Raw genomic sequence first — 60,948 nt, 5'->3', positions numbered from 1 at the left:
TCTTGGAGCTTCTTTTTCTCCGCTTTGGGTAGCAGAAAGAAGCTCCTGGAATATTCAGTTCTGGTCTCCTCAGTTCAAGAAAGACAAAGAGCTACTGGAGAGGGTCCAGCAGAGGCCACAAGGATGATCAAGAGTCTGGAGCATCCCTCTGATGAGGAGAGATGAGGGAGCTGGGCCTGTTTAGTTCAGAAGAGACTGGGAGGCATCTCATCAATGCATACAAATATCTCAGAGGTGGATGCCATGAGGATGGCACCAGATTCTTTTTGGTGGTGCCCAGAGACAGGATGAAGAGAAAAGACCTAAATGAACTAAAACACAGCAAGGCTCACCACCACATGAGAAAGAACTTCTCACATTGACAGTGGCAGAGCACTGGAACCAGCTGCCCAGGAAGGTTGTGCAGTCTCCCTCTCTGGAGACATTCCAGCCCACCTGGATGTGTTCCTGTGTCACTGCTACAGGTGACCCTACCTTGGCAGGGGGTTGGACTGGATCTCCAGAGGTTCTTTCCAACCTGGCTGTTCTGTGATTCTATGATTCTGTGATACTGGTATTAAAATTCCCTGTTTGAGGCAAACACAGACAAAACTGTGATACTCCATGATATACCTTACAGTGAAAGAAGTTTAATCCCTGGTATTAAACCAGGAAGAGTTAAAAGGGGTGTTGGGCAATGCAGCATGCAGAGGTCACAGCAGGCTCCCACAGAACATGGCCCCTGTGGTGGAAGCTGATTCCAAAGTGCAGCTCCATTGCCATGTGACCCCAGCAGCCACTGTGGCCCCATTTTCTCTTTTATGGGAAATGATGTCATTGGGAGCAGCTTCATCAGGCCAAGTGTGGAATTTTCTAAATTGAGTTTTAATGAATAGACAGGACAAAGTCATCCTCCTGCCTGCAATAACTCAGTGTGCATTGGTGACAAAAAGCTGCTTATTTAGATACACAGGGGTTTATATTTTTTTTTTTAGAAATACTCTTGGCAACTACCATCTATCTAAAGACTTTTAAAAAGCTGTAACAGGAAACAGAATTAAAACTGTCCAAAATAACATTTTCTAAAAATAGGCTGGGGAACAGCGTATCATTTTAAATATGACTATAATGCTAAAAGAATTTTCTTGTTCCAAACAGTGAAATATGATCCTTCTCAATAACTCATAAATGATTTATGATACAGAGTTGAGTTTCACAATGGTTCTTGTTACTGTGTTGCTAATGAGTGTGGTGACTACAGGTCCCAACCATCTGTATCACAACTTGGTGTACAGCTAAAGAGAAAATAAAGAGTTGTACTCTGGGATATGCAATCTTATCAACTACAAATACATTTTGTAGAGGGATATTATATACACATCTGTTTTATCCTAATTAAAAGTGATGCTTGAATTTCTTGTAAATATTTATTACCATTGTCAGTGCAACAGGCCAAGCAAATCTAGGGAGCTAAATAAAAATTATGCTTTAAGAAAATATTGTAGTAATTTAACTTAGTCCAATTTCCCCTGAAAAATGTATAAATAGCAAATGAGAGCAGCAAACTCTCTGCTGTCATTACATTCTTGCAGCTTAAAATGAGGGCATTGCCAAAAAGATACAGGGCCATGTTTTCATTCAGTTTTATTTTTAATAAAAAGCACTCAAAACACAGATGTAGGTAACATAGAATCTAAATTAAATCCATCGATTGTATATCATTTGAAGTGCTAGGAGAGCTTTATTAAAGTGGAAAAGAGGGGTGAAAAATTAATTTTTTTTAAATGGGAAAGGGGAAGAAATGTGTCACATGCATGCAGGAGCAATTCTGTGTTGTCTTGGGAAGGGAAGGATTAGGACTTGCATTTAAATGTCTCTAAAGGTCTGTTTCCTTCAACAAATTTCACTGCATTTAACTATAAAGGCCTGAAATTTCTAAACTAAAGGCCCTTAATAGTTACCAGAACATCGAGCAGGACTGAGCAGTGCTCAGTATCCCGATAAGGATCATGATTAGGCTGAATACAGGGAGATTGGGTCCAAACATTCCATCCAGCCACAGGCAGCAATGGGAAATGGAGATTCTGCAATTGTACCAAAATATGGTCAGTTCACCTGTCACAGGAAAGCCATAGAGCAATGCGGTTTGGTTGTATTTTTCACAGCTCTTCTATCACTCTTGGGAGGGTTTTGCTGTAAACTGCCCTGAATCACTGATGAACTGCACTAATGGCTGTCAACAGTGAGAACACAACCTGCAATTACCTTAAAGACCATCCAGTTCCAACCCTTGCCATGGGCAGGGACACCTTCCACTACACCAGTTTGCTTCAAGCCCTGTCCAGTCTGGTCTGGGACACTTCCAGGGATGGGGCAGCCACAGCTTCTGTGGGCAACCTCTGCCAGGGCCTCACCACCCTCACAGTAAAGAATTTCTTCATAATTTCCAATCCAAAACTACCCTCAGTTTAAAGCCATTAACATATGTCTGTTTGCTGCCATTACTGTTCAAGATGGAAACTATCTAGACAACCTTGCCAAGCACCCACTTCACCTTTCCCAGACCTCAGCATCTCTCCCTCTGTATTCAAGTCCTTCTTCACATCCTCAGAGCTACCGTGCAATTCTGATCCTCCCCTTGAAGCACTCCTGGGACTCATTCCCCCTCAGAAATCCCCAGCCACAAGGTTTAACCCTGGCTTGCTGGAACCAGCCATTCCTCCCAGAATCAACCCCCTGCCATCGCAGCCTCCTCGGGCGTCCTCCTCCCCTCCTTGAGACAAAAGAGAGATTTGTCTAAAAGCTTCTCTTCTCAATGTGCTCCCCGCAGGCTGATGGGGGAGTCGCTCCGTGAACACACTCCCATGTCTTTTGTCCACAGGCCAGCCTTCATCAAAGGGGGCTGAAACCCGTGGGATTATTAAACCCATTATGCGTTCATTACTGGTAATCCGCTGCTGATTCTGCCAGCGGTTGTGCTTCCAACGGGAAATCCTGCGGGGCTGCGGCTCAGGCGAGCGTGAGTCCCTCAGGAGCAGGGGACAGTGACACGCTGTGCCAGGCTGGACCTCAGGAGGGATTTCTTCACGTAAAGGGTGATCAGATATTGGATCGGCCTGCACAGGGAGGTGATGGAATCGATAGGGAACGGCTGGACACGGCACTCAGTGCTATGGTCTGGTTGACACGGTAGTGTTGGACTCGATGATCCCAGAGAACTTTTCCAACCTAAATGATTCTGTGATTCGGGGAAACGAGGCTGATCCCGCCAGCGCCTCGGGACCCACTGCGCGCTCCATGGTCCTCAGGTGGGCTGAGCTGCCGCCGCCACCGCACCGGGACCGGGATGCTGATTGGAATAGGAGCAGGACCGGGATGGGGATGAGGATCGGGATGCGGATCGCGATTTGGATCGGGACGCGGATCGCGATTTGGATCGGGATGGGGAACACCCTCCCCGGCTCTCGCGCCAGCCTCTCCCCCTCAGGGGCAGGGGCGGGGCCGATGACGTCACCGCCCCGCGCGGCGCGGGACCCGGGGCGGAGGGTGATGTAATACTCGTAACGGCCCTGCTCCGTCCGACATCCGGGTACCCTGCCGGGGTGCTGCTTTTTTTTTTTTTTCCGCCTTATATATATATTTTTAACTCTCTCTTTTATTAATATGAAAAAGCTCAATTTGCCGCTTTTGGGGCGTTTTAATTATTTGATTTTTTAAATTTTTTTTTTTTTTTAACGGGGGGAGGGGAGGCGGCGAGGAGGGAAAGGGCGCGGGGGCGCGCGCGCGCGCTCCCGCCTCCCCTCCCCTGCGGCGTGCGCGCCTGCGCAGAGGGGCGGCGGCGGCGGCAGCGCAGTGCGAGTGTGTCCGTGTGTCCGCCCGTCCGTCCGTCCGTCCGTCCGTCCGAGGCCGGCGCTCCGCGCAGCGCTGCGCTGGTGGGCGCGGAGCAGCTCCGGCGGGGGACGGGGACGGGGGGGGCCGGCGGCGGCGGCGGAGGGGGCGAGATGAGCGCTGGGCTCCCCCTGGGCACAGAGCCGCCCTGTGAATGAGCTGAGGCGAGGCCGCCAGCCGGGTGCCCCCCTCCTTCTCCTCCTTCTCCTCCTTGTCCCCCCTCCTTCCCCTTCTCCCCCGCGCACCGCCGGGAGCGCGGCCCTGCCCGCACAGCCGGCGCCGACGCCGCGGCCGGGGGGGTAAGTGGCGCTGCGCAGTGCGGGGCCGGGGCGGGGTGAGGGGGCGGCGGGGCCGGGGCGCTGCGGGGCCCCGGGGCCTGTAAACAACCGGGGGCGGCGGAGCGCGGAGAGCGCGGGAGCTCGGCGCCATCCCCGGCGGCACAGCTGGGAGCGGGTCGGGCGGCCGCAGGGAGGGAGGGAAGGAGGGAGATGGATGGGGAAGGGGACGGGGGGAGCGATCCCGCTGGGATGCCGCTGCCGGGAGCCCCCTGCATTGCAGGCGCCCGCTGAGGGTGGGGGTGTCCCCGGAGCCCCCCGAGCACGGCGGGAGGAGGGTGAGCAGCGAGCGGGGTCTGGGCCTGGCTCAGGTAGGAGCTGCAGCTTTCCCTTTCTCCCTGCCCCCTCCTTTCCTCGCCCAGAGTTCATTTAATAAAGGCTATAAACAGCCTCCTCTCCCATCGCCGCCCTGACGCTCGGGGCACGGCACTGACTTGGGGGGGGGGGGGGGGGGAGAAAGAAGAAAAAAAATAAAAAACAACACCACGTATCTATTTATAAAGCACCCCACCCCGGCGAGGGTCGGAGCATCAAGCGCTCCCCAAATAGTGTCATTGTGAGGCAGCGGGCGGCTTTCCCTCGCCAACGCCTTTCGGGCGTTTAAAGTTTGTGAGAGGTTTCGGTGCCTTTGGAAACAATGTCGTGAGCAAAGGTTGCGCTGACGGTCTGTGATCTGTCACGGCGTGCGTGGTAAAAGGCCGTGGAGGAAAATGCTGGCCTCGCTGAAAAAGTTGTGCGGCGATTTGCTGGGGAATTGGGCTTGCGTTTGGAAATGCCAGAGGTTCTGAGTTTAGGTCTGTCCTTCTTGTGACATTAGATTGTGTTCTGGTAGCTGTGGTACAACAGCTAGAGCTTGACAGTTTCAGGAGAATTGATTTTGCTGACATGTGTTCGATATGTATTTGTATTTATTTGGTACGATTAAAATATTTCTTAGTGTTGCCATGTGGATGGCAGAATTTTGAGGGTACAGAACTAATGTTTAAGTTTACAGTAGCACTTGGGAAAAAGTAAATTTTCTGGAGCTATATCTTTTGTCGGATGGAAAAGTGCTTGCACTGGGGTGGCATCTGTGGTAACCTTAAAGTTTAAGGTCGTTACAGTATTTCATCCAAAGGAAATTTTTATTTTTATTTTGGTAAACAGAAGGCAGTTTTAGATCACGAGAGCAGTAGCTGGAAGGAAGGTAGGTGATATGTTTTCCTTAGATTGTGATATTTAGCATCAGAGTAAGCAGAATCAATTTATGAACTAGAAGTTCTAACTCTTGTGATTCTAGGGAATGAATTTCCAAATATGAGCCCTTGTGGCACTTTGCTGAGCTGTTTCAGTGATTAGGTGGCTGAAGCAGGTTTTGTGAGGTACTGGTGGAATAAAGGCTAGATTTAACTCGGGACCCTGAGTGAGTTGCCAAATTACCAAGAATTTGGTCAATTCTTTTGCAATTTCTAGCCACATTTCTTCTCTGATAGCTTCCCTTCTGTTGCTGTTCATAGTTTCTTCTGTGAATAACATCAGAGAAAACGTGGGCCAGGGAAGTTTTGCCTATCCAGTCACAGCAGTGTTCAGAGGGAAGGTGTTGAAGGACAGCAGCTTGGATTGGTGCGCCAGCATTAGCTGCTCCTAAAGTTTTCACTCCCTAAAGTTTCTGGGTCTCCTTTTTGTATATGAGCCTGGGCTAAAATCTTGCTGATGCATCATGCCAATTATTAATGTTTTTCTCAGAGATCTTTGTTAAAATCCTCAGATGAACGTGGAAAGAGTTTGTCTGTCCTCTGCTCTCCCTTGGCATAGCCATGTTTTCTCATATACAAGCAAGGCCTAGCTCTGGTTTTCAGGTCTCTGCCTGGTGGTTGTCAGGTAAATCTCTCCCCTGGAGGTACAGTAGAAAACCATTCCTGTTTTCCAAGTATTTCCTTAACTGTCTCTAGGTTTGCTCGGGATGCTTTTGTTGAAAGTGAGGAGAGGTGGAAATGCCAAATGAGTGGCAAAGCTTGCAGGTCCAAACAAGCAGAACTCACTCAGGGCAATTTGAATTAAAGCAGAATACTAAAAGTTGGGCTTGTTGGTTTTTTTTGTTTTTCTATAAAATCAAGCTCATTGCTTCTTATCTGGAGTGCAGCTTATCCAGTGGAGTTGAGTCATTCTTGCTGAGGTAGCATTTTGAGAACTGTCGTTAAAATGCTTAGATATTTAACTCTGGCACAGTGTAATTTGCAAACTTATGTAACTGCTATGTTTTTGAATGCAGCTGTCAATAAGAGATCTCATTGCCTTTTTTTTTTAGTGGAAGTAGGGAATCTAAAGCAGCTGCTTTTACAAGATGACCTAAATATAAATAATTCAAGAATAGCATATTTCTTACTAAAATGTTGACATTGCTACTGGCTTAATTCTTATGTGTTCAGGTCAATTCTGATGTACAAAATGTTACGTAATTGGCTAAGCAGAACATCATTGCAACTAAGTGATGGAATGATGCAGGTTGTGCTAATAAATAAACAAGTTTTAAAATGGGAAGTACTGTAAAATAACTGTTTTCATTTTACCTTTGCAAACCAGAGACATTTTAAGGACTTGAATAGTAGTAATGTTTGAATTCAAGGCAGTAGTGGTTTATCATAGTTAAACCTGAGCCAAACTGCATTTATGCTTACTATGGCATGTGGACCTTTGTCATTTTTGCTCCTCTTTTCTCATAAATCATACATGACTTTCAGTTTTTATTAAAAAAAATTGATGTATCATCTGTTTCATTCTAAATGATGCAACTTGTAGTCTCATTTGTTCTTTAGGAAATTAATCTCTTTTTGGCTAATACTTGATTGCTGAGCTCTTACTGATCTCTGTAATTTTAATCAGATGATCCAAATTGCAGTTAAGAATACTAGGATAAGAAATAAACTTTGTAACATTTACTCATGCTTAACTACAATCCTCTTCAATGAATGAATGGCAAATGCAAAGTATCAAGTCTGTGTATACAATATGTAATCCCTGAAAAAATGACAGTGTTCTTAGGATATTTAGAAGATCCAGGGAACGTGCATAAATGTACATTTTATGGCATTTTATGTACATTCCATTCATCAGTGCTAAAAAATATTTTTAAGGGAGGATTTATATATTTGAGCCATGATGTGGTGCAGATTACAGCGGAGATAACATTTTCTACTTGGAGCTTCTTAATGTTGCTGTCTGTCTGTCTGTGAAGGAACAATTTAGCATTTAATAAGATTTAATATTTCTAGAGTAAATCACTTGACTCTTAAGACTGGGAGGAATGTTTAGGCCAAGGGAATTGTAATCAGGGTGATACCATGGCAGTGAGTAGGCTGATTTCTGTTCCTGGGTAGAGGCAGTAACCACTGGGTGTTACTGGTGTTGAGCCACTGCTGCAAGGTCTGCTTTTCTATATTTGTGAGCTAAACTCTGCTCTGTGTTAAACCACAAACTGAGTTACAGATTTCTGTCAAGTTGCTGTCTTTTTTCTTATTTTGTTTGTGTTTAAACACAAACACCAGTACAATTCACTAATGGATATTTCAGCTGCCTGTTGGAGCCTACAGAACAGAGTGTGTTTATAAATACATGAAACAGTTGCTCTGATTTTTTTAACAGCTCTTCTCGAAAGGTGTTTATATGTGACTAAAACAACAGAATAAAAACTTTTGCACTGACAGACAGTTGCAATGAAGTACACTTCTGCTGTTTAGAGTATAAACTTTATAGCAGTATATATCTATATGTATCAGAAGAGCATCTAAAAGTGCCAGGAAGGAAAAACCAAAACTGGCTAACCACATTTCAATATTGAAATGTAGAGAAATGCAGTTTACAGAGAGAGGAAAAAGTACATTAGCCTCTTCTCTTCATTGCTAGCAGGTTAATTCTCAAAAGTAAGAATATTTTAGTAGATAAAAAGGTCTCTAAAGTCTTCTAAGATAATAATTTACAAACCAAACAAACTCAAGTGTAACATGGCTTGTATTTTGATAGCTGCAGTTTAAATAAAGCAAAGCACTTCAGCGTGCTTGTGGTGATATGCCACGTGCAGCTGAATTATGTGGGACTGCTCAGATTTGTGATGTTGCTCTCACATTCAGTGCCTTGCTGGATTGATTGTGACCTAGAGAATGAAATGTGCTCTCATATTTGGGTCTCAGCTGTAACTTGAAGGATTTTCTGTATCTATGTGTGCAATTCATTTTTACTGCCAACTGTCCCTGTCATCTGAAATTCAAATGGCAGCCTCTATTGTTCTTGACCATATATCATAGCTATTAGTCCATTAAGTTCTGTGGTATTTTTTCCTTAGAAATGCTCCAAAATGCAGTAGCCACGAGAAATGTGTAAACTGTGCCTGAGCACTTTGTGTTTGAGGATGAGTTGAAGGAATTCTCCAGCTGTTGAGTAAAACCCAGGCTGTGGAAAGGAGTGCAGAATGTGGAAAAACGTGGGCGGTTAAGCAGCTAGCATTAAATTGTAGGAAAATTTAATGAAGAAAGAATCAGTTGCTGTCAGTAAATAATTTTCTAGTTCCCTCAGTCAATTGCAGTAAGTATTTGGACAGACCCTTGTTAAAAATCAACTGCTGCTACTCTCTGTAAAAAACCACTCTGAGGCTGCAGGGCAAGGCCCTGTAAGCTTAGGAAATGCTGGCATTAGCACTGCTTTGGTTTTTGAAGGAGAGGTGAATTCAACATTGTCCTCATTAAGTGGCCAGAATGTTTAGAGCTGTCATGAACTCTGGTTTGGAGGGAGAGGAGCAGCTTTAGTGCCTTGTTTATCATGGGAGTGATAGAAGTGAGCTTGGCAATCAGTGTGCCCTCAGGAAAGCCTTCTGTCCTGAGAGCTTCTGTCTGCAGAAAAGGCTAAGAACAAGGGTTGTTTTTTTATTTGTTTCTTTTTATGTAGTCTTGGGTGAAAAATCTGTTTTATTGCAGCAGTCATCATCTGTCCTTGTTCTTTTAATGAGATAGGAATGCTGGGGACGTGAGGGCAAAATAGCTTTGTAAATAAAAGCTCTGTGTGTGTACAAATGAGCAAACTCCAGCTTTTCCTAAGCTTTGAGGATTTAACTTCCAGGTCTTAATGTGCTTCTGGCATAGTTTTGATGTCATTTCCTTGCAAGCAAAGCCAGGTTCCAGCTGTAACTTCAGAACATTTCCTATTTTATTGCCATTTTATTCCCGTGTGTAGTCATCAGGTTTCAAGTCTCTCCTGTGTGCTGCTTTTCCTATATCCTCACCAGAACAGTGTTAATGTTGCTGAGATTAGAACCCCACAAATGTTTTCATGTGAAGTGAAGGGTCTGGGAAATTGTTAGTGCATTATTTCATAATATTGAGTGCTTGACTAAACAGGAAGTTCTGGGCCCTCCATGCAAACATCATCTTCTAATTATTGGGCACACACATACTGGTTGTGTTTTCTCCAAATAGTTTATTTTTATTTTACTCCCAAGCTCTGTCTGTATAAACTTTATTTTCACTTGGGTTTCATTCAGCCATATTGTTAAAATAAATTGCTTATAAGACAAACTGTAAACAATTGGCTGATGCTTCTTGTTGAAGTTAGAAAGATCTGAAGTTTGAAAGCTTTAAATAATTAGTTTTTAAAAGGAGCAGTGATATTGGTGAGCAACTAGAAACACAGAGAGGAGAAATTAAGGAGCAGACAGAGGAATGATTCCATGTGTTCAGTTTTATTGAGCTGTTTAGGACTGTATTAAATTGTTAATTTAACTAAATTGTTAAGATGTTTGTGGTGAGGTTATCAGTGAAACCATACAGCAGAGGGATGGTGGGGTCCTGTAAGAATTTGTACACATTGCCACAGGCAACAAACAATATCAGCTGCAAAAAAAATGGCAGTTTCCTGACCCGAGAGTGACTGTGTGAGTATAATTTGTTCCCTATATTTCAGGAATAGTTCAATTAATACAATTGCTGTTTTGCTGATTTTAAAATTGTAATTCGAGCCTCCCTTTGTCTTTGAAGTTTCAGCAAATAATCCCATTGGGACCTCTTTCCATGGAGCATCTTTTTCCTGGTTTATTTTAACACTTAGCTAAAACACTGACAAAGTGGCAGCAGCTTGACTTCAGGTGCATTTGAACAACCAGAAGAGTTGTGGACAAAACCCATTCAGCTCTAGAGGCTCTTTACCCAAAATCTTCACTCTTTTGGGTAGGGGCAGAATGGCTTAGGACTCCCCAGGTGTCTTGATTTGTCTGAATAGGTTTAGCTGAACTTGATTAAAAAAATAAATGCTTTTTGTTTGATTAGGTTTGGTTTTTTTCCTTTGACACAGAAATGGCATCGGAATTACATGAGCCTTCCTCCAAAAAAAAACATTCCTCTGTGAATCTTTAACTTTCTTTTTGTGGCAGGTATTGTTTGCTTGGGAAAACTGACAATGAATGAAGATATTGAGGCTTCAAGCTCTAAATAAGAGATCAAAGAAAAGCAATTTAGAGAAAAGAACGATTTTAGCTATTATTTGAATAATTTTATATGTTCAGATTTGTTAAATTCGTGCACTCTGAGTGGCTTGTACCCAAGTAGGAATTTTCACTTAGGCCCACAATGTTTAGGAGTGGGGAAATGATCTGCAGTGATGAGAAATGACAGTGGCAGAGCCCTCGTGGTATTACAAATACTGGAAAAATTTGTAATTCAACTTTCATAACTCACTATAGCTCCATTCTTCTGGGTTGTCTCTTTCTGTTTCCTTTTCAGCCATGTTTTCTTTGTGGTGGAACTGTTGCTGTGTGCAGCTCTGTTGGAAAGGCTGCCTGGCTCTGTGTACTCCTTCTGTCATGAGCAGCTTGGTTGGAATCCTTAAATTCACTTGTTTGCCTTGCTCTTTCAAAAAATTTGAATCTTACTGCATCTCATTGATAAATAAACTGAAGCAAGGCCTTTCTTTCTCCCAAATTCTGTCTGCACAGACTGCAGCTTCCTTGGATCTTCCAGTTATTTTTTTTTCTGTTGTTTCAATGGGGCTCTGAATTTTGGCTGGAGCATGCAGGAATTTCTGTGCTGTTAACAAAGCACTTGTCTGAGCTTTTTTTCTAAAATGGGTGACTTTTGTTTATTTTCCAACACTTCTAAGTAAGAAATCTTTGGAAAATGAAGTATAACCAGCAAGGTGCTGAACTCAGCAGCAGCATGGACATGTTTTCTGCTTATTAATGCTTTCAAGCAAGGACTTTGGTGTTTTCATTCTCATGCTGTTCAGACAGCAGCACATGAATTTATGCAGAGCTACCTCATTGATTTTCATAGTTCTTTTAGTGCCATTTTGGTTGTCTCCATAGTTTTTCTTAGTGATTGGGCTGCTCATACTTTGATGCTGCTGTGGTTTTTTTGTACCTTCCCACTTCTAATTTGTAGTACAGATATTTAGAAAGAAGCAAGAATTCTGTCTGGGCCAAGAAATACTCACTGAATGGTGTTCTGAGGGTGCCAGTCATGTTAGGATCCTGATGAGTGACTCATGGATGCAAGTTGTATCTCCTCTCAGAATCAATGTAGTGAATTTTCATTCCCAGCAGTGCCTTTGGTGATTCTGGAAAGAACTTTCCATAACTGTCCAGATTGCAAAATTAACTCCATAAAGATTTCTTGAAATTACATCACCATCTTTCAAACTTTTGAAGGAACCATTTGTTAGAGGTGAATTATCTGTTTCAATGTCCAGGGCTTGCTTTTGCAGAAATCAGATTACACATGTCTCTGCTGGAGAGAGTTTGAACCTCAGCCAAAATACACTCAATATTGAGAAGCTTCTCATTTAACCTTGGAACAGCTTTAGTTGTCTGCAGGAAAGGTAGGTAGGAGCAGAAGATCATGTTTGAAGAAGAAGCTGAAACATGTTGTTGGAGGGAGGGTGTTAACTTAGAAATGGTTACCTTCAGTGTTCCAGAAGGCTTTAATAATCCTCTCCTAAATCCTACCTGCCCTGCCATACACACCACGTGGCATCAAATATTTTGCTGCTTAGTACAGGGAGGCATTTGGAAAGGCTGTCAGCTCCTAGCAAGGAGAAGGGATTTTAAACAGAAGTTATGTTAAAAAAAAACAACTCTCCAAACAACTTAGCTCAGTGAAATGACAGTGCCTGTGGAGCAGCTATTAAGAGATCAGAGCTCATAGGTGTTTGTATCAGAGGTGCAGTGATTTAGTATTTTCTGCTGTGCTGTGAGGTTGTAGCAGCCATCACTGTTGCATTTTAATTACTGGGAGAGAGGGAGGATAAGTCAGGGAAATTTGGAATAGTTCATACTTTCCTTCATACACACAGAGTTATTAACTAGCTTCCTCTGATGTTTTGGTTTTTGTTGTTGTTTTTTTTTTAGTCTGCCACAAGCCATACCTCCTACATCTGTTCTAAACCAAAAGTTCTTAATGTTACTAGAAATTTTCTTACCCATATGGGTAGTTTATGTTCTTCCTTTTGCAGTTGCCTTACTGAAGTAGAACACAGACTTGAGTTGGATCCCCAAGAAACAAATGTTCTGGTGAGGAAATGGTGGGTTAGTCTGTGTTTATTGAAATTGCCCCAGCTCTGTTTTATTTCTTTTACTTCTTTTACATAAACAGTTCATGTCTCCTAGCTGCCATATATTCCTGTGTCTGAAAGTACACATTCAGAAACATCAACTGTAATTTTTTGGTGTTTTATTGATGTTTCAAACTGTGAGTGCCAGAACTCAGTCATATAGCCTCCAATAGCTTTTAAATAGTTTCATTGGCAAGAAGCTTTTTCATGACTTCATTCAGCCCATGACTGTGGTGTAATTATGTCTCCTCATCTGCGTGTTCTGTTTTATTTTAGTCATTCTTCCGATCCCTGGGATGTTCTCTGACATGTTGTTTGTTAAAATTAATTGATTTGGGGCATCCACTATGTACTGTCAGTTTTTCATTCAGGAGGCTGTAACTTCTGAAAATGTTTCCATGTTTGCAGAATTACATGCTGTCTGCTACTGCATCCAGGCAGAGGGAACAGTACAGCAGACCAGGCTGCAGTTGAAGTGAACACACACCCTTTTTCTAGTCTGTATAATTTGGTGACTTGCTCTATGTCCTGTAGTTCAAGCAAAGGTTGTAATCTTTCTCTGTGCTCCTCATTACAGCACACAGGGTGTAATGTCACTGAGAGAATTGTTCCAGGAAATTGGAGTGTGGGGGTATTTCTCAGCTTAGTTAGAACAAGTGCCTGTGACTTCAGTGTGGTTCATGTAAGCAGCTTATCCTAGTGGAAGGAATACAGCTTGGACATTGTTTAAAAAGGATTATTAATTTACATATTGTTCAAGTGAAAGTTTCAGATGGGGGTGGTTAGTTTGCTGGGACAAAATGATCAAATCTTTGTCTAAATTCCTTGGAGAAATAAATTTGTATTTCTGTAGGGCTATGTGGAATTGCATTAGCTGTCCTTTGTGAACAATTTAGGGCTTATGTTCATTTGAACCTTCAGGCAAATGAACAAGCAAATAGCAAACCAGTAAAATTTATTTTCCTGTGTAGCAGAAAGCATTGCACTTGTGCTGCCTGGATAGCACAATTTGAGGAACAAATGAAGGAGCAAAGAGATTTCATGCATTCCAGTGGTGTATCTGTGGTTGTCCCTGGTTCTCCATGGCCTGGGATACTAATTACCCTCCTTTTTCTTTGCCACTCTGTTCTCCAGTTACATCTACTTTCAAGGAGTTTAGTACTGACTCTTTGGCATGCTCCATTCATTATTTCAGTTCTGTTTCTAATGCTGCAGTCCTCTGAATTTTGGCACTCTTGTGTTTTATCCAAGACCTTGTTGATTTTTCTAGGTTGTGTACAGTATTCTTACTTTTCTGTCTGCAAACTTCAACTTGAGTTTTCTGTGCACTTGCTGGAGAGACTGTCCTTCAGTTTGACCTCCACAAAATCAGTGCTTCAGAAACTGTGGTTCAAATGCACTTGGAGATGCAGAGATGCACCCCCTGCACACTCATTTCTGTTCACAGGGGTCCATTTTCACATCTGGTTTTGTTCACATGCCTCTCTCTTCTTCAGAGCCAAAATCCAGAAATTTTGACTGCAGAAAGTTCTTCTTATTTAGGACCTAAAACTAATGGAAGTCACTGATTTGGAAATGGTGATCCAAAAATCATCTTAGATTAAAACTGAGGCTTGTTGACTGATGGCTGTGCAGTTGTAGCATGAGATGGTGTGTGAGAGCCACCATTTATGAAGAAAATGTTATACCTCTGACCCTTTTACAAAGCACCACCCTTAAAATACTGTTCAGAATGCTCCTGCTTTAAGGAAAAAAAAAAAAAAAGGTGGTGTATTTTGCCACTAAACTTCATGATTAAAGTGCCTTTTCTCTTACTTTGCCTTTAATGGGAAGAATGTCTGTCTCCTTCAGTACATATGTGCATCATTCAAGCCTTCCAAAAGTTGAGGCTTCCAGGGTAGAGGACTGGTTCTGTTTCCTGCCATGAGGCTGCAGTTTTCTGGCATGATTGTAGAAATGTGTGACTGGATTAAGAGAGTAAAATTCTTTGGAGGATAAAGATCATAAAATGAGGGCTCCTCATAAGAAAGATGACTAAAGACATGAAGAGAGGCTGAGTTAAGCCATGTTCAGGATCTGTTTTATGGATTTGCATGCACTCTGTTCTGTGTTTTTACATAACAAAGTCATGCTGGAACTTGGGCACTTGCACTGCTATAGGTTAATCAGATTTGCATACAGAGTTATGTGCTTAATCAAAGGTGTCATTCCAGCTCAGTCACTGGAGTGCACAAAGCACCTCATCAAAGAATGAAAAATGTGCTCATAATTTAGGTGGACTCCAGTGTGTGAAAGATGTGAACTCAAAAACAGCTCTAAAAGGTATTTTAGTAGGAAGGAGGCATGGCTTTCTTATGTCAGCATTTCTCTGTGTGTGTCCTTCCCTTGTAAAACTAAAATTCTTTTTGTTCATAGCTAAGACTCTTGAAATTCTTCAGGTTTTAACTGCACATTGAGGATATGGGGGGAGAAGTAGCAGGTAGTCTCCAATTCATCACAATTCACAGATGGTTCTGTTTTAACTGACTGAATTTTTTCTGAATGAGAATTGGAATTCTGGGAAAAAACCTAAAGATCTGGCACATTCCTCCTATCCACAAGTAAGCAATGCTTTTTCTGCAGATACAGTGAGGATTTTGAAAACCTGGCCTATTCTCCTGCAGGTTTAGACTGCTACTCTGGTAAAAGTCTGGTTGGCTGGAATATGGCAGGGAAGACAACTTCAGTCTGTTATTGCAGTTTTCAGAGGGGGATCACTTCCTGCTGTGGGCAGCTTCTGAAGGAGTTGTTCCATGGCCACCCTGTGGTTTTCCTTTTGCCCAGCTGTATTCTCATCCATGGTGGGCAGCTCTCACCCCTGAAGAATCCTGGATCAACATCTCACCTACAAAGTTTAGCTTCAAAGACCACCAGTTTTTAGGGTTCATTCTAGGAGGCGATAAGGCAATTCGGTATTTAAATGGAGAGTGATTTGTTAACTTCTGGCAGTTCTGTAGTTGTTAGAACTTCACACAGACTGTAAGTATTTCTAATTTACATGATAAACTACTGAGCAGGACAAACAGTTTACAAAGCACAGCTCTGAATGTTGTGTGCATACTAAGGTGAGAGATTAGAAGAAAAATGGCCCTTTTTAGTCCAGATTTTGACAGTGTTTGTGGTCAGTATAACTGTACCTGCTCTTAATGTTTTCCTGTTTTATTTTAAATAAAGCAATAATGTCAAATACTTCACAGAATTATATTGGCCAGGGCAGTGTCTGCTTTTTAAGCTCTAAATTAAGGTGAAAAAGTTGAATATCTGCATTCTGTTTAATGATCTCCTCAACAAAGAGAACATTCAGTGTTAAACTCTGCTCCTATCATAAAATGAATAAAAAGTGTTATTCAGCAAAATAATTACCCACAGGATTTATTGCAGCATTTTGTAATTATTTTGATCACTCTGACTTCACTAGAGTTGCATGTGAAGATAAAAAAGTCTTAAGTCGTATTTTTTTCCTAGCAACTGCAGTAATGTGAACCTCCTGCATGAGCTTGGGACACGACACACGGTGCACCCTCTGTTTTGTTGGTTAGTTACAGCTTCCTTGGCCATCAGTATTTTGTGCTCACTTGAGAAGAGGCAGAACTCCAGAGCAGGGTTTGGGGTGAGGGGAAGCAGAGGTGAATCGCTGCTGCCATCCCCCTGCAGCTGAAGTATGTGTTTTGTTTTTGTTAGCAAAGCATGTGAGCCAAAGAGTGCATAACCAGTCCCCATGCCTCACATTTGAATCACTGTTGTGGTGAGATCAAATATAAACATTTCTGGGCTGTTTATTTGAACACAGATGTTTCAGAAAGGTTGACAGTGGCTGGAAGAGACAGTGTGAAGAGCTTTGTTGGATGTATGGTGTCATTAATGGCAGTAAAAGCATGCTATAAAAATGTGATGTTGTCACTTAGAAAACTGGTCAGATATATTCCATGGTCAAGCTAAACATTTCTGAAACCCCTGGTGTACTGATTTTTCTGCTAGTGCAGCTGTTAGTTGGGGCCTCAGGTAAAATCTGTTTTTGAGGTTCTTTTCACAGATAATTTTTGTCCACAGTCTTCAAACAGAAAAGCTCATAGTTTTGTTCCATTACTTTGTATTGTATAACAGTGATTTGCAGACTCTTGGATGCTTCCCAAGGCATAATTTGCAAGTATAAAATGTGTGACCTATTTTGTACGATTTTTTAATAATGAATGCACAAATAAAGCAATGTGGATTAGAAGGGTGGGTTGGATGGTTAGGGTGTGAAAACCATGAAGATAAACCAGTCAGTTTACACTGCCTGCAAATATCACTTATTCTCTTAAGCATGAATATTTGCTGCATCACATCCCAGTGAGGAGAGGGTGTGCAGTGTATGGGTCTGGCTTGAATCTTGATTCACACAAGAATATACAATAGATGTGATTTTATTTCCACCCAGATTTCCTCAGATTTGTCAGGGGCAGTTGTCTTTCAGTGAAGCATGAATACATGAGGGTTTTAAGTAAATCTGCAGCACAGACATCTGAGAAGCTGCTGCGTAATTTAACCGAAAATCTAAGGATGAGCTTTCACAAGATGGCTGAGCCAAACTAATGGCTTGCTGCTGCCTAAAGGGACAGCTGCTCTGTTCCTTCCCAGTCCTGCTGCTAGTTTATCCAGTGCTGCTTTTTCCTTTATGCAGACTCGCATCCTCTTGGTCATTCTTATCATTTATCTGCTTTAAAAAAGCCAAATAGCAACTGAACCCAAAACCCCCTGAAATCCCCATCTTAAAAAAAAAACCTAATCATTTTGCTTTCATTTTCCCATCGCTACCAGAAAAGCAGTGTTAGCAGGAATTTGTGGCCAGCAGGTAGGGATCTAGGGAATGCCAGTGTCCTAGAAACATTGAACTCTTTCATGGCTCAGTAGTTGCAGGGAACAGCCATTCAGATGTGTGCCAGTTAACAAATCCTCTTTGAAACTCGTTGCATACACAGTTCTATTAGAGGCTTTTGCCAGAGCCATGAATGACAGTGAACATGAATTTTTCAAGTAAAACAGCTGAAAATACAAAAATATGAAAAGTACAGTTCAGCTAGTAGTAGTGTCCTTGTTTAAATTAGATGAAAGCAATGCAAATTTAACTGGAGACACAGAAAATTCAGCTTTACAGCTGTGTACTTCGGGCATCTTACTTGTACCCTTATTTAATATCTTCCAGCAGGATTTTTAAGAAACATCTTAATAATCCTTTTTTTTTTTTTTATCTTTGTAGAACTGAAGGAAGGTCACCATGGGAGCATTTTTAGACAAGCCAAAGATGGAGAAGCATAACGCGCAGGGGCAGGGGAACGGGCTGCGCTACGGCCTGAGCAGCATGCAGGGCTGGCGCGTGGAAATGGAGGACGCGCACACGGCTGTGATCGGTTTGCCAAATGGACTCGATGGATGGTCGTTTTTTGCTGTCTATGATGGGCACGCTGGATCCCAGGTTGCCAAGTACTGCTGTGAGCATTTATTAGATCACATCACGAGCAACCAGGATTTTAAAGGGCCAGATGGGCCACCATCTGTGGAAAGTGTAAAGAGCGGCATCAGAACAGGTTTTCTGCAAATTGACGAACACATGAGAGTCATCTCTGAGAAGAAGCATGGCGCAGACAGAAGTGGGTCAACAGCTGTGGGTGTCATGATTTCTCCCCAACACACGTACTTCATCAACTGTGGAGACTCGAGAGGGTTGCTCTGTCGAAACAGGAAGGTTCACTTCTTCACACAGGATCACAAACCAAGCAACCCTCTGGAGAAGGAGCGTATCCAGAATGCAGGCGGCTCCGTCATGATTCAGCGTGTGAATGGCTCCCTTGCTGTTTCAAGGGCACTTGGGGACTTTGATTACAAATGTGTCCATGGGAAAGGTCCAACAGAACAGCTGGTCTCACCAGAGCCTGAAGTTTATGAAATTGAGAGATCAGAAGAAGATGATCAGTTCATCATCCTGGCGTGCGACGGTATCTGGGATGTTATGGGAAATGAAGAGCTGTGTGACTTTGTAAGATCCAGACTTGAAGTCACTGATGACCTTGAGAAAGTTTGCAATGAGATAGTTGACACCTGCTTGTACAAGGTAGCCAGACTTGAGAGAAGGAGTTTACTGTGCTTTCCCTATTAGAAGTTTATGAGCAAGCTAATAATAACTTTGCTTCTTCCAGTCTATAAATATTCAATGGTTTATGGTAACATGACTTTGACAGTGATGACCATGTATCCTACAAAAGTGGTGATAGAGGGGGAATGAACACACAACAGAAACAATGTTTTTCTGGGTGGTTTTGGTTAATTAAGAGATTATAATCATGTACAGATACACTGTGATCAGTGGAAAACTATAAACTTCTGGGAATTTATGGGCAAGCTAAAGACAATAACTGCCCTTTTTTGTTTCATAATGTACTTTACAAAACCTCAACTCTTAAGACTTAATCAGGCTAGAGAGTGTATTTCCCCTTCCTAATCTTCCCCTGCTTTCTTGGGCACATAGTATTAACATCACTGTCATATTTACATCAAGATAAATGCAGAATCAGTGAACCTTGACTTCATGTTTTGAAGACTTGGCTTCCTAAGTTAGTTTTTCTTTTGGTTTAATTACTGTATTTCTTACTCCCTGTTGTGTGGTACAGCTCTGAAACCAGCTCTAGTAGATGGAGACTATTTGGGTTAACAAAACTATGTAACTTTGTCTGCATTAACTTCTACTTTGTGTTAATGAGTTGCAGTGTGATGCAGTTACTGAGTTTCATAAGCTTGATACTTATTTTGCAAAGGCAAATTGGCAGTCATAAAGAAAAAAAGCCAACTTTTTTCTAGAGAAACAAGACAACATCCCTGCTCTTCCCACATGGCTAATAGTATCATTGTTTCCCATATGAAAAATTGGAATTGCTTTCCAACACCTTGGCAGATTGATAATGGTTACATTTTTGGTTACTATTTTTCTTTGGGAATCCTAAAAGCAAATACCAGGAAGGGAACAGTGGCTTGTGGATGCTGTAAGCTTTGCAGGAGCCAACTGTCAGCACCTTCCCATGCCTGTATACTGTTTTTTTTGCACACTGGCTTGTTCTTGATCTTGCTGACATCACTGGAGTTAATTAGTGTTAAAAGTTAAGCCTGTGGATGCATATTTGTAGGCCAAAGCAAAGGAGTATTGTAAGTAAACCAAACACTTACTTTGCATGAGCAGAATGTGTTTGTATTTTTAAATATCCAAGTATTGAGGGTCCTTTATTTGGAGTATTAAATGTAAATATTTTTTTGGAAGATCTCAGTACCTTACAGCTGGTTTTCTAACAAATTCTGTCACTTGCAACTTTTCATGTTTTAAATGAAAAGATGAAGGAAAAACCTAATAGCTGTGATTTTTAGTGGAAGCACTGTCTGAATTTAGCACCTTCCTGATGAGTGCTTTTGAGCAGTCATGGTTTTGTTCACCCATTCAGCTGTTTTCCCAAAATGTTTGGATGGCACTTAAAACAAGATGGAACACAACTTTGTAATTATACATCACTCATTACTGATGTCAGTTTTTAAATGACAGTGGGGTGTCTGTAACTGCCTCCCTGTAGTCTTCAAACCATAAAAGTGGAAAAAACAATGACTGAAGAGTTGTACCAAATGAATGGGCCTGGAATTCTCTAAGGGGTACAGGGAGATGAATTCTAATGGTAGTATTATTCCATAATAGTCAAAACTGGATTCTGATACCATATGATTTGTGAATTTCTGTATTTAAAATGCTTTGATGTGTGTTTAGCCTGGTGTGTATACATTTCTCAAATCATGTTTTCTTTTCCACCAGGGAAGTCGAGACAACATGAGTGTGATATTGATCTGTTTTCCGAATGCACCAAAGGTATCACCAGAGGCGGTGAAAAGAGAGGCAGAGTTGGACAAGTACCTGGAAAGCAGAGTAGAAGGTGGATCATTTAAAAAAAAATAAGTAACTTTGTTTCTAAACAGACCCCTGGCCCCCTTCCCCTTCCAACAATTAAACCCTTAACACATACAGGCTTTTTAATAGACCTTCAAGTGCCATTGGCCATCCTGTGTACCTCTGAAAAAGGCACTCTGTATATCCTGAAAAAGTTCTGCCATGAAAGTGCAGCAGCCTGTAGCCCTGAAAATTATTCAGGATGGCAGAGAATTCATTTATGCCCAGTGTTCTTCCTGAGTCTGTTGACAGCACTAACTTCAGACCAGTGAATCCTGGTTCCTGTCACATGGAGTTAAAGAAAATAATCAAAATATCTTACAAAGTGTCTGTGAAGATGATAATTTGAGTGCCATTTATAGTTAAGTACAAATCAGTTAGCTGTAATATTTTATTATCCAATAATAGTATGGTTACAACTCAATTACTATAATCTTTAAGCACCTGCTTACGTATTTACTTATTTGAAAGTATGTCAGAAATTTGTCAAAGCTAATCTTTAAGCATTTGTGACAAACAAAAGCTGGGAACTCATCTTGATAGTAACTTAAAAATTTTTCTTAAACTTTAAATCAAAACTGTGAGTCTGGGGCTTTTTGGATCACATAAAAATGATATTTGAAATCAAGTAGATTCAAATAATTTCAGATTAAAACTGCATTTATAGTGCCTTTTGATATTTAAAACCAACTACATCTTGGAGTTTGTTTCTGAAATCTAAGACATGCTGTATGCATTATTTGCATAGGTTCAGTCTATTTTTGAAGTGGACTCCTCTGTATGTTACAAGTCTAGTTATGTGTGTGTATCCTTCCAAGAACCCTCAATAGCACACAGGGCACGAGAGGCAGAGTTCTCCACAGCTGTGCCAGCAGTGGTCAGTAAGTTAGAGGAGTACATTATGCACTTTTTCCTCCTTAACTTGCATGATGGTAACACATTGCAGCTCCTGAAATTTCACAGAGAACTTGCCTACATGGGAATTTTGGGCTCAGACAAATCCATGTGCAATTTTTACAGCACTTACAACCTGTGTAGGTGCTCCTGCAGAAAGTACCACGTTTTTCCAAGGTCTCACTTGCCAGCTCTCAGCAAACTGCATCTGTTGTGCCCCTGAACAAGTGCCCAGGCAGACATTTGTGTGTTTAATGCCCACACTTGCCTGAGAGGAGAGGAGAGGAGGGGTTGGTGCACAGTCAGTGCTGGTGTGAATGTCCCTGGCAGCGTGGCAGGAATGTCCCCATGCAGTCCCACTGCGGGAGGGAGGTGCCAGCAGAGCAGGGAGCAGGTTTGCACCAGGAGGAGCTCACAGTGTGTGCCCACCCACAGATCTGCTGAGGAGCAAGTGTGCTGTACATTCACACATTGATTCACAGCCTGCTAACTCTCCTGATCTGGGCAAGTGCTGCCTTCTTATCTTAGATATTGTGGCTGAGCTCAGACAAACCCGTGACCTAGAATATGAAAATATGATGAAGCCAAGGCTGCATCTTCAGCTGGCCTCATCCTACCCTAGGAGTGTTACAGTGAGGAAAGCTGGCATTTTTGTATAGCTGCTTCATTTGGTAAAGGAACAGCCTAAACACTGGGCCTGCATGTGGTTATGGTACATACCAGGAATTTGGCTGCCGGTACTTTGCATTTATACAAATAGGAAATTTGCAGGAATGATCAAAGTGTGATAATTGCATAGAGGCAGAAGGATTCTGTATGTAGTTATAAAGCACTTTAATTTAATGGGATGGTGTCTGAACAACTTGAGGAAATATACTGTACTTCCTCTCAAGGGTCTTTGCTTAAATTTTAGAATTATCCTTAATTTTTTGTCTGTTGTTGCACAAAAAGATTATTTAAATGAATGTTTAGTAAACACTACTCAACCCAGCAGTGATTTGTATCAGCTGTGTGCAGAATTTGGCCTTTTAGGACTTATGCATGAGGAAAGTTGAAAGGCCTGAACCAAGGCAGAATTTCAAGAACAGAAGTTGATAACTTTGTTATTTAATATATAATTAATTAATTAATGTGCCATTGCATTGTTTCTGAAGTAAGTGGATAATGCCTTATTGACTAGTAAGGTAGGACTGCTGCAGCATCTGAAACTTTATACACTACAGTGAATAATCTTGCTCTTATCTTAGGATATTATAAGAGTGGCAGTGCTTAACTTTAAAAGCCTGACTTTGGGCTGAAGGAACTAAAAAATATAAAGAATACTTTTAGAATGATCTTACTAATCTGTAATATCAATTTAAATTTAAAATTCATTAAGAGGGAAGCTTGGTTAAAATGCATATTACATATTTTTATGCACTTCAGTTCTCAGTGAAGTCCAGCAGGTAATGAGAGTCGATACTTTCTAATGTGCATTTTTTTCTGGTTGTATTTTTATCCCCTTGGCCCAGAATTTACCTTTTTACTGTTAAGAACTAGTGCAAATTTTAGGACTGAATAGGATTTAATAATGATGGTCATCTTGAATAAGGAGAGATGATTCAGATTTTAAAAAATGTAGAAACTTTTCTACTTACTATGTCGCTTAAGACTCTCCTGATATGTTTGTGGTCCAGATTTGTAGCTGCAACAAAAAATGGAAGAAGCAGCAAGTGTGGAGAAGCATCCTTGTGCCATTACTTGCAATAAATCAATGTTACTCCTAAAGTATCATGTGAACTTCATGGTAGAAGTAATCAATCATTCCAAAATGTGTTGCTATTATTTGCACTAATATGTGTTATCAATGTGTTGACTCTAAAAAGAAACTTGTCTAAGCTTTTTTTTCTGTTCTCATTCTTTTTTACATAAAACCATTCCATAATAGATATTCCCTGCAATATTTATACCTATGTAGAGATGAATAATTTTAAGTTAGCTGTTATATGTTCCTTCCCTGATTTTCACATAAACAAAGTTCTGGCTTTTTCTTAAACTTTGTATGGAATTCCCATTTTTGAATCCTTTATTTTAGGGTTGTAAGTACATTTTTCCAGTACTTGATGCCATGGAAATGTGTAGAAGGTTTAAAAGTAAATTAAAGACTGGGGGGAGGGTTAAAGGTGTATTGAAACAAGATAATTCCAATAAATTAAACACAGCTAGCAGACCGACTCCATTTGTTGTGTCTTCAGTGTTCATTCAGTCTGTATCTATAGTTTTATCAAAATATAAATGTATTCATTTAGTGGAGACTGTATGTTAAATGTACTGCAGTTACAGGTTGTGAAACTGTGTAGTATAGGTCAAGTATAAATTCCTTATTTTTGTACAGCAGAACTTTAGAACTAGCACAATGTAGCATATTCTAGATGTTCAAAATTGCACAATAAAGGAACTTGGCAAACCAAATCTGAGATCTTGGCTTCTTATTCAGATTTAAGATTTCATAGATTATTTCTTTGCTAAATGTAAGATGGTAAAATGAACTTTGGCTGTAGATTTTGAGGAAATGGCAAGTTTTTGAGGTGTCTCTGGTGTGCAGTGTCATGTATTTAAAATTTAAGTTTTGAAGGAAACAGCTTAAAGCTTTGTGCTGCAGAGTTTGATGCTGGTTGAGGACTAGGCAGTGTTTCCACTATACCTTGCAAATAATTTACACAGCCTGACTGCAAAACAGAGCTGATGGTTTTTGTAAGCACACGCAGCCCTGAAAAACCATTACATACACAAAAAGTAATTCACAATTGTTTTTTAGGTTTTGTTTTGTTTTGACTAAAAAGGACTGGATACATGTTGGTTTTAAAAGCTTTCAATGTACCTTATCTCACAAATTATAAAATGGAAACTTGGTGTGTTCTTCTGGAATTTAGGGCAAAATCTGAATGCTTGAGTATTTTTCAAAAGTGGTACTGATGAATTCGAACTACTTTCAAACTGTGTAAATGCTTTATTAGCTGAAGAACAGTGTGCATGTACATACATGCATGTAGAGATGTGCACATATGTACACATTGTTGTATGCATGTTCCAGCATTCACTTGGAGATGAAAAACACCAGGTCTTAATAATTCACATGTTTTGCAACTTCTGAGAGCTCGTGTTTACAGAGAAATGAATGAGATGCATTTTAAAAAATGTTCTTTAAATTTCATAAAATGCCTGTTTAAGGAATGACTCTTCATACTTCTTCTGGTATGATCTTGAATGTCTTGAATTCAAATAAAACCGTGTACTTTTGACTTGAGGAGAAAAGTGAAAAAAGCAAACACAAACCCAAAACAAACCAACCAGGCCTGAGAATAAACTTAAAGAATTAATGTCTTGGCAAATGTGGCTGTGGCTACAATACAGATTCTCTTCACCCAGAAGCTGGAGTGGATCAGCTTTAAGTTTCTGCCCTGAATTTAAATATCTCCTGAGTTGAGGATGAAACTGTCAATTAGATGTGATGTCCCTGGCTTTTAATTTATGTGTAATAGTCCTTAAAATATGCATGTTGCTGTAATGCAGTGAGGTACAAGTATTGGTTTATACACATACAGCCATGGGAATTACTTCTGACATGTCTAACCCTTTATTTCTTGGAAATACTCTGTTTTCTGTGATGGCAATAATATTTTATCTTGTGTTGCAGTGATAAAGCTGATGTTAATATCTGCCCTATGCCTTGGGAAGATATTACATCTTCTGTCTAATGTATAGCAGGAAAGCCATTAAAGATTTTTTCCCCACTGTTACTAGGTAGCTGTGTATTTCTAAAACCAAGTCAGCATGTGAACAGCAGTAAATCTGTGTCAAATCTGTTACAGATTTTTACTTACGGAACCAAAGTTAACAATTACCATGTTGAGTACGATCTGTCGCTTTAATTTAATTTTTTAATTTTATTTTTAATGTTAAGCTGCCTTTTTTTTTTTTTTTTTTTATAAAACTGAGTGTTTCAATCTTTTGAAGTTAAATTTGGACTGCACTTACAAAAAAAGTACTTCTGATTCCCAGAGATCATAAAGAAGCAGGGTGAAGGAGTGCCAGACTTAGTCCACGTGATGCGTACGTTAGCAACTGAGAGCATCCCAAACCTCCCACCGGGAGGGGAGTTGGCAAGCAAGTGAGTTCACATCAGTGTACATGTGGGGGTTCATTTCAATCACTTTGGGACTGCAAGGCCACTCTTAAAAAAGTTGGGGGGCAGGGAGGGAGGAAGGGCACAGGACAAAAGGTGGTGATCTCTTCTCCAGTTTTTATTACTCAGTTGTTCTGGATGAAAAGGACAAGCCTAAGAGTGGAGTTGACTGTGAATCATTGCAAAAATTAAATGTCAAACTGTAGTTTTTGGGAAGGAATGAGGGGTTTTTAAGGGTGGCCTGTCTGTTTTTTTAATTTAACTGGGGTTTCTGGGGGGATGTTACATTTGAACATGTGAAAATAATGCCCTGACTTTAATGACTTGGGTTGAAGTGTTCTACACTTCAACAAGAAGTTATATGCATAAAATGTTTTGCTTGGCAGCTTTCTTTTCTTGTCTGTAGCCATGTTGTAATTGCTTAAAAATTTGCTTTTGTTCCTCTCTGCTTGTGACAAATCTGAAAGCCAGATAGAAATCTATCAAAAAAGAAAAGTGGGAAGTTAAATTTGTAGCTTTATATAGCTGACTTTGTCCCTGAAGGGTTCAGTGGTGATGCTCTGTGGTTTCTCAAATATTCAGTCTTTAAGGAAGCAATGTGCTCAGCTTGTTTGCACCCCAAACCAAGAGCTTTTTGATTCAAAAGATTCTTCATGAGCCTGTGCTGTGTTAAAAAGGATAGGGCACATATGGTATAGAATATTTTTGACCTTTCAGAGTATGATGCTTGTATTGTTACACAAAACAGCAGGACTTCAGGCATGTAATTGAATAAATTATAAATTTAAAAATTGAACAAATTATGAAGGGATAAAATAATTAAATTATAAAGTGATAACTGTAAAGATGGCTTCTAGAAAACAATGTTGTTCCTATAGGAACTGTTTGACTAGGAGAAGAAGAGATGGCAATTTAAAGTATAATAGCATCTATTTAGGATGGGCTGCTGTACTGTTGAAGTATGAGTGAGTCAGTTACTCATGAAATGCAGCATACAAATTGATTTTTCTTCATCTCCTTTGGCTGGAAGTGGCATCATGGCTGTGAAGAAATGCTGAAGTGATGTGACTTCAGCAGGATTTTGTATCTCAGTGATGCTAGCTTGAATAGGGACTTAGAGAAATATTGATTTAATTGGATTATTATTATTACATTGAGTTTATGTAACTTAAAGCATTGTTGCCAATTTGGAAGGAAAATAATGCTTTCCAAGAAACCTGCCTGTATTTAGAATCAAAGATACCTATTTCTTGAAAGATGTGGGAAACTTTCCAATCCATATGTGTAATGTACCTTGTGTGTAATTGCTTGATTTTATTGCTTTGAATCCAACCTCTTCTTTCATGCCCTATAACCATTCACTATGATGTTTATACATGGTAGTTCCTGACTCTTCAGTGTTGCAGGATGATTACAAAGCTTGTCATCTGCTTTTTTCCTTCTCTTGCACTCCTTTGTGATTGCTCTGCATGCATTCATCAGCAGTTTAAAGGTTGCTCTTTGAATTTTGCTTTGCACCACAATCTGCTACTTCATCTTACTTAGTTCTGCAGAAAGGGATCCAAAAGAAAGTTGCATTTAAAGTCCAATATGTAATTTCTGGTTTTTACTCCCTCTTTCCTTCCTGTTCTCCCTTCAAAGTTTTTTCATTATCTACTTCTAAAGGCATAGGCAGCTTCTTCCTTCAGCCTCACATTCGGTTGTGTTTTGTTTTTTGGGGTTTTTTTATTGCCTGTTTTCAAGGGGTTTTTAAACTCTCAATTTTTCACCCTATGTTAAAAAAAAAATAAAAATCATGTTGCTCATTTGCATGTTGATGGCAAATGTATTCATCTTTTATCAATTTATTTCTTATCAATTTTCTATCACTATTAGAAAAGTCAGGAATCCCAGAGATGAAGGTTAATTTCAAGCTATCTTAAATATGCTAAGTAGGGGCCTTTTTAAAAGGAGGTAACTGTAAAAATGCTTGAATAAATTTTTTATATTTTTTTACCAGACAAAATTGAGTATTGGCCATGTCATTGTAGAAGAGTATTGTTCTAGATCTATTTTTTTCATGTTTGCACATGGAAAGTACATTTTAGGGCATAACACAAACAAAAATGTACCTCAGAATGTAATTTTTGTGTGTCCAGAAAATAACACAACACTGTTCCCCTATGGAAGTAATACATAATACATGCCTTAATACATGAGGCACTACTGCAGTGGTGTTTGGGCACAAATGACCAGGACATTCAGTGTCCACTGAGGTTTCTGCTGCCCTTTTTCAAAGGGAAGAGCTGAGTGTCAGGTTGTGCTCTTCTCCTGTTGAACTCCAAAGGATATTCAGCCTTGTTTGTCTTAAGCCTAAAGGTTTTAAAGGATTTTTTGAAAAATCCTTTTTTTTTTTTTTTAAGGTTTTAAAGTGCTAACTTGGACTAAAAATGGTTCTGTGAATTTGGAATCTTCTAAAGTTTGCATTTAAATTAAAAATGGGAATTTGACTTGGGGAAAAAAATAAAAATACAAAAAATTAAAATCTTGTGGGTTTTTTGTTTTCTTTGCTCTAGACGGAGTGTGATTGAAGCTGTGTATAACAGACTGAACCCCTACAGGAATGATGATGCTGTAAGTATCTTCTCTCTTACATTCTCTTTCTCCCCACCCCAATCATTTGATCTGTTTTGTAAAGAAAGATATTACAAATTCCTGTTAAAGACCCTTTCCCCCCAAGAAAGGAATAACACTGTTGTGCTTTTTGGACTGTGTTTTGTAATTGTTTTCTGCTGCCTTCTGCTGATCATCATCTCAAAACTCCAGTAGGGTTGATTCATTTGTCCTCTGGAATTTCATTATTTCAGCCCTGCTTGGGTTTCCAAGTGTTGCCAAATGGTGGAAAGAGTCGTGGGGAGCCTTTTTCTCCCTTCTTCATAGGACACATTTTTTCCTAAATATCAAGAAAAAAATGCTATATCTAAAGGTTAAATGGATGTATTAAGAATACATTAGTTTACCAAATGGGCTGTGTAAACACTTTTATTCTTAAGCACAGAGCATCTTACAGCAAGCAAACACTTTGGGTTCTTACATGTCAGTGCTGAGAGAGACATAAATCCACCGTCAGGATGGGGGGAAGAAAAACCAAACAGTGAGCATGAGCATGATTCCAGTGGCACTTTAATCACCAGAAACAACATTCTGTCACTGAAAATACAATCTCTCCTGGAGCAGTTAAACTGATCCTTTAACTATCAGCAGAAATTTCTTCCATGCTTGGATGTGACAGAAGTGAAATGCAGCCAGACATGAAGATTGTGCGTTGGCCTCACAACTGTGCACTAGTTTTATTTGGCAGCCCTCGTTCTATTTTGAGCATTAAAATTCCTGAATAGGGGCTGAAAGAGGATGCTTTACCTTCAAAATACATTCTGTAGTATTTTGCTGTTCTACAAATGTACAGTACACAAACTTTGTGATCATGTTGGCTACTGGGATACAGAAATTTGCATATGGAATAGTTGGCAAGCAGCTCCTGCGTTTTTACTCATGCTGCTTTTATTCTTCATTCTTGAAACAACCATTTTGCTTTCATGTAATTGCTCTCCTTTGCTACTTCTGGTCTTGAAGGAAAAGCTGGAGGTGGTACTTTTGCAAAGGGCAATTTCAGTTTGTGTTTTTTTAACTACACCTCCGTGCCAACTGTTCCTCTCTGGTTTGCAATGGATTCTGTGTGCAAGATTGAATGAAGGGTGCAGAACTACAGTGCTAAGAAATTCTCATGTGTGGCATTGCTAGAGACTTAATTAGCCTCTCTCCTCTCCAAGGAGTCACTAAGGCAGTGCTTTTGGAGAAAAGTAATATTTCTACCTCCTGCAGCCTCAGTAATGATGGGGAGGTGTAGCTGTGGAAGCACCAGGATGAGCTGTTGTAAAAGCCCATCCTGCCCCTTAATTGCTTAGGGAAAAGGAGTAGATGATGCTGGAACCACCAAAGGTGGTGCACAAGAGCAGTTTGCTCTGATTCCTGTGCTGCTGATTCAGCTCTGTTACTTCAGCTGCAGAGCTGTGGCCCCACACTTGCTCTTGGTTAACCTGTGAGCCCACCTGATGAGGTGGAAAAAGCTGAATACAGAGCAAGGGAAAAGGAAACAGGCCTGACACAAAGGCAAATGCTTTAAAAAACACTTGGTAAAATTAAATACTAATTAAACCAGGAATTGGTTAAACATTTGTCAGGCTTGTGGTCGTTATACAAAATCTGCTGTTGCCTGTGGGCCTAAATGGAATGAATTTTTGGAACACTCAGGAATTGGATAAATTGAAATACCAAGTAGTGTGGCCATAGAATTATGATTGGGAGCACAGCATGTTTCTACTTTCAATATTTTTATTTTCGTTACATACATTTCTTTTTTTCCCCTTGCAGTTTTATTACCATCCAAAATTACGATTTCCTTCAGTTGCCTAAACTACACTTCTGTAACCTTAAATTAAAAGTGTTAAAATAGCTCTGAGTTATAACAGGGTGTCAGTTGATGTCTGTATCCTCCCATGCAACGAGGGAGGGCTGAGAAGACAAAAGATGATAATGGTGATAACACATGACATGAGCACATCCTGCTCTTTTCTCACACCTGTGAGCTGAGAGATTCCATTTTGTATCACTTCTAACTACTCAGGAAATAGCTAGAAAGGCTCTGGAAATGCTTTTGAGTTACATGCCCAGGATCTTGTTTTCAGGATTGATAAAACAGTCATATTTTGAAATTTCTTGATTCTGATGTTTTGTTAATTAAGAATATGTGGGGTTTAGATACTTTTAGAAAGCTGTTTCTGAAAGGGGAGAGAAAAGAGACTCCTGAAATGATTTAAGTCTTTACCCTTTTCAGTCTGGATTATCCAGAAACGGCCGCAAGAATGGGCACTCCAGACTTTAAAGGGTTCCTTCTTTTTTCTTTAAGGATTCTGCCTCAACTGATGATATGTGGTAAAACTGCTCATCTAGCTGTGGAGTTCACCTTTCATCCTGCAAATGAAAGTGCAGCCCAACCTCAGTGACCCTTCTTAACATCCATCCTCAACCTTAATTAAAGAAGGGAATATGATGTGTTGGTGAGAGTGACTACAGCAGTACAACATCTAGCCCAGGAACTGATCTTTTTTTGTAAAACAGACTTCTGTAAACGTGATTTCAAACCATAAATTCATGTTGTAAATCAGACTCCAGCAATTTATGTTGTATGATTTTGTTTTTGTAAAGTGCAATTGTCTTTGTACAAATGCTCATATTTAATTATGAACCGCTTTAAATCACTATAAAGGTTAGAAGAAATGTTTTGGCTTGTGTGATGCAACAATATATATCCCTTTTTAAAATCATGTTGTGGTTTTGGATTGCAAGGAGCAGCAGCCTAGCCAGCTAGGTGCTCAAGAGGTGCACAAAACTGTTAAAGATAACTTTTTTGGTTGAAATGAAAGCTGAACTCATGGGCAACCTACCAGAAATTACAGTGTGTGAATTTCACTTGGCCATGGAAAAATAACTTAGGAGCAGTGCACATTCTTCAACAAACATACATCATTTTCTTGGGTGCACTCCTGCTCTCACGTTGAGTCGAAGGGATTTGTGATTTTGAGTTCAGTGGGAGTTAAATCATGCCCTGTTAACAGTATCCTGTTCATACATGTACCAATCTTGAATTAGAACACCTTGGTTCTTTGCACCTCTTTTTCGTTAACCCTTACCTGAAACTACTAATCACTGAGCACGAAGACAACTTTCTACATAAAGTAGGAGTCTGCAGCATTTTTACAATCCTGATTGGCTGGGTCTGCTGCTGTTCCAAGAAAAATACTCTTGAATTCCATTTTATCAATAAAGCTTGATTTAACAAACAAGACATTTACCCATAAATGTGTAATTCCTTCTTTTCCTGCCTTTTAAAATGTCAGTGCCATTGTAAATGATATTTTACTTGTGGAAGAATATTTTTCTTAATTGGTAGCCCATTTTTAAAATGGGAAGGATTTTGATTCTTGCCCAAGACATAGCCATATGCTAGAGGATGATGTGGGATTAATCCGTTACCTTATTTTTTACAAATGTTAGTTTTTTCAGGCTTTTTGGTGTTGTTTTTTTTTTTTCTCCCCTCCCTTCTGAAGATGTGCATTGGTTTGAATTTGCCTACTGTTTGATAAAAATACATTTGTCAAAGCCTGACAATCTTTAACATTTTATGGTGTGTGTTTTTAATTGACCCACTTACTTAGAATGAGAGACTAGTGGTTAAACAGTACTTGTGATTTGAGGTATAGCATGTTGACAATATTTAACTGTTTGTTGTTTAAAATTCTAATTTAAAATTTTATAAGAAAATAAACTAATTTGATTTAAGCTTAGCTTTCTCCCATTGAGCATACGAAAATTAAGTTTTCAAGTCAGTCGTGTTTGCAAAACTGCTGTTTTGTGCACCTTGTATTGTCTTTTTGGTTGAGAATATTGTATTTAATATGTAGTTTACTCATTTAGTAGGCAGATTCCTCAAAAGGAAAATCAGTAAAACAAGTAGATTGTAACATTTACTGCAGTTAAACAGAATCAGAACTTGGTGTATAATTACTTTTTGATAGGAAAATGTAGTACAATGCATTTTGCTATATTTGTCTTTCCCTAACTTTGACACATACATATTTGTATATATAGCCTTAAAACTAATGCAGAGTTAGGGAACACTGAACAGTGAAAAAGTAACTTATAGTGTCTTGGAACTAAGTATAGTATATACCAGCAAACTTTTCTTTTATCCCTCTTGTCTCTGTGGGGTGCTTAAACGTAACTTCATTGTATTCAGTTTGTAATCTGTTCAAGCATGAATGAAGAAAACATAAGCACTATTTGTATTTATAAATTTATAGCAATTTTTGCTTAAAGAACCAGTTCCTTACCTACCTATGAATAAATGCTTAAAATGTCTAATTTTGTTGTAGAGTGCAAAACTATAATGATGTTAAGTTATAGCTTCACAGGCACCTAATTAACGAGCATATTTAATAATACATGGTGTATTAGTGCGAAAAGCTCAACTTAATTTAGGACTAGGCAGATAAAGTTCTGTCCTTTTTTTTTTTCTTAGAGACTAAAGTTTAGTTTTGGAAACTGCAAAACCTTGAACTGGACTGTGGAACCTTTGAGTTTTAAACTTTAAAAATCGGAAGCAAAACTGTGGTGTGAAAAGCCATACTTCAAACCATAATCACTTAAACTGTCTCAGTGACAAAGGAGATTTTTTGAAGCCTCTTCTGACGAGGTCTCCTGAAGGTTAGAAAGAAAATAATTCTGCTGTTGCTACAGGTGATGTGAGTAGGTTTGAGGGTAGTGGCAGAAAGGCTGTTTCAGGCCTTTCTCTCTCTCGCCTACGTTCAGCGTTTTGATGAGCTCAGAGCACTGAACTGTGATGTATGCATAAACACTGCCATTTTAGATACAGACTTTGACTACAGAATAAACCAGTTAAGTATATAAAGCATCCTAGAAAAGAGGCAAGCTGTACTTTTTTCACTGCTCTGAAAAGAAAAAAGGCACTTTTGCACCTTTGTGCATCTCCTTCTTGCACCAGAAACTTTTTTTTTTTTAAATGCTAAAAACATTAGCACCTCAGGGGCAAGGCAGCAATTTTTATTTTGAAATATTGTGTGCTATTTATTTCCCTCTTGGAAAAAGATTCATGTGTGACAAAAATGAAAATTGTGTGATGTTAACAGATGTATTTTTAAATACATGTTCAAATAGGATGGTCCCGATTTGCTTGTTTTTAAAAGGAAATGACATTTGTAAAGCTACTTTGCTTCGTATGCCATGCAACTTTGTTTTCCTTCTACATTTGACAGCTTCACTGGCTACAGTTTCTGTGAGTTTTGTTATAGTCAGATTAAATGTTTGGCTGATCGTTCTGGGAGAATACCTGTAACTGCTTTATAGACAACTGTTCCAAATAATTCTCACTAATTCAGCATCGAAAATATGTTCAAGACAGAAGCTTCTAAAATGTGCTTTATACCAATGTTGGATGAACTAAATGCAGTGACATTAAGTAGGATCCTAGATTTGCAAGGCTTTGTAAATCCTTTGTATCCTTAGAGACCCCAGTACTCTGCTGGGGCAGGAACAGAGCCTGAGCCTTTCAGCTGGGCTTGCTCTCAGCTGGCCCAGGAGCAGCAGCACCAGCACCTTGAGGCACAGCCATCACTCAGTTAAACTGTGAGCTGGAGTCAGAGCTGGAGACAGGAATTTCATCAGCCTGTGGTTGAACTGCTGTGAGCTGTGGCAGGCGTAGGCTGTGTCAGAGGTGCCTGGTGAATGCTGAGCAGCAGATGAGTCATGGGAGCATTACCTTGAGAGTTCCTGCAGGTGCCAAAGCTGATCTTTTCAACATTTACTTGTAGCAAACTGACTTCAATGTCCATTACATTATTTATTGCAAAGCTGGTGCTGTCACTATATAGGTTCGTGTCTGAGCCATTTTGCTCAGTTCAGGAGTTGGAAGCTTAAGATGATTTAACAAAATTAGGGATCAGTTTTTTCTTCAGTTGATTCCCTGATAAGAATCCCGCCTTAATTTTATACACTGGGATAGGAGACCCTTCCTATTGCATTCCATTTTTAGTAGTTTATGGTCTAAGGATGTGGCTTCATGATCTTAGGCCAAGACTAAACCATTGCTCCTAGTTTGCCCCTACTGCCTTTTTTTGTGCCAGTGCTTGTCCTTAAGTAGGTGTGCAGTTAGGGGAAAGAAAGAAGCTGTCCTCTTGAGCTGGGTAAATTGATAATCCAGCTGTGACGTGCTGGTGCTAGGGAAAAATGGAGAGTGAGGAGACAGAACTGAGAGCAAAGGAATGCTTGCCCCACCCCTCCTGCCACAGTTTGGGAAACCACACCCAGATAAATGATGGCCTGTGTAGGGAGCATCTGGCCTTTGCAGATCTTTCCTCACTTAAGACAATTTTTTTTTTTTTTACAAACATTTCTTTTCTTTAAACTGGAACCATCAAACTTTGGTCTGAATGTCTTGTGTGTGAGTTCTGTGCTGACAACCTTCCTCTGTGTTCACATTCTCTGCAAGTTTGGATCTCTGTCTTGTAGGAGACAGCATGGCTGCCACAATTAGGTTAATGATATGGTTGTTACAGCTTTCCTTAGTTCAATGTACATCAGGATTTCATCATGGCAAGGTGTTCACCTCCATCTCTGCCTGCATCTTCTAGAACTGCTTTTGTGCACAGAAAACTTGGTGTGTTTCAGTTCTTGGTATTTAAACTTGGCCATGTCTAAAAGAGGCTAACCTTGAGGAAAGCCAGTGCCCTTTTCCTCATCCTTTGGCAAATACAGTATTTGATACAAACCTGATGTACCTTGCACAGGTTCAGAGGCAGCAAAGCTGTAGAGCTACAGGGCTGTACCTGACATTCTTGTGTAGAAAATGAATTGTCACTTGGTGCCAAGCTTTACCAGCTATGAAAATGATGTCTCCTAGATAATGAGTGTGGCTCCTTGTTACTACAGCTACCTATGTCTGAGGTGATCATAGCTGAGCCTTTATGGGCCAGTTCAGGCTGTAAACTCTCCATCTGACTGGGGAGGTTTTTGACTCTCTAAGTGGTGAAAAGAGGCTCCAGACATGAATTTCCAGGATGCTGTAGCACAAAAAAAAAAGAATGTGATTCCTGCTATAAGCTGTAAGCAAGGAGCAGAATTTAAAAGAATCACTCTGTGGCTAAATAATTTTGACTGACCTGTCTGAAATACTGATCAGAGACTCCAATCTTTTGTGAGCTTTTTCTCTGGAGTGCTTGCACAGTCTGCAGCTTTTTGCAGACCCAGGTGTGCACATCTGAAGCACTCTGTGGCCTTATTTTGCTTAGTAACATTGCTTTACAAATGAGGTAGCAGCCACCTGGGCTGTGGCACGTGTTCTCAGGAGGTCAGGAAGCTGTAGGAAAACTTGAAGCTTCTGTTTAGCATCATGGACCACTAAATGCATTCAAGTAGAAAAAATATAGACATGTTAAAAGTTGAGTTTACATTGTCTCCCATTGTTAATTTGTTTCTAGAAAAATGACAAGTGTTTCTACCATTTGCTTAATATGTGAAAAAAATGTCTGGAGCTTTAATCTCCTGATTGTGTCAGAGTTGTTGACTTGTAGTTACTTAGGCTTTGTGCATATTCCTCATTTTCTCTGTGTTTTTGTTAGGTGTTCCTTTTGAGTAGCAGTAATACAGATTTTTCTTTTCCCATCTCTTGTACACATTCTTCTGAAGTCTTTGCTTCCAGGCTAAGGGAACAGGAGTGATATTGATATTTTAGGAAAGTTGTTTTGGAAGAGGCTTGCTTTAAATGCAATGACCACAAAACCCCCCAACCTTTGCACCACAAAAGTTGGGAAAGTGGGCTTAACTTAAAAAATGCCTTTTATAAACCAAGAAAATCTAAAAGTGTCAAAACTTTGGGTTAGAAGTGGGGTGACAGGTCAGGTTTATAGAGTGGTTTATGCATAACCAGATTTTTAGATATAACTTGAACTGATTCCTGCCCAAGTACTTTCTAAAATATCACTAGGCACCTGCTTTCTTATTTTTTCTTTTTTATCCAAAATAAGAAGAATAACACCAATGATCCTCACTACTGTGTGACCAGCCATGTATCTGAGGGATGGGTGCTGTGTCAGGCACCATTTTCCTTCAGGAGCACAACATCAGCACTTCTCAGCTTGCTCAGTAACATTGAGGCAAAGCTGAAATTCCTTTTTTTTCCTTGAAGTGTTGGCTCTGAAGAGCTTGGTGGGAATCTGGGGCTTTTCCAGGTGGACAGGACTCCCCATGTGTGTTGTGAGGAGGCCTCTGGAGTTGAAGGTGCTGCCATTGTTATTTATTTTGAGAAATACCTTTAGGAATAATGAGAAAAAAAACTGCAGGTCCTCAGACAATCAATACTTTTATTCTATTGATGTCTGTAGAGCAAGGTCCAGAGTTTCAATTCAGCTGTTACTGAATTCCAGCCAGTCTGAGCAGTGCAAATACTGGGTACCCAATTTCATGTTCACTGTTGGGGTTTCAGGCTGGATCACAATATTTCTGTTCACACTGCAGGGGAAAATTAGAGTCAGATAGGCTTGGGAAAATCAGGCACAAACTTAACTTTACATGCTGCTGACATTCGTGGAGCTTTTGCTCACAACATACAAATTCTGCACTTGTTGTTGGAGCCTTAACTATCCCACTTCTCTTGGAATGAAAAACAAATGTTATCTTTATTCAGTTTAGGTTTTGAAAAAGCTTTTCAAAGCCAAAGGGAAGACAGTGATGATGTAAAAGCAAAATGTTTGGTTAATCTGAGATAATTTCTTAATTCTTTAAACATCTAAGAATTTTTTTCTTTTAAAACCTTAGAAGAGCACAGTTTAAGAGATTTGATCTTTGATGAAGTGCTTTTAGCTGCAGATCAGTGAAATCCAAAATGATGTATCCAGGATGGAAAGACAATGAGACCTTGAAAATGTAGGAATAAATGTGCTGAATTTACATTGAATTATATCCATGTCCAGTGATGGACTCCTGAAAGGTTGGATGATCTTTAAAGCTCTTCCAACCCAGACCATTCTATGGACCGTTGTATGAAGGGATCTTTGATAGTGTTTACAGGGGAACTTTTTATTCTTGCTGAGTGATGCCAGACTGAGAATTTGGAATTTCCAGCCCCTTAAATTGGAAACTGGGCATTGCTCACCAGAGTCCCCAGTGCTGGGATGCTGTCACCCCACATTCCGTGGGTTAATGCCCTGCAGCCCATGGGAGTTGGGGTTTCCCAGCCTGGTTTTGCTGATGACCTTGGGCACCAAGAGTTAAATTGTATTTTTTAACCACATCTAACTCTTTGGTGCCAGGAATCCACTTTCTGGAGTAAGTGCTGAATTATGCAAATGTTCTTGGCAAATGGTGCTGGGTATTTCACTGCTCAGAAAACTCAATTACTCGTGACCAAGAGTTGGTAGGAGACAAAAGCTGAGGTTCTCCCAGCCAGGGAGTGCTGCATATCTGAAAAGTGTGAGCTTTGACTTCCAGGACCAGCTGTTTGATAAATCTTTATAAGCAGAGATTTTGGGTTCTAGCATCTGTCTTGTTCCTAAGACCACGTACAAACATGCTGAATTAGAGAGTTTTCACCTGTCTTCTCACAGAATTGACTCCACACCATAAGAGTCTTGTTTGTAGTGACATGCTGTGCCTGTCTTTTTAGAAAATTCATGACCTCTTTATATCTATTTTGTGGAAAGTGTAACTTTTTTCATTGATGACCTGTATAAATGTGTGTTACGAATGGAGAGATTTAAGCTTGAAAAGCATGTTTGCAGATTACACAGCTTCATTATGGAATTTATAAATTTAACAGAGTAATATACAAGAGCATAACTATTTTCCTTAAGTAGAATGTATAACAATATATAATAAATTATTCTCCACGTAGTTCACCCACTATTTACAGTTTTACACAATTCAAACTGTGTGTTTACAGAAAGTTCAATAAATGTATATTTTGTACTATGTACAGATTCCTGGTCCCAAAGAAAATGTGTGAACTTAGTTTCTAACTTAACTTTTGAGATTGTACTTTTTTTTTCTTTTTTTTTTTCTTTTTTTTTCTTTTTTTTTGGTTTGGAATCAGTTGAACAAAACTGCATTACGCCTGTCGATGGTGGAGGCTTGCATTGGAGTAAACGGGAATTGGAAATATTTCTAATCTACAAAAATGATTCCACTAAATAAAACAGGCAATTACATTGTGTGTGTGTATTTGAGTGCTGCACAAACCATCCTCACATCTCTTTTATTGTCCCTGATTTACAAACTTTCCAGGCCTCCTTCAGTTTTCTGGCTCAAGGGAGTTAGATTAAAATGAAATACTGAGGTCTTATCGTGATCACTTTTTAGTTACAATTATTAAACTCCCTCCTTTTTGCTGTTTTTTCCCCTTTCATGTTGAAATTCCAAGATAAAGCTGCATGTGCTTGGCTCCAGCCCCAGCATTCCCCAGAGGCTGCCTGGTCTGGGGCTTCCAAGAGAACTAGAGATGGATTAGGATGCCCAACTTCTGGAATACTTCATCACACAGGAGCAAAATACATTTGTATCTTTTGCCCTGATTCAGATCCAGTACTGTAAAATAAAAGCTAGACCTTTGTATTATAATTTTAAGAATTTAAGGATGCTAAAGGCTAAAATAAATATGGTTTTAGCCTTTATGATTTGAAGGAAAAATGAGCCTGGATGTAACCAGCTCACATTTGTCATCTGTGGAAATCTTTATAGACAGAGCTGGAAGGATTCTGACATGGATTAAATGAATTCAATCTGGGGAGGGGGCAGGAGGGGATTCTGCTGTCACCTGAGACCTGGAGCAAACTTGTCTATTAAAGGAACTTAAAGATTCAGCCCCATCCCTTTAAGGATTAAAACTCAGAACCACTGAATTGTCTAGCAAAAGAAAAGGGTATTTTCTGTGGATTAAAAAAATGGAATTGTTATGATAAAATATTCTATTAGCCTTGGTTCACATTAATGGAGCAGACATGGGAGACAAAATATATCCCTGTGTCTTCCAGCTCAGAGTGTATAAAAGGACTGGTTTATCCTATCTAACTGAAAGTATGCATTTTAATGTATTTTTCCTCAAAGCCAAAGAATAATATACCTCTGAATAGCATTGTTGGTTTGTTTAAATGGGGTTTTTTAATCCTGACATCTAATAATAAATTTGAATTCCATCCAAGCTGTTTAGATAGAAATATTAGGCCAACTGCAGATGTTCATTGTGGCTGAATTTCATGAGGCTGCATTTATGTGAGCTAATTTTAAAAGAGGCAGAACCCTGAAGCCTGGTTAAGTCATTTCACTCATTTCAGTTTTAGTGTTCAGCAATTTTTAAGAATATAGGAGATTATTCTAACAACTTCTGAAGGAACAGAGGACAATTTGGTAAAAACTAGAAAGAAGATCTTAAATTTACTGAAGGTTTGACTCAATCAGAGTCTTTTCCAGCCCTCATGATTCTGTGATAGAAATAACTAAGACAATTATCCCCGCAAATACATATACCCAGGAGAGGCTCTGGGACATGTTCTTGGGTGAACATGGTGCTGGCACTCATTTGTGAGCTTGCAGGGCTGGATATAATATATACAATATAATATAAAACATATGTAATAATATATATAATATATAAAATATATATAATATATATAATGTAATGAGAATTCCTATACTGATTAAGTTAATTTGTACATACCAATTTTAGTGCAAATTTTCCTGTGTTTTTACTGGAAGTGGGAGAGTTTAAAATTATCTGTAGCCTTTCAAAGGTCCTACTTAGCCCCAGCTGTGGGAGAGATTTATTCTCTTTTCCCAATTAGCAGCTTTTTCTGGGGTACATGCTCTACTTTAAGAAAATGCTTACTATGGGTTTTTAATCCTATTAAACAGGACTGAAAACTTTGTGACCTACAACTTAGACTTGTCTGGAATGAAGGGTTTGCTGAACAGACATTTGAAACAGGGAGTTTATTTGAACAGTAGAGCAGATATGAAGGAAATACAATTAGCTCTGTGTTTTCTTGTCTTTACCTCTGCTCCTCAGCAATAGAAGTGTTTGTGACACTGTCCAGTGTCCTGCTGATCTCTTCATAGGTTTCACCTTGCTGGAGCTGCACCATGGCTCTTCCCTGTTACTCTGAGCAGAGACCAGAGTTTGCTCTGGCTCATGAGCACCAAGTGGAACCCAGTGAGAACACTCACCTTCCTCTGAAATTTGACTTCTGTCCCATGCTATAAGAAGGGAGCAAAAACATTCAGGGTACATTACAAGCATGCAATAAAACATTTTTAAAAAGGCTTTTAAGGAAACAAAACATTTTCTAGTCTGTTTTGAAAACAGCCTGTGGAGTTTCTGGGCCAAGAGGAATAGGATTATTTGAACAAGCCTATCCTCCAAGTCTTTTGAGCTGTGGGGTTGTTTTTTTCCTGCATTTCTCTCTTACCCAAATTACCTTTTCCAAAATGCCAGAAGCCTTTTGAAGTATTATTTTAGAAGAGTAATTTATTCTTCTGGTGATCATCCCTGTCAGAGCTACAGGAGGAGTCTTTACCTGAAGAATATGAAGTGGCACCGTCAGATTAAATCAGTCTTAATCCTGAGGATGTTTTAGCTCATGTTGTAAGTATCTGGAAGTTGCACTTCAGAGTGGTTTGTGGATCTTTGTATTTGCAGTTGTTATAAAGTTGTTTTTTTATTTGGGGGATTTTAATGCTCACGTACAGCTTTAGCAGACTGCATAGAACTGGAATAGGAGAGCAAGTGAAGTCACTCCTCCAGCTGGTTGTTGCTAACTCCCAGTAAAGAACTGGAGACTGGTCAGATGTCAGCAATCAGTTTCAGGGAGAAAATAAAAGCAAAGCAGAAGGCTGATTTAGAAGGCTATTAGTGATAGTAATATCAATGAAATGTGCAGCATGAATTAAAATAATGCAAATATTTAATTGCAGAAATGTATTAACTTAATGCTTCTACACTCTTAAAGCTCAGTATGGAAACTTTATTGATCTGTAAGGAAATATTGATAGGTGCCAGCCCTATGAGCCCTGTTTCAGGTATTAGACTGAGGATCTCAGTTTGCCTGCACCCAAAAACCTCAGCCTGGGCATGGGTTCAGTGCCAGAATAAACCTGCCCCAGGCCACAGCCCAGCTTTTATTGTCAAATAGCCAATACTGAGCTTTCATATTAGCATTTGATAAGGGGTGTACTCTCCTTATCACCTGGTTTCTAGATAGACTGTGGCCTTTAGCCTGATTTTTATATTCCCTTTACCCAGGGATCAGCTGGGTCTTGTCCTGTGGCTGCCTCTTGCCCTGCATGCAGTGGAGCACATTCCTCTTGCCACCTCTGCTGTGCACCTGATCCCATTGATTTTTCTCCCTTGTCCATCTCTTTTGGGCCTGAAGCTGCCAGACTATTATGTAAAAGTCTGAAAATCCCCTCAGTGTTGGGAACTGTGTCCCCTCTTGCATATTCTCTGCATTTTCTAGGAATAGAAATAGTTCTAGGAATAGTATCTGTGGTGATGTTTGCAGGAGTCCCAGGACAAGGGAAGAGAGAAGAACCTTGACTCCGTGTTTCATAAGGGTGATTTATTATTTTATTATATATATATTATATTAAAAGAAAATTATATATTAAAACTATACTAAAAGAACAGAAGAAAGGATTTCCTCAGAAGGCTAGGTAAGAATAGAATAGGATGGAATAATAACAAAAGCTTGTGTCTGAGTAGAGAGTCTGAGACAGCTGGACTGTGATTGGCCATTAATTAGAAACAACCAACATGAGCCAATCCCAGATGCACCTGTTGCATTCCACAGCAGCAGATAACCATTGTTTACATTTTGTTCCTGAGGCCTTTCAGCTTCTCAGGAGAAAAAATCCTAACGAAAGGATTTTTCATAAAATATATCAGTGACAAGTACCATTCCCCAGGGCTCCACCTGGCTGCACCCTCCTCGGTGGCTGTGCAGAGTGATGAGGTTCTCCCCTGTTCTCTGCAGGCTGGACCCTCTCCCAGGCTTTGAGACACCGCCAAAAAGCCAAACTGAGTTTGCTGCAGGCAGGTAACTCACACACCATGGTGTGGGCACCCTCCCAGCCCTTCTGGACAGGCTGTGCCCATTCCCAGTGGCTGCATCCCTGCAGCATGTGCTGAGCATCCATCCCCAGCTGGGGCCAGGCAGCTCCTCGCGTGCTCAGAGTAAAACCCCTCAGATGTTTGTGTGCCACGGAGCTCACAACTCATTTCCTCTGCTGCTTCTGCTGCTCTGGGGGATTTTCTGAGAGAAGGAGAAACAACACAAGACACAGTTGCACAGTCTGCGTTAGCTGACGCAAAAAAGATTAATGGAGCTGCTTCTGACCCTTTTTGATTTTTTTTTTTCAATTTCAGTACTGCTTGACTTCAAAAGTTTTTTGCACAATTTCCTGGAAAATGTTTGTCTGGTGAACTGGTGCTGTTGTATCATGTTCTCAGTGTTTGCAGAGTGTGTGGTTTTAAGTGATGTAATCCCTGTGCTCCAGTTTTCGAGTTCTGTGGAAGCAATGCTCTCCAACCTGAGTCTCAATTCATTGGATCATAGAATCATTTGCATTGGAAAAGATCTCTAAGACCATCAAGTCCAGCTGTAACCCAGCACTGCCAAGGCCACCACTAACCCATGTCCCCAAGTGCCTCATTCCCACATCTTTTAAACACCCCCAGTGTTGGTGACTCCATCACTTCCCTGGCAGCCTGTGCCCGTGCTTGACAACCCTTCTGATGAAATTTTTCCCTAAAACCCAATCTAAATCTCACCTGGCACAACTTGAGGCCGTTTCCTCCTGTCCTGTCCCTTGTTCCCTGGGAGCAGAGCCTGACCCCACCTGGCCGCTCCACCCTCCTGTCAGGAGTTGTGCAGAGCCAGAAGGTCCCTCCTGAGCCTCCTTTTCTCCAGGCTGAGCCCTCCCCAGCTCCCTCAGCTGCTCCTCATCAGATTTGTGTTCCAGACCCTTCCCCAGCTCTGTTGCCCATCCCTCAACATCCTTCTTGTCCTGAGGGGCCCAAAACTGACCCAAGGGTTTGAGGTGCAGCCCTGATGGAGTGAGCAGCCTCAATGCATGGCACTGAACCAAAAACTTCACCAGTTCTGCTCTAATGAGGATGATGGAAACAATTACCAGAAGCAGAGTGTCTGCCCACCAGTAACACAACCAAACTCATTTTTCTGTGTCTGTTGGGAGCATCAAGAGTCTAAGAGTTGCCACTTTGCTACCCAAATCATGATTCTATTCTCCCCAGAGAATGACTCAGTGGTTTCTCTCCTGTGTCTGACTGTTCTGCTCCCTGGCACCAAACCTCATCACTGTGCTGGTCACAGCTTTCACTGGCTGAGCAGAGCAGCTGAAACTGGGCAGGAGTTACAAGTCCTGGAAGTGCAGAAAAGCTGACACTGGCAATTGGACATACCAGCTGAAACTTCCCCATTTCACCAGTCCCAGTTCTCCTGTACTTGTAGCCAGAGAAAACCTTAAGACAAAGGCACAGGGCAGCCCAAGCCTTCAGGCCAGCTGTCTCTTTTGACATGTATTTCACTAGGCAGTTGTAGATCCTGCATTAAACACGTTCTTTGGCTATTACATCCTGACCCCCAGCACAGCTGGTGATGTTTTTCCAAGGGGGAAGAGGAAAACTGGGGTTCATCTATTTTGATCTCATGGAAATCAAATCTTTTTGCAAAGAAAGCCCATGTTTTCATCTCCTGGTCTGAGGAAGGGTAGAAGAGAGGGGCTGTTCCCATCATTGTCCCCTTTTCCTTGCCACCACGAGGATCTTGGGCTGGGACCCCTCTCTGGATGAGCTCAGGGAAGATGTGGCTGTTTTCTGCTGCTGTGCAGGGAGAGGGTCATTGACTCCATTCAGCTGAAGGCCCTCTGTAATCGATTTTCAGAACAGTCTGAGGTCGTTGCATGCTGTGCCCTGCGGCACCACAAGGATTTGTACATTGTGTGCTCTGACCTGATTCTTTTTCCCCTCTCTCCCAGCATCCTGAGGTGGATCTGCCTTGCTTTGTTGTCCCTAGCACGCATCTGGAGGGGGTGGGGTGGCAGTGATTTGATTTGATTTTTTAATTAATGCCCAGAAATGTACATGCAGCATCAGCTTCTGACTTTCCACCACCCAACCTTTGGTGTCATTGCCCTGAAGTGAAGCCCTGGTGGGGCCTTTTGCTCAATGTCTGGGCCTGCTCTGGAGCACATTCACAAAAAGTATTTGCGAAGCCATAAGCCATGGGTTTCTAAGATGCAAAAAAAAAAAAAAATTTTGAGTCGTGCTCCTTTAGTTCATTGCAAGAGCCAGAGATACAGCTTTGCTTTGTGTAGATCCTTGGTCTCAGCCGATTAACTGAGCCTCCAGGAGAGCTTTCTTTGTCATTGCAGTCAGCTCAGAATATTTTAATTTGGTACCTGGAGCAGTTCAAATGTTTATATGGATCTGCCCATACATGTGGCTGGTGCTGTACAGTCAGGCATAAACAGGAGATACCAACCCCAGCAGAAATTTAGAAACAAAAGAACTTCACTCAACATTAAGAGCAGGGAAAAATTTGTGGTGAAAAGCACCTTAGAGCAGCAAAAGATGATGTTATTTCTCTAGATTAAATGTTAATTTGTTAGATTAATATTTGCAAATATCGCATACTTATGGCTAATATTTGATTAAAGTATGAAAGTAGGATAAATACTTCCTTTAATAAAGTTTGGCAAACAAGCTCAGCCCTGTATAAATGTCAAATACAGTCTGTGTTTAAATGAAGTCACTGCTGTCAAAAACAGACATAAAAAGTCTCAAGACATTACCCAAGCAAATCCATGCCTGTGTTCCAGTCTCATTTAGGAGCACAATCTCTAATTGCAGAAGTGATTTGGAAAACTGTATTAGGAATTTTCTCCACTGGCAAATCAGCGATTTTCTTTGCAGAAGCAAACAATGGAGAAGTGACCTAAATACACACAATTATGCAGGAGATTTTGCTTTGGGGCACAAAATGGAATTGTTTGAAAGTTAATTTGAATTTCAGACTGAGTCCCAACTGTTGCAGAAGGGAGAGTCAAAGGAAACTATATTTGAGGGGTTTTTCCAGCCAGCCCTGAACTTTCCTGCAGTAATCTCCTGTTTATAAATGAGACTTGTAAATGCTTGTGGAACAGCCTCTCTCTCACTGCTGAAGTTCTCTCACTCATTTCCCTCCTGTGCTTCAAATAATTGTCTGTGTGTTCTCAGGGAGGTGTCCTAGCAGAGGATGGCCTCCTTCTCCTGCTTAGTGGGGAATGCTGGAGCTGGGATGCTGCCACAAGGTCTGGCTGCTGCTGAGCTGAGCAGTGGGAAAAGCAGCTGATGCGAAGAAAAGGTCCAGACATCTCAGCAGTAGAAAACTGGAGAGAAATCTGAGGGTCAAAATGCTGTTCTTGCCTTCTCTTTCTCTTTGCAGACAGGGTATGATTTCCAGAACAAAAAAGAGAGCAAAAAGCTAATGGAAACCAAAACAGTCCCATGTAATCAATGGGAAGAGACCAGAACTGTCTGTTCATGTCAGCTGATTATAAAGCAGAATGATGAAGAAATAGCAGAGGAAATGAAAGAGAAAATCAAAATAGAAAAACTAATAGATTATAGAAAAACAGATTGAATAAATAAAAAGTTAATAGAAAATCAAATGTAATAAATGAAGAATTAATAGACAATCTAAAGCTAGCAGTCTCCTATATTCATACAGGCTAAACCTGTAGTCATTGAATAAAAAAAAACAAACAAGAAAAAAACAAAACAAAAGAAAAACAAACAAAAAACCCCCAAAAAAACAAAAAAAACCAACCCCCTTGCATTTTCAGTGTGCTCAGAAAATCAGGATGTTGCAATCTGATAAACCCACATCTCTGGTCTGCAGTGCTTCTTACTGAGCAAATTCCTTTTTGCAGAGATGTTAAAGCCTTTCCATGGGAATGATGTCTCCAATTCTGTTCCTGGGCTGGAAACATCCTCTTCTGGGAGAGCCAGGGCAGAGTGAGGCAGTGGGGAGGGACAAGCAGACAGGCTGTTGTCATGTCTGGGATCCAGGTGAGCCTGAAAACTCCAAGAATGCTGCAGTGCAGCCTCTTCCCATTTCTGTGCTCCTCCTTCTGTTCAGCAGCTGAGGAAAACGTCTAAGGGTCATTGTGGAGAAACAGGCAAAAACCTGGTGAGGGCTTCACATGGAATAAGATCTTCATCCCACTGGTGAGCCCATTTCCTACAGTGCTTGGCATCAAATCCAACTTGGAGACAGGTTGTATTACTTTTTTTTAATGCTGTTGATTTCCAATTTAGAATAACTTGTTCATGGGAGAAGTATTTACTGCATCAAATGGCAAGGCTGAGACTGCTGTTGCAAATACCCAAGGAAAGGAGTGTCCCTCAAGGGATTTATTTCCCAGTGACTCCTGGTTTTGAGTCACACCAGTCTCAGTGAGTGTGCAGATGGTCCTGGGAGCTCTGCAGGTAGCTGCAGGTTTGCAGGGAGGAGGTGGAGGAAGGAGGGACAGATCTTCAAACTGGGAAGATTCCCATATTGGGGTCTCCATCTTGATGTTGTGCATGTGCTCATGCCTTAATTTCTTTAGGAATAATTACATTTGGCTCTACTTTGTCCTACAGTTCATACAGATGGAGAATATTTAAAAAATGGTGATGTAATGTCTCTGTTAAAAATATCTGCCCACTTCCTCCTCCAGCCCATGGGTCAGAGGGAGCCATGGAAAAAAGGACATTCCTCCTGCCTCTGGCTGATTTCAGCCTTGATAGGGCTCAGACCAATCTTGCTTCAATTAATTTATTTTCTTTTATAACACATGTCTCAGAGCACTTCAAAAGCTGGGTTCCCTAATCTTTGGGAGATCAGCATGAGTCAGAAGCATCTGCAGGAAGAGCAGGAAGGTGCCTGAGCTGAGTTTTCCTGAGCCAGCAGTGGGCACGCTCCTGGCAGGGGGAGCAGAGCTCTGGCAGGAACAACTCAGGGGTTTAGGAGGAGGCTGTGCTCAGCCCAGCAGAGCCCAGAGCTGCTCTTCTCATCTGCTGTGAGCTGCTGCCTTGGGGACACTCAGAGAAAGCAACTTCAGCACTGCTGCCCTCCCCTGGATCACGCAACCAAGGAATTATCAGATGGTTTGGCTTGGAAGGGACCTTAAAGATGATCTTGTTCCGACCCTCCTGCCATGGCAGGGACACATTCCACTGTCCCAGGATGCTCCAAGCCCTGTCCAACCTGGCCCTGGACACTTCCAGGAGCATCCACAGCTTCTCTGGGCACCCTGTGGCAATGCCTCCCCACCCTCATGTAAACCTACTGACTTTCAGCTTAAGGCCATTGGGATTTTTGTTGGGATTTTTCCAACAGGAAAGACAGGACACACCTTTGATTCAGGTAGGTGCAAAGAAATCTTGCATGCAATGGAATGGCCAGGCTGGGTGGAGCCCTGGGCAGCCTGTTCTCCCTGCCTGCGGCAGGGGGTTGGAGATGATCTTTAAGGTCCTTTCAACATAAACCACTCATGATCCTATGTGTGTCACAAAGCCAAGGCTAACAGGGGAGTATTGCATTTGGGTTCCCCCCAGACGAAGGGAGGAATGATGAATCTGAATTCAGGTTCTCAGAGGGCTCATTTATTACTTTATGATAATATATTATATTAAAGGATACTAAACTATACAGAAAGGATACTTACAGAAGGCTAAAAAGATAATAATGAAAACTCGTGACTCTTTCCAGAGTGGGCAAATTTGGGAGAAATCCTCCAAAGGGGCCCCTCCAGAAAGCAAACCCACACAGGCCTTGCCGCCAAGCCAGTTTGGTAAGGAATCCTGGGAGAGAAGTGGAAAGAACCTGTTTATTTAACAGGCACAGCACCCCCAGCACACAAAATGAACAATACTGGGTGACACCACTCTGTCACCACTCTGAAAAAGATGACAAATTCAGAAAGTCTCTCTGGGGGTGCTCGCTCTGTTCTCAGTCCCTCAGCGCTGGGGCAGCTGCTGCCCAGAGTAGGCCCCGCTGGGCCACAAGGTGCAAACTCTCGGGGTTTGCCAGGGCCCAGCCCGGAGCAGGCTCGAGTGGTTCCAAAAAAGGGAAAGGAGAAACAGTCCAGGAAGAAATTTGGACTGTTTGGCTAAACTAGCTGATGAGCAGAAACAAAGAGTAAGAGCAAAGCAGAAGCAAGAGCAAAGCGAAAAGCCAAGCAAAAAGCAACAGCAGCACCATGTACTGCCCTGTCTGTGTGTCCTGCCAGTCATGGGGGAGCGGTTGATAACAAAACCAAAACAAAACTTTCACTCTTCAGAGCCAGTCTTGAACACACAGAATATAATATCCAGCATAAGCAGAGCACACAAATGGGGATACAAGCATCATAATGTCACTCTAGGACAACCTGTGCCTTGGTTTGGAAAGACAGGAGTCTGCTAAGGAAGGCAGGAGCCTCCCCTGAAATGGAGAATGTCAACCCTCCCCACCCCTCTGAATTGCTATAAATTTTAAATTAAGGGGCTCTCAGTCAAAAAAATATGGGAGCAGGAAATAACAGTTCTTTAATAGGGAAATAAAAAAAATAAAGGATAGGATAAACAATGCAGTACACTAGAACAGCACTGACAGAGTCAGAACCCAACCTGACACCCTGTGGGTCAGGGTGTTGGCAGCAGTCCCATTGGAATTGTGGCTCAGCCCTCCTGCAGTGTCAGGGGTGGCTCTGTTGGAGCAGGGATCCTGTAGAGAAGGATGTATTCTTCCTCTGAAGATCCAGTGGAAGGAGAGGCAGCTGCTGCTCCTCTGGGGAATCCCATGGAGAAAGCCGTGCTGATGTCTCAAAACCTCTGGATTATATCTGGGTAGGAATGCTTGGCTCCTCCCTCTGGGCTCACATCTCCCAGTGGGATGCTGTAGTTCTTATCAGCCATGCAGTGACATTCAATAGCTGTTATCAGCAATGTCCCCTTCCGAGGGAGGTGTGAATGTGGTCACTCAGAGAGAGAGAGATAAAGCAAACTGCCCACTTGACAAAGGTAACTTGCCATACAGATGGTAATGGAAAACATCTTGCATTGCAATCTTCAACAACCTGCCAGCCCTGCTGCCCTGCTCAGGCTTTTCCCTGCCCTGAGCCTTGTCCCTCCCCAGAGATCCCTCAGGCAGCTCTGCAGGGTCACCTGGCAGGAGGTGTGGAGCTCTAATTCCCTTTGTTCCCCCGGGAAATTCCATTTCCCTCCCCTTTGTGCCCAGCCCCAGGTCAATGCAGCGCTACAGCCGGGCAGGACAAAGCCCTGGGGGAGGCTGGGAATTGCAATCCCTCCCCGTGAATGCACCAGGGATGGGCTGGAGGATGCACCTGGAGCCCGTAATTATGGCTTGAAATGTGGGGAAAGGGCTGAAGGCAAGGCAGAGGCCAGGTGGTTTTTGTGGATGGCAAAGGAAGGACTTTTCCCGCTGGAAGAACAAATGGACTGCCCAGGAGTCTGCTGGTGATGGCATAATTCATCTTTTCTCTTTTCCTCCTCCTCCTTTCCTTGACTTTTCTGGGGTTTTGTTCATCCTCTGCTACCTCCCCTTTTGTTTGCATTCCCGGAGCAGCAACTGGAGGTAGGAAACCCCACAGTGGTTTATTCCAGCTGAGATTGAATTTCCAATAACCTGTGCCTCAGTTTTCACCAGGACCCCTTTGATCTGCAAACTGGCTGAATGACTGAAGCAGGAATTTGCTTCACCAGCCACCCAAGCTGGATTTCTTGGACCTGCAGCAGCTGTGTGGCACTAATTTAATGCTGTAAGTGATGATGGTGCTTCTCTGCTTGCCAGGGATGTGCAGTGCTGCTGAGCTCACCATGGCCAAAGCCCTTTTTTGGCAATTCTTTGTGCTTTCTGCCACTGCAGGTATCAAACAAGCTCATGTGGGTGAAATATGAAATAGAGAAACATCTTTAACTGGGAGAGTAACACTATGCTCTTCTTTTTGAGAAAGGAAAGGAGGGATTTTCCTTTTGTGCTCTTCCTTTTGAGAAAGGACGGTGGGATTTCTAAGGGTCTCTGCATAAACACTGGGGTTTGGAAATGTGTGTGCAAACAAATGTTCATCCAAGCTTAGTCTCTCATCCCCATACAGGTGGGAAGAATCAGAGAATCAGGGAATGGTTTGGGCTGGAAGGAATTAAATATGCTTAAAGATGCACTGGCACAGGTTGCCAGGGAAGCTGTGGCTGCCCCATCCCTGGGACAGTCCCAGGCCAGGTTGGTTGGAAAGGACCCTAAAAACCATCCAATCCCACCCCTTCCTCCACGGACACCTTCCTGCATCCCAGGTTGCTCCAAGCCTCAATGTCCAACACGGCCTTGGACACTTCCAGGGATGGGGCAGCCACAGCTTCTCTGGGCACCCTGTGCCAGGGCCTCAGCACCCTCACAGAGAAGAATTTTTTCCCAACATCCCATCCACCACTGTCTTCTGTCAGTTTGAAGCCATTCCCTGTTGTCCTACCCTCCATGCCTTTGTAAGCATTCCCTCTCCAGCTCTCCTGGGGCCAGTTTAGGCCCTGGAAGGGGTTCTAAGGTGTCCCTGGAACCTTTTCTTCTCCAGGCTGACCAGCCCCAGCTCTCTCAGCCTGTGTCCAGCCTTGGATCCCCTTTGTGGCCTCCCTGGACAATGATGTCCCCGTGCTCACTGTTCTCCAGGCCTGGGACTTGTGCTGCAGTGAGTGGCCCTTCTTCTTCCCAAATGTTGTTTCCAATCATGCCAATTCAATAATATATGGATTAAAATAAAAGAATTCTTGGGCAACAATCCAGAAGAGATCATGAAGAGCTGTTAGTTTGCTTCCATGCTGCTTCCAGCCACAGTGATCCAGGGAAAGCCACTCTGAGGCCAAACACACAAAGCCTGGGTTGGTTTCTCAGTGCTAGAATAGTGGAAGGGCTGGCAAAAAGTCTCCCTGCATGGATCTCAGGGAAATCTGCTGGGTGCTGCTGGCTTTTCAAGGTGGATTTTTTGACCCTGAAACAAGCATGATGGAACAGGCATTGTGGAGATAAGACTGATGATGGGAGGTAACCCAGCCCTTTAGGAGGGATTATTTATAACTCCTTAAACCACAGAAAGGTAAACTCTGAAACAAACCCCTTAATTTTTTATCTTGTCTTCTTCATGCGCCTTTTTTTCCAAATTTTGTTATAAACCACCAGAACAACAATAGTCAGTGTACATTTTACCACTGTATGTAGGGCTTTTTGTTTGTTTTATCCACCTCTTTATCTATTATAGCTCTTCCCTCTCCCTTCCCCCTTCCCCTCTCCCCCAGTAATCACCATAACTCGAGGGGAAAGAGTCAGGATTCTGGCAAAACCTGTTTCTGACTGAACAAGTGAAATCCTGCCCCCGCTGACACCAGGGGCACATTCAATTTGCCCTTGTTGAGGCCAGAGTTTCAACTCTTATTTTTGTTGATCATTTTGGAGAGGCCATCAGGGAAGAAAAGAGGAAAACAAGAATTCCATTAACAGGGACCTCTTGCCCCAGAGCAGGTGTAAGAGCACACACAAGCTGAGGGCTGGAGTTAAAGGTGGGAGATGTGAAAAATGCGTATTTTATGATTGGCTTTTTGCAAATATTAAAATGAATATTAAATGTGTTATGTTAGAAACTGATGCTGTATTAATTTTATTAAGTAGTGTGGTAAATATAGTTTTAGGTTATAACATAAGGTTAAAATAGAAACTATGCTATGTAAGATTTTTTTTTTTTAGGGGGGGGACTTGCAGCAAGATAGCAGCCACAGGACACCTGAAACTTTCAGAGAAAGAGAATTTATTGCTCCATTATCAGGAGAAATGACCTTCTTCCTGCCTTGCTCAGTCCTGAAGATGCCATCAGGATTCAGAGGAAGAAGCTGGCACTGACCAGACAGAATCCTGTGTTTGAATGGAATTTATGCATCATGGCTGAGCTGTATGAATATGCTACAGGCTGTTGTTTTTAAGGGTTAATCCTCTGTTAACGTGTGTCCTTTTTCGCGCTTATTTTGCCCAGAAAGCGGTGCCCGGACTGCCCGTACCTCTTTATTTCTATTGTCTCATATTGTCCTAATCCAAATTGTCCAAATTTTTATTACTCTAATTATATTACTACTTTTATAACTATTTCATTATTATTAAAATTTTTAAATGTTAAATACAAGTGATTGGCTCTTTTCACAGGAGAGCAGCTGGACACGAGCCATGTGTGGATGCTTTTTTTCATCCACCTCCACAATGCTTATTTTTTTAAAAAAGAGCTGTTCGAAAGGCAAAATAAACCTCCTTTAGATGCATTTCATTGCTTTCCAGGTTTTAAGAAGTCTGGGGGAGCAGAGGGGCTGATTTCCCCGCTCTGATGTTATTTATCTCTTGTCATGCTCTGTTTCTTCTCGTGGCCATTTCGAGCCTCTAATGCGGCCCCACAGCCCGGGCAGGGCTCTCCCCGGGGCTGGGGATCTCATGTCAGGAGGCTACGATCCAATTCACGTTCAGATGGATACATTAAATCTTTTTACTCCCCGCCTTGTCAGGAGAAGCCGATCTCCGTGCCCATGAACAGCAGTTTTGTGTGCTCGATGATACAGAATGGATTGTCACTAAACCTTTCAGGCATTGTTGTCAAGGTCAATAATACTGATCTGCTTTAGCACAACGGGGGGGGGGTGGGAAGGGGAGTTCTGTCAAGATATGACCTTTAAAAGACCTCGTCTTCGGAGAATCAAGATTTTAAAAAAAAATATTGTGGGAAGGATGTTATTTTGGTACCTTTGGGCTTATCTGAGCTGGGGGTAATTATCCATGCTAGCAGGAGAACAGCTTGAGAAATTGCAACGAGGCAACCAGGGCACTAATGTGGTGAGTTCACCTAGGGATGTTTAAACTTCATTTTTCCAGTGGTCATTTTTAGCAATATTCATAGAATCATGGAGTAATTGAAGTTGGAAAAGAGCTTTAAAATTACTGAGTCCAACCGTTAGCACAGCACCACCATGTTCACCACAAAACCATGTCCCCAAGTGCCACATCCACACATTTTTTTGAGCCCTTTCAGGGATGGTGATTCTACCACAGCCCTGAGAAGCTTGTTCCAATGCCCAACTTCATTTTCAGTCCTGAATTTTTTCCTAATATGTGTTTCAAACTTCCCCTGGTGCAAGTTGAGGCCTCTTCCATCCCTCCTGGCCCTGGTTACCTTTCCCTCAGTAGGATACAGAAGTGGCACATCCAGCTGCCCTCACCCTTCCCTCTGCTCCAGGTTACCCTGCCCTTCATTTCTGCAGGTTTCAAACCAACCAGCTGCCCTGCACAGCCCCTGGGTCTCAAGTGGTGACATGAAGCATTTGTTGGGGTCACACACACGTCTACAAATTGGGCAAAGTCTTCAGCCACAGGGGAGGCAAAGCAGAGGCAAGGTCAGGAGTTGGACTTTGGTGATCCTTGTGGGTCCCTTCCAATTCAGGATATTCTGATCCTGTGACTCTATGAGATATGCATCAGAACAAGACTTCGCAACCTTCCTTTAGGTGTCAACACCCAGAACATCCCTCTGGCTGTGCTGAGCAGCCCAGACCCTGCCAGGGGGCTCAGAGACCCTGGCACAGAGCCCAAAATGCCCCTGTGGGTTTGATTATGACCCATGGAGCAAGTTACCAACCTTAGATGAAGATCTGCAAGCCATGACAAATTAAGTAGAACGATAGTGAATTTATCACAAGGCAAAAAAGTAGATTTTGGTGGTTTTGGTATGGGGGTTCAGGGGGCAAGATGGAGGGATCTGGGTGTTTTCAGCCTTTCTCTTCTTCTTGGCCTCCATCTTCTGCTGTGATGTTGGCACTTACAGATTGGTTTAGAGTAGAAGCTCACTGTCTAACATAGGTGATGGGTATTGAGAAGTAATTGTAAACATTGTACACGTAGTTTTTAGTATAAAGACATAACACTGCCCTGGGGGCAGGCAGAGTGCCTGGGCTGTCCTGCTGGATGGATCTCGGCAGGACAGGAGAATGAATTTTATCGATAAGATACAATAAACAACCTTGAGACTGAGAACTGAAGAGCTCTGACTCCTTCAAGCTCTGGGCTGGCAAAAGAGACTTTCAAACCTTTCTCGGGGTCACTCTGACAGGCTAGAGATCCCGACATTTAGGCACATGCTTTCATCACTGCTTTTCCTCCCTCTATCAGAATGATAACTGGGGATGGGTTACATGTCTTAAATCTCTTGGCAGCGAATCACTGCTTAACTCACACATCCAGCACCTACAAATATTACCAGCAAAGAGATGTGACATGCAAAATTACCAGGCTGGTTGCCCTTACCTGGGGAGAGCTGTAGGTAAGAGGAAAACAAGAGAGTAGAACAAGCATTTTTTCCAGCCAGCATAAATAAGTTGCTGCCTACTTTGCTGCAGGGGGCTAATTTTTCATGTGCCACCAACACTGGCTGTTTCGCTTGACTTGATCTGTATTGTGGCATATGCACCAGCCCTTCTCCCTTCCTCTGGGTTCCATTTGGTTTAGGCCAGTGTAAATACATCTCTGGCAATCTGGAGAGAGTCTAAAGGTGCTTTGTGCATTGTTTGAAAAAGCTGGGTTTGTGTAGCATGCTCAGGGCCTCCATCCTGCAGCCTGCAAGCAGAAATCCCACCAGAACTGGGGTTTTGTATTTATTTCAACAGCAGCCACACCATTTGCCTTGGCTGCTCCCTTCTAGTCTCATCCTCAGCAGCAGCAGCAGTGACCTGTCACAGGTCTCATGTCCCTAGTGACAGAGGATTAAAGCAACTGTTCCCAGAAGTTCATTTTTAAGGAGTTTCCCAGAGAGATAGCACATACCACTTTAAATGTGAGCAGTGCTGGGGCTCCAGAAGTGCTCCAGAATCCATCTAGCAGGAGATGGAAGTTCCTTTCACCATCCCAGAGTTCCTGGGAGCAGCTCTGTCTGTGTGTCATGTGCACACAAACTGAGGAGTTTTTTCTGAGCAGTTCCCCTGTTCTCGTTGTCCCAAAGCCTCCACCAAATGTCAGGTGGGGCACGACTGAGCATGGAACTCCCTCAGAGTGTGAATATTTAACTGTGCAAAAAGGGAGTTTTAACCATTATTTTACCTGGAAGTTATCAATTTCCTACCAGTTATCATCAGGAATAACATCTATTTGATTCCTGCTCAGATGACAGGAGCTTTGGGAGACTAAAGCCAGTGAGGACCTTCCCTGTTGCATGAGGAGCAAAGTTCTACTTTGTCAGAGCTCTCTGGAGTGGAGAATTCCCTCCCACTTCCCCATCTCCCCATACACTATCCAGGGCTCTGTCAATTGAGAAATTTGTCCTTTTGCACAGTTAGGCAGTCCTGAATGTTTCCAGCAAGAATCTGGCTTAGAAATCCCTGTGCCACCCCTGAGTATGAGGCTGAATTGAATTTCTATCTCAAGTCCTTCGCTCTCGGTCACTTAAACATCTGGAAAAGCTGGACTCAAACTCATTGCTGCTCTGCAGCTCTTCACCTTGGCTTATCCCAGCAACAAAATCCCTGGCCCAGGATTGTTCCTGTGGAGGGTTCAGTCCTGGGCTGTCCTGTGAAATCCCTCTGTGTTACCTTTTGGAGCAGGGCAATGACAGAATTCAATTGGAAAGTGTTTCTGGGGTCACTGAGCTGAACTTTCCACCATGGGGACCCAAGTCCTGTAATCCCTCTGACAGACAAAGGCACACACAAGGAGTGCAGTGGCTTTTAGTCCCCTTGGATTATCTCCTGGAGTATAAATGCACAGACACATAAATGGATGACTCAGTGAGAGCAGTGAGTAAGCACAAGATAGATAGCAGCATTTCCATGGCTTGGGGAAGTCCAGGCTGTGTGTGCTGTTTGGTGTCAGCTGAGATGAAAAATGGTGGGTTTAGCTAAAATACATCTGCACAGGAACATGGCTTTTCATAAAGCAGGCAAACACATGCAGTGCTGCCTAACAGAAATATTCCATCAGCCCTGTGCATTATACTTTCAAAAGAGGGACCATATGTACAATTATATGATAAAGTTTAACAGAATCTGTGAGCTCTGCCAGTGTCCTGAACCATGAAAGCTGCAGATATTTACAAATGTCAGCGAGATCTCCAGTGAAACAGTCACATTGGTATTTACTGGGGGACTTCATTACTATTTATTAATGTATAAGATCATAGATTTGAAAGTATAAATAGATGGAGGAATTTTCTGTGGACAGCAAAAGCATGATTTGGAATATATGTGTCTGGGAGGCAAGTGGGATATCTGATGCATAGGAAACATTAAACAAAGGCTTTTTCTTGGAAATCTTTTTATACCCTCTAGTTCAGTTTATATTTCCACCATCACAAGCACGGCCCAAGCACAGGCAAGGAGGAATTACATAACTTCTGTTTATATTTCTGTTATTTCAGTGGATGCATTTAGAACAGCTTGATAAATTAATCATGACTCATGGTCCAATTCACAAAAGTTTGTTGGCCAGTTTGTATTCCTGCTTTTACAGAACCCAAAAGGTGATGCACTTAAACTTGGGACACAGCAAGTCCGTTCTGTGTTAAACAAACCTGTGCCCTAAAAACCTGCTCACAGAGGGCTGTGAACCAGGAATTCAGTGGCAAGAATGGAATTACCTTAGGTTTATGCAAAATGAAAGATTTGCCTTTTCAGGGAAGTTGCTTCCTCCTCCCTGCTGTCTCCTTCCTGCCCCATATTTGCTAAGAAAACCCAGGGTGATGCTCGTGTCACTGAGAGAATTGCACTTCAGATCTAGCCATGCTTGAGTGCATCTGGGTGTGTGCTTGGGGTTTTTGAACAGTGAGATATCTTCTGCAGATTTTCTTAAATAAAAAGAAAAATTCCAGTAGCATTGATCTCAGATCCAGAATTATCCTTGCCTCTTTTTCCTCTGCTAACCCAACTGTTCCTGAAGGGATGCTCTCTTACTCTCCTGGAATTTCCACCTTAGCCCCTGGTGTGCATCAGTCCTTCTGACCATCTGTCCCCAGAAGTAAACAAGGTTCAGCTTCAAAAAAGTGCAAAAGAACTTGTCATTTTTCTCTCCAGGTTTCCAGCTGCTTTAGCTCCTCCAGATTATCTCCCTGACCTCACTGTCAGTTCTCATGAATTCTCCAGGGCCCCAGCAGCAGCAGCAGCAGCAGCCTGTGACATTGCAGTGCAGTGTCACTGCTGCCCCATCCCACCATTCCCATTTGGAGCACCTCTCCCAGGTTGCTCCAAATCCCATCCAGCCTGGCTTGAAGGCTCCCAGGAATGGACACCTGGTGGAAGGTGTCCCTGACCTTGACAGGGGCTGGAAAGAGATGATCTTTAAGGCTCCTTCCAACCCAAACCATTCCCCCACTGTGTGTCACACAGCTCTGAGCACGAGAGCTCAGCAGCCTCCCCAGGTAAAAGAGGGAGAAAGACTCAGCTTCAAAATGTCTGGGCCAAGATGGGTATCTAACGAGTGAACAAATAATCACTGGTTGGAATATTTCAGAAAAAAAAAATTCTTTCTGAAATATAAGATTTAACAAGTTGTAAATCATATTGATGCAATTAAGTTCATAAAAGCCATTTAACCATTAGTAATATTGAAATTTTTTATTCCTATGGGAATTTTTCATTTTAAGATTTCTTATTTTTAAGGAAAATTGCATCAAGGAACTTCGAGGAAAACAAAAGATTCCCATTTCAAGTCAAACACAAGATTAAATTAAGACTACAAATGACATTTGCAGCTTAATGAAACCTTGGCTTTTTATAAATGCAGGCTGCAATCTGAGGGGATGGAAGGGATGGGAAGAGGATCAGGCCCCAATTTTCCTCTGGGAAGAGGATCAGGCCCTAATTCTCCTCTGGTCCAAGACCAGGAGCTGCATCACAGGACAGACACCCACAGCCCCTGGCCCTCTGGTGATGAAGGAAACCATGATTTAAGAGGGTGAAGGTGGTGCAGGGAGGGTTTGGGACAGGGAAGAATGGATGCTCCCCTCTGGATGTGGAAGGAGAGGCTGGATTGCAAAGGGTGTTTGGAGAACAAAGCTCTGCACGGGTCAGGGCAGCAGCAGAGTGTAATCTTTAATTATTTAATCATTATTTTCATCACACCCATCCCGGGCTGCTCTGACTCAGCTGGAACACAGTGCTCTCCAGGGCCTGTGTGAACACAGGTTATGGTGCTCTGCAGCCATCAGCATGTACAGTTATTAATATTAGCTCCTATTTTCCAGTAGGAGTGGGTAATAAAGCATGTTTATTGCTCTAACAACTACAAAGCCAAGTGTTAGCTCTTTCCTGAGATCAGCAGTGCTGCCTACAAGTGACAGGTGACTTTGTGCTGACCTTGGGCTTGGGACAAGCATTTCACTGCCAAAGATGCATCCAAGAGGTAAATGGTGGGAATGCTGCTGCAAAGCTTGTTCTGAGCCGTCAGATTTCCACCAAGGGACAAAGTTTCTATGCACCCTTTTTAAATTTTTAAGACTAAAACAAATGGAAAAATACTGTAGTGCGGGCGTGTTGGCTTGTCTCAAATTGTATTGAGTGCAAATATCTTAAATATGGAGTTGTAAATAGGGTCATGGCACACAGCAAGGAGGCTGTGGAGTGTTTAACATGCTACTTTATTCAAATCAGCAAGTCCCATTAGAGCACATTACCATAATGTCTTGTGTCAGAGCCTTCCCTCCTCGCTCTGGCTCAGACACTCAGCTGCTGCTGGCAGGAGGGATTAGGGACTCTCTCTCACTTAAAGGTACCATCAGCATCAATTATTTCCATTTCAGCTGTGCTGGGGTGGGACTCAGGCACTGCTCGCTGCAATTCAGGCCCTGATGGCTCAGAAACCCAGACCACAAAAGCTGAAATACAAACCAGTCCCGTCTTCCAGGTGCTCCACAGCAGTCCTGAACCACAAAAAGATAATTTCGCCTGTAGGTGTTGTGCTTAACCACAAGCAGAGGAAATGCATCACCTGCCAAAAATGCTTTTGTGGCAGATTATAATCAAGGGCTTTGACATGGGGTGAGAAACAGGAGGCAAAATGGGGAAAGATCAAATATGACCTTCACCTGCACTGAATTTATGTTTCTAACCAAATGCAGACAGATTTTGGTTTCGTAATTAATTTTTGGGGGCATTTTTATATTTTTTTTTCATGAATAAACAACCAGAAGCATCTTAAAAGCCCTGAAATTTGGGAGAGGTTGTCACAGAAAGCCACATCCCTTTTTTGTTTTATCAGCTCAGAAAGCTCCAACTGCTTTAGAGAATCTTTTATAAGAATGGTATTACAACAAATATAAGTATCTCCAAACACACAAACCTAAAGCAAAAATCATGCCAGGTTTTTCCCAACTTTGAACAAATTAATGGTTGTGGTTGCTTGAGTAATAGCTTCTCAAAATAAAATCTTGATGCTTCTATTTGAAGTGGTTTCAATATCAGCTTTCACTGTCAAGCTGATATTACTAAATGAGGCAGAAAAGCATTATTTATGCATAAAAATAATGAAAAGTAGCACCAAATTTGCATCAGCTTCCAATAATCTCAGAAATCCTCAGCCATTAAGGTGCTGCCCCTTCCCAAATGTGTGTGCTGTCCTACCACAGCCACAAACTGGAGGATCAGGTTTAGGCAAACTGAAATCAGAGGAAATCAGAGGAAATCAGAGGAAATCAGACAGATTGCACAGCTCTGTAGCAGGTGTGAGCAGATTTAATTATCTCATGCACCTTTGAAATTCGAGTGAAATTGCAAATCCTGCAGTCACCTTTCCAGCACAGGCTGTGTGGTACATACTGTACCCTATTAATTAAACGGCAGGGATTAAAAAATGGATCTGTTGGAGCAAATCCAGAGGCCCTGAGGATGCACAGGGGGCTCCAGGAGAGATGGAGGGACTTTGGACAAGGGGTGGAGTGGCAGGACGAGGGGGAATGGCTTCACACTGATGGAGGGCAGAGTTAGGTTGGATTTTAGGAAGAAATTCTTCTCTGTGAGGGTGGTGAGGCCCTGGCACAGATTGCCCAGAGAAGCTGTGGCTGCCCCATCCCTGGCAGTGTTCAAGGCCACGTTGGATGAGACTTGGAGCAATCTGGGATAGTGGAAGGTGTCCCTGGACATCTTCAGGGTGGAACTGGATGATGTTTAATGTTTCATCCAATCCAAACAATTCTATGATTCTCTGAGTCTATGAAAAACCCACATTTTTCAAAAGATGAGATTAGTGTAGGAGGGCTTCAAACCATAGGATTTTTATTTATCTTTTCATAATTAAGCACGTGGCTTTGGAAGCTGAAATCCATTTCCTGCCATTATTATGAGCAGCGTTGCTCCAGAAGCACTGACAAGCGGTGCAGATGGGCTCCTATTAATAGCAGCTCGCCCGCAGCATCCCGGTGAAGCT

At 41.7% G+C, this 60,948-nt stretch overlaps 1 protein-coding gene across 3 annotated transcripts; it reads left to right on the top strand.

Moving 5' to 3' along the window:
- The first annotated feature begins 3,833 nt into the window (after nucleotides 1-3,833).
- On the top strand, nucleotides 3,834-38,576 carry PPM1A (protein phosphatase, Mg2+/Mn2+ dependent 1A). 3 transcript variants are annotated; one of them, XM_058807474.1, is made up of 6 exons: nucleotides 3,834-4,166; nucleotides 18,049-18,900; nucleotides 20,635-20,752; nucleotides 25,702-25,810; nucleotides 28,381-28,438; nucleotides 30,771-38,576. In XM_058807474.1, the coding sequence occupies exons 2-6, from the start codon at nucleotides 18,067-18,069 to the stop codon at nucleotides 30,798-30,800; spliced, it is 1,149 nt and encodes a 382-aa protein (XP_058663457.1). In that variant the 5' UTR covers nucleotides 3,834-4,166; nucleotides 18,049-18,066; the 3' UTR covers nucleotides 30,801-38,576. The 3 variants fall into 3 exon arrangements, with proteins under 3 accessions (XP_058663457.1, XP_058663456.1, XP_058663458.1); XM_058807473.1 differs by having other exon boundaries at nucleotides 30,699-38,576; XM_058807475.1 differs by lacking the exon at nucleotides 25,702-25,810.
- Nucleotides 38,577-60,948: the final 22,372 nt, after the last annotated feature.

The sequence above is a fragment of the Ammospiza caudacuta genome, chromosome 6, assembly GCF_027887145.1.
Source record: "Ammospiza caudacuta isolate bAmmCau1 chromosome 6, bAmmCau1.pri, whole genome shotgun sequence".
In the NCBI taxonomy this organism is placed as follows: domain Eukaryota; kingdom Metazoa; phylum Chordata; class Aves; order Passeriformes; family Passerellidae; genus Ammospiza; species Ammospiza caudacuta.
Note: the sequence above shows the minus strand (reverse complement) of the source record. Positions and strands in the feature narration are given on the sequence as shown.

Bases quoted from the DNA above. Each gene is read 5' to 3' on its own strand.
- PPM1A (XM_058807473.1), top strand. From the start codon at position 18,067: ATGGGAGCATTTTTAGACAAGCCAAAGATGGAGAAGCATAACGCGCAG. The intron at 18,901-20,634 runs GTAGCCAGACTT...CTTTTCCACCAG, and splicing joins TTGACACCTGCTTGTACAAG to GGAAGTCGAGACAACATGAG. The intron at 20,753-25,701 runs GTGGATCATTTA...TCTGATTCCCAG, and splicing joins CCTGGAAAGCAGAGTAGAAG to AGATCATAAAGAAGCAGGGT.